This window comes from Suricata suricatta, chromosome 1, assembly GCF_006229205.1.
Source record: "Suricata suricatta isolate VVHF042 chromosome 1, meerkat_22Aug2017_6uvM2_HiC, whole genome shotgun sequence".
Taxonomy (NCBI): domain Eukaryota; kingdom Metazoa; phylum Chordata; class Mammalia; order Carnivora; family Herpestidae; genus Suricata; species Suricata suricatta.
In genome coordinates this window covers 167,961,449-168,033,537 of record NC_043700.1, presented here as the reverse complement: position 1 = coordinate 168,033,537, position 72,089 = coordinate 167,961,449, and positions in this window count along the sequence as shown.

Genomic DNA, 72,089 nt, shown 5'->3' with positions numbered 1-72,089 from the left:
GATGGATGTTAACTAACATAAAGTTTAAAAATAAGAAAATAGGGGCACCTGGGTGGCTCAGTTAACTGTCCAAGTCTTGATTTTGTCTCAGGTCATGATCTCATTTTTAGTGAGATGGAGCCCCTGGTCAGGGTCTGTAGTGACAGCACAAAGCCTGCTTGGGATTCTCTCTCTTTCTCTTTCTGCCCTCCCCTGCTCTTTCTCTCTCTCAAAATTAATAAACAAACTAAAAAAATAAAAACAAGAAAATAATGAATTATATAGGACAGATTTAACTGGCAAGGGAAATGTTATTTATTTGAAATATCATTGATTTATCATTGTTTTAATAGTCTACATTCTGTGTATTAGGAAATCCTTTCTTCTTCTTTTTTAAATGTTGATTTATTTTTGAGAGTGAGAGAGAGAGAGAGAGACAGAGGTAAAGAAGAAAGCAAGGGAGGGACAGAGAGAAAGAGAAATACAGAAGCCAAAGCAGGCTCCAGGCTCTGAGCTGTCAGCACAGAGTGTGGCATGGAGCTCAAATTTATGAACTACGAGATCATGACCTGAGCTAAAGTTAGATGCTTAACCAACTGAGCCACCCAGGTGCCCCTGCCCTTTCTTCTTAATGTAACCATTGCTTATAAAGAAGAGTAGAATATGGGACTGTAGAGGAGTAAAATTTTTCTCTATCATTCTAGGTTCTCTTGGCTGGTCTTTTAATCAATTAACATAGAATCAATAACTGGAAAAAATAATTATATATGTACAAGAGCCCCTTAAAAAATATGAGGCCCAAGGACAAGTTGTCAATTGATGCTTATATGCCATCCTGAGCTAAGGAATGGGGTAAGGGCCTAGGGCTTCAGGGGGGAATGAGTAAGTCATAGGACCATAGGAAGAGCATAGGTTTGGTAATTAGACGTTTAGTTTGCCATTCAGATAGATCTTTCAGATAAAAATTTATCTCTAGTAATAGCTCTTTGGGGGGCTATGCCCATTATCCAAATTCTTTAAGGTAGTTAAGGGAGAGGTACAAGTTTTGTGAGTCGGCTGGGTCTTAATTACCTTTCACTCAAAATAATCAACATGCCAAGGTGGCATATCTGGGGTCATGTATTTATTCCTCCTCACCACCCCAAAATATGTTGCTTTGATATATTGAGCTGTAGGCACTTGAAAAGCAAAAGCATAGAGAGGCTTTCTCTGAACTCTCCTTATCTGCCTAAAGAGAGATCCTTTAAATGGAACTCAGTTGTCATAAATTCCCTGGACTTTAATCAGCCAAGGAAGACTGATGCTTATTCCAAGAGAGGAGATTAGAAGACACCCAGAGAAACTTTGTCACAAACTACTGTTAAAAAATAAACTGAGGGACATTAAAATTCTTAAGTGTTCATATGAGAAAACATCAGTTTGAATCAGGCAGCACCAAACTGAAAGTGGTTAGGAATACTCCACCAACAAGAATTAAGGGAAAGGTTTTTATAGACCAAATGTAGAGCAAAGCAAGGAAAATATCTGACTGGCTAGAGCTTAAGCAGTTGCCTTATTTGAAAAAGTCTAGTTGGCTATTTGCGACTGGTTATTCTTAGACTTTGTTTTGTTTTGATTTTATTGTTGAAACATTCACAGTAATAACTTCTTATGTAGACTGCCAACACATTAGAGCCACCTCTGTCAATAGTCTCCTTTTCTAACCACTTTACTATCCTACCTCTCATCTATTCTTCTAAGGACCCATTCATCTTTTCTGAAAATCACTTACTATTCTCTAAGTAGTCCACATGCTCTCTCCCCTTTCCATATAAGATGGTATTTTGAATTATAAACCACCTCAAGGAGTTACTCTTTTTTCCCTGGATATCACCCATGTATATATGAGAGATACATGTTAAAAGTTTTCTGTTTGTTTTTCTCTTGTCACTCTGTTGTTATTGTTGTTTTTACTTTTTTTTTTTGAAGTTTAAAGAGAATTTATTGCACCAAGTAAACAAAAAGTACAAGGCTTCAGGTGTAGGTTCCTCTCTTACTCTCTCAATTCCACATCCTATGTTTTGGGTTACTTTTTTTTTTTTTGTTAAGGAAACCTTTTCTTTAAATTTTTTAAATATTTATTATTATTTTTTAATTTTAATTTATTTTATTTTATTTTTTAAGTAGTTTATTGTCAAATTAGTTTCCATACAACACCCAGTGCTCTTCCCCACAAGTGCCCTCCTCCATCACCACCACTTCTTTTCCCCCCTCCCCCTTCGTTGTTTTTAAAGGGGTCTCAGCTGAGAGCTCAGAAAGGTAGAGGGAAAATGATTTTCTTCCCCTACACCCAATAGAGTGTGGTTTGAAAAGAGAAATGAAACATTTGAAAATAATATCTGATCCCCTGACAACCTCCATCCTCTCCCAAGAATTCAGAAAATTGTATTGAGTTTTCTTCCTTTATGTGGCAGTTAAGGTATTTTTATAAATCCATTAAGAATCTGTCCTTCTATTTACCAAGGTATAATTGTTTACTATGGAATAACTAGGAACATGGTCATATAACCAGGCCTTTCCTGGAATGTGGTATTTGAAAACACCACACATTCAATCATTTCTGTTCATCCACTTTAAAAAGGACTGTGATTTTATGGAGTCAATATTTAAAAAATATACCCAGGAAAATTGACCTGGTACATGGGTTACAGGGTAAGGGAGGTCATCTTTGGAAGGTCAGGCACATTAGAATCTTTTGGAGAACTTAGAGGAAATCATTCAAAGTTATAGGAACTATAGGTCAAATTTCATGGATTGGCTTTCTGGGCTCAGGATAGCAAATAATTCAGACTTAAAAATCTAATCTGCGATTCCTTTAAAAGCATCCCTCAAAGCAAATTTAAGAAGGCCTAAGTGGTAAGTTAAGACTTACATGGCACTTATGTAAATAATTATGCCAAATCTAATGAGACCAGTTTTATGTTGTGGTCTATAATAATTGTATTTGAAATTGTTTTTTAATTAAGTAGGAAGATCTACAGGAACAATTTGTGTTTTAATAAAGTTATGCATTATCTAGAACACCCCATTCATGTTTCTTTGATTCTAGTCTTTCCTTGACCCTAAGCTGTTTTACAACCCTTATATGGCCGATAAAATATAAAAATGTAAATTATAGTCTATAGACATGCAAATAAGTTCTGTCTGATAGAGGCTCAGGTGATTTCCCTTAGTGCTGTGGGAAAGTCAGTTTGGCTTCTATCTGCATGCTCATTTTAATATTCTTGATCTATAGACTTGGCGATATTTAGATTTTCTTTTGAACTGGATATAACATCTTACCAGTTTCCTTGTTCATGAGTTAAAAAACATATTTAACTTCTGTTCATTTGATATCTGTATGAATGTTATGGTTTTGCTTTTTTTCTAAAATGTAACATTTACCATACCATAAATATTTCTTCTGTTTTCACACCTCTGCAGTTTGAAAATGTATCTTTCATTCTCCTCTCACTTTTACATAATTGTTTTCAGAGTTTTATTAACTCTACCTACTCATTCACTCTCCTTCTGTGGGTATGTGGGATAGGAAGCTTCATGGGGATAGAAAGTGACCAACAGCAGAGTAAAAGCAACTATTCTTCTTAATATTTCTCTTTCCTTTCTTATTCTTTTTATGTTTCTCCCTTTTAAGCCTTCTTCCCAGAATTGCCATGACTGAATTTTACCTTTTAAATAATAAAAGCAAAAAATGAGTCTGCTTTCCCTTTTGAATTCTGTAATTTCATGATTGTCTTTCATGAAAAGGAAAAGGAATGAGGAGGGGATGTGAATACAAGTTAAGCACTTTGTTCTTATTTTAAAAAGAATTCAAACATGACAAGTTCTTTCTATGCACAAAGCACAGGCTCAGTTTAAGCAATAATCCTGCATAGAGGAATATTATTTTCATTTTACATGTAAGGCAAATGATATTTCAAAGGCTGTAACATTTGAGTAACATTCCCAATTTTGCACAACTATTAATTAGATAGCAAATAGAATTGTAAGAGTAGTGGGAGGGCCAGATGAAATTCATTTGTTGATTCAGACTATTAATTTCTTTCTCTTTTCAAGTCTCTCCCCTTATATCATAATATTTTCAGAGGAAGGCTGTGATACTCTCTTTCACAGAATGTCTAAATGACTGATGAGTCCTGAAATTTGTCTTTTAAATGGTATTTTTGTGTACACAACATTATGGTTAAGTTGAGGTAGAAGATATAAAACATTTTATGTGAGTTCTTAACTTACTTTTTCCCAACAGTGTTGGTGTGCACAATCAAATAGAGGCTGGCCTCCCAAATATCATCAACACATCTGTTGATAAACACAACTGAGTTATTATGGTAAGGCAGACTGCAGCCTTGCAAATCTTTGGCAGTACTGTGGCGGGGGGGGGGGGGGGGCTGAGTTAAGGTCAGAATACATTGGGAATTGGAAGTTTGTTTATGGCAGATATTTCAATGCAGAACTTGAGTAGGATAGGATAAAAATCACAATGCAATAGTTTAACATTTGTGGAAACAGCGAGACAAAGATTTTGAGGTGAAGGATTTAAAGAATTTTAGGGCAGAAACTATTGATATTCGCCATTCAAGAATTGATGGATCATTCAGGTAGTTCCTATAATGAGCCATCGAATATTTTTTTCTGAACAGCAGAACCCTAGAAAAATGATGTCATGCTACTAATGATAGATGAATAACAAAGTCATTCATGTTAATGTAGAAAGAAAAATGTGGTTTCAGTTTTCAATGTGCAGACCGAGTATGAGGGGAATGGGGGAAATGGGTTTGGGTTCAGAAGACTAACATTCAAATGCAAAAAACAAATGAAGTTATTTTGAAACTTTATAATTTTTTTAAAGTACTGTTGCCTTTCAATCTCTGTGCAAGATTACCATACGAAGCAAAGTACATATCATCTGTCAGATTACAGTGGCTACAGGGAGGTGAGGAAATAGGCAATGAAAGCAAGGATGGGAAATCACTTCCTTAGTCTAATGAAACACTTGTCAGAATATTAGAGAAACAGTTGAGATAAGAAGCACACAGTACTTGACAACAAAACAAGCCCCCCAGAAATTCTCAGCACCAAGGGCCTCCTGAAAACACTTGTATTTTATGCAAATAGATCTCTTGAAAATGTTCTGTCGTTGACACAACTTGTACCATATTATCAACACAGCTGCCACTGCCACATTTCTACCTCTTGAGTTTTCTCTAGAGCTCTCATAAAAGAAGTATGTTCATAAAAGTTGTCATATTAAAACAACAAAAGAATAAGATTAAAGAATAGGGGAAAATCAGATTATCATCTGTTGTTAAATATGTTAAATGTTAAAGAGGTTAAGTATTAGATCTCTCTGTGTCTCTGTGTCTTTAGGAAGTGTTGAATTTAGCAACATATTCTATTTTCTAGGAAACAGTTTTGTTTATTTTGTTTGTTTCCCAGTATTTCCCTGTTGTCTTCCAAGGAAAAAGCTAACAGGAAAAGAATATCCTGCTCTCATTGTTACTCCTTTCATTACCCTTCTTAACTCCTGTGACCATTGCCAATTATTTCTTTGTTTATCTGCCTGTAAAGAATCCAAGGCCCTTTTCCTTTTCTTTGAGACATTCCTCATTAATGAATGTTCTCTATATTGTGATAAATGATTATTGAAAAATGTAATGCATGGAATTATCTGGTACTATATATGTGTACCTGTAAATATGTGTGTAGTTATAAATAGCTGTATCATATTGGACTTTAAACAATGATAAATTAGGTAAAGTTTCTCTTTAATATCCACAGTGCCTGTTCTGGCCTTTGTGTTACCACTCCATCATTCACAAAAACTCTGTGAATCAACATGAAAGGACATGTTCAGAATAAAATGAAGATTCTATTGTATATAGACTTTGTGCTCATTTTATTCATGTACATGGAACTTCTGTATAGAAGTCTGAGCTTCGGCATTTGAGGCCTTCAATCTAGTACCTCAAATCTTTATTATGACTGAGAAAATCACTAAGTCTTACTCTCCTATAAAAATGGGAATGAAATAGATTTCATAGACATAATTTTTAATTTATAGAAGTTATGTAAAAGTTCCTAGTAGAAAGTGTTAGTATTCTTCTCTTCCCATTGTCAACTGTGTTTTACCTTATCAATTTATGAGGAACTATATCTAATAAGTTCTTTCATATTAAGATGTAAATAAATGATAAAGCCTAAAGTTTTGTCTCTGTGATAGCTATTTGATTTTTGACATTACCAGAACGATAATCCAGGGAAAACATATACAGGGATTATCGGATGAAGATAATATATTTCTCAGTGGGGATTCTCAGAAGTTAATATTTAAAATTCCTAAAGTAGCTCCTGAATAAAAACAGGCAGGCATTTTTTTCTGCCTCAACCTAGAATGTAATTTGAATATGTAGATACAGTTATCTAAATTTATTATATATTTCTGTCTTTATTCTAGTTTAATTAATTTGGTGTTTGGATTCAGTAGGTCAAATGCATGACTTATGTTTGTTTGGAAATGATAATATATAAACATCCCATATGTGGGCACATATATGGGGAAATAGTAACCTGATATTAGGACTTTAGAAGTCCTATATCCAAATACTCATATCTCACCTTCAGATTTTACTATACGCTGTCTCTAGGATTATTGTTAAAGAACACAGGCTTTTGATAATCATTGTCATGAATGTAGTGCTTTTTTTTTAATGTATGCCTAACATGTTTCGTTTTCATAATAAACAAACTATAAGATTAATCTATCCTATGTTAAATAAAGTACTCTGGTGATAGGGAAAAATAAGAAAATACCTGTCCCCGATCAAAGACTCCTTCTTCCGGGCTCTTCTCCCCACATTGCTTGTCTCATGCATTGATGAGAAATGTGGAAGTAACGGGCTATAAATTACTCCCTTTGCTGAGGTTCTGGGCTCGCTCTCTGGAGAATGATCTCCTCCGACCCCACCTGTGTAAAATAAACCTCCTCCCTTCCAAGTTCTCCAAGTGCCCTTTACTTCTTCCGCCAGGTGATCCAGACCAGAGTTCTTGATCCAACACTGGGATTACTGGAAAAATGATGTTTAAATTTCTAGAGAAGTTGAAAATGTTAAAAAACTGAAATATATGCCTTTTTAAAAAAGTAAAGGGAAACATTCTAACATCCAGTACTATGTTAAGGTGAGCATACTAAAAGCATTTCAGAAATTCAAAGAGGGAGAACAAACAATGTAAGCTAATGCATTATTGGCTCTGAGGGCCAGAATATTTGGCACTATATTGAATTCACAATAGGCAGTTAATAAATGTCTGTTTTAATAAATAAACGAATGAATGAATGTATGAATGAGTGGTTTCACGTACACATACACACGCACACTTGGTAAAACACTCGTGATGGGACATTAATTTGATTTTGACCAATATGTAGTTTCAGTTAATGCACAAAAACCAGAAAATAATTATATGTAGGAGGGGACTGATTAGCAATACCACAGAAACCACAATTACAATGGACTGTAGGGTTCAGGGAAAAACATCCATGATAAAGTCACTGAGAGAGAAAATGAATGGGTGCAATAAAGCATCATTTTAAAATTATACATTCACATACATATTTTAAGAAGTCAACATTCCATAAAAATCATTATAAAAACTACTGATATTCTTTCATCTACCTTCTTTACTTAAAAACCCATTTTTCATTTCTCATTGGTAACCACTTTCAAATTGTGACATAACTTATTTTGGTAATCACTTCTGTGTTTATAAATAAAAAGCTAATCATGCTATTTTTAAATAGTTTAGATATTTTCAAATGAATTCTCAAAATAAAGATTAATATTTTGATCACTTAGAGCCATACCTCCTCTTTTTTTCCCCCTCTCTCACATACACTAACCTGCATACTCAGATGCATGCTATTCTCCCAACTACTAATATATTTTAAATTTTAGATGCTTCAGTATTTATTGTTTATGTTTCCAGAATTATATAAATATTATTATTTGGAATTTAACCATGTAAAATATTATAATTATCCTGTTTTAATATAAATATTAATTTCTTTGAAGTTGATAACTGTTTTTGTTGCCATTTGTTTAATTTTTTTAATGTTTATTTATTTTTGAGAGAGACAGCATGAGTGGGGGAAGGGCAGAGAAAGAGGGAGACACAGAATCCAAACAGGCTCCCATCTCTGAGCTGTCAACATAGAGCTCCATGTGGGGCTCGAACTAATGGACCACAAGATATGACCTGAGCTGAAGTCAGATGCTCAACCAACTGAGCCACACAGGCACCCCATCACTTATTTAATTTCTATAAGCCTATCAATGTCCTATATCCGAACTTCATGCTAGGAGTTAAAATCTAGCAAGTATACCATCTATATTCTATTCTTCTTAAAGACAATGGAACTCTTTCTCCTGTTTCTTTCTTCTTTCTGAAAAAGTAGCCTCAGACCTGATGAAGCATCATCTTCCTGGAATCTCACTTCTCTCCATCATGGTGATTCCCTTTGTTTCTCTCCCATGCTTAGATTCTAATATTTAGACTTCTTGGCTTTGTGAACTCATTTTGATGGAAAAACTATTCCGGTAGTTTCTTGAAGAACACCACATGGAAAATAAATTATTTTGCACGTGTGAAAGTGATTCATTTATCCTCATTTTGCTTTAGTATAGAATTCTTGATTGAACTTTGTTTTAGTTTATATCAGTCTTAGTTTTATGACATTTCGAAATAAAGTGATTTCCTGATCTTTTCCCTTCATTGTGGTTGGCACACTGCCCATTGGTTTTTGAAAATTTGTGTATGTGTGTGTCTGAATGTGTCTTTATTACACTCCCTGCCATCTTCACTGTCACCAGTTTTTAGAATTCATCTTATTTACACGTTGCTGTGCCTAGACTGTGACTATAGTTCATTATCATTTCCTTGTGATGGTATCTCTCTGATCTTTAATATTTGCCTTTTGGATAGCCACTTAAACTCTTACTTCCAATTCTTCTGTTGAGTTATTAATTTGTTTAAAGAGCTGTAAGTTGTATATGAATGATATATTTGTATTGCATTTTGCTCTTATTTCATGATTGCAATGTCTTTTCTAGATCTCATGTGAATTAATTACTGCTTTTGTTTGAGGTATTTTGTCACCCTCTAAACTGTTTTTTTAAGTCCTCATTTTCTCTTTGTATTGATCCCCATTTCAAATGAGTGACTTTTTATGGTAACCTTTGTATATTTGTGAATCTTTACCTTAAAATTTTTTACTCCTGTGAGGACTTTCTCCACAAATAAATCTTCTAAACTCATGTTTAGGATCACAAGCCTACCTGCTGTCTTTATGGGTGCTACGTTGTCAACTTTTAGTTAATTTTGTGTTTTCTCTATGGTCTTGACTTCAACCATGCTTGAAAACCCCAGTCCAAAGTTTATTTGAAACTGTAATTAGATATTTCCAAGGAGCAAACCTTTAGTCATAGGTCTGGGTGGATGAGGGATATTTCAGCACTTCAGTTTTCAATCTTAACTCTTTTCTTTAATTTTAATGTTTTTAATGTTTATGTTTGACAGAGACAGAGACAGAGGATAAGTGAGGGAGGGACAGAGAAAGAGAGGGAGACACAGAATCTGAAGCAGTCTGTAGGCTCCAGGCTCTGAGCTGTAAGTACAGAGCCCAATGCAGGACTCGAACTCATGAACTGTGAAATCATGACATAAGCCAAAGTTAGTCCCTTAACCACCTAAGCCACCCAGGGGCCCCCTTAACTCTTGTTTTAAGTATCCATACACGTGTATCCATTATTACTGTCAGTTTTTTAACTTTACTGTGTTTTTCGGTGTTAATTCCAAACAGTTTTCTCTGACTGCCAGCTTGAAATTTGTATTTTCTGTCTTAGTTTTCTGTGGTCTACTAAGCCAGTTTAAATTTATCTGCTTTTTATCTTTTTAAATAGTTTGAAGTGTCCTTTTATGTTCTTTGTATTCATAAAAGACTTATTAGTTTAGTACAATTGTAGTTGGATTTTTGGTGGACATCAAGGTAGATTGATGCTTTTGATTAACCACAATTCATTGATACTGAAGCAGTACTTAGAAAAATTGTATGCTGCCATCAGCCCAGTTATACTGAATCTTTCATTTTGTGTTAGCATTAGAAGATTTCCCATAGTAGGATGAGTAACGGCCACACCAAGATATCAGGTCCTAATCAGTGAATCCACTATACATTACCTGATAAGGAAAAGTGATTTTTGCAGATGTAATTAAGTATCTTGAAATGGGGGAGATTCTCCTGGATATTTGAGTGTTTTTTGAATGCCACATAGTGACATCATAAAAGAGGCAAAGGGAGATTTTATATAGGAAAAAAGGACAAGATATATGCACAGAGAATAAAAATAATGGGAAATCAGAAGCAAGAATTGTCGTGATGTGATCAAGGAATGGCATAGCCATTAGAGGCTAAAAATGGCAAAAAACATAATCTCTTTTAGAGCCTTTGTTAGTGGTGTGGTCCTACCAACACCTTGATTTTAACCTGATGAAACAGATTTTGGACTTCTAATCTCAAGAACTGTGGAGAGAATACATTTCTATTGTTTACCAACAAATTTGTCATTTTTTGTAATAGTAGCTACAGAAAACTAGTAAATACCCCATGTATGTAGACTTTCGATTTTTCCCTCCTCAAAGTTATGATTAAATAGATAGAGGAGAAAAATAGTTATAATTTCCTATTGTGCCCTATTCCTATTGTTTGTGTTGCAGTGTAAAACAGAACCATATTTCGGTGTGACAAGAACGGCAAGCCATAAACGTTCTCTAGGTTCAACTGAAATGAAAATCAAAATTTCATCAAGAACGACAAAGAGCTTTAAGATTCATCTGGGAGTAAAAATGGAAAGACTAGCTCAAAACATCTTGAATATGATTAGACTACAAAATAGCTCTAAGGATAGAGATGATGTTTTACCACAATATCTTCCACATAACATTCTATAAATACATACTTTGGAGTGAATAAAAAATGAGAAATGGGATAGGCAAAATTCTAAAATGACGCTCAAGACTTGTAGCCTCTGATAACACATCCTGAATAATTCTTTCTCCTTGGGTGTAGGTGGGTTATGGATATGATATGATTTTATTCCCAAGATTAGATTATTTATCAGCTGACTTGGAGTTATCCAAAAGGGAGATTACCTTGGATGGACTTGAACTAATTATGTGTTCTCTTAAAAAAGCATCTTCTGAGCAATTCCTCAAGAGAAAGTTCTAAAGCCAGAGATTCTCCTGCTAATTTGAAAAAAATAACCTTTCACATTGTAGAATGGGCCATATGGTTCAGACCTGAGAGTAACCTCTAAGACTTGAGACCACTTGACTTTCAGCAATAAAAAAAAGGGGGGGAGGGACTTGAGTCCCATAAATTCATGGAACTGAGTTCTTGCCAATAATATAAACAAGCTTGGAAATGAATTTGTTTCTAGTCCAGGCCCCAGATGGGAATGCAGCCTAGACAAAGGCTTTGTTTCAGCCTTGTGGAACCCTCAGCAGAGGACCCATTTAATCCATGCCAAAACATGTCCCACAGAACCATGAGATTATAAGTTAAACCACTAAATCTGTGGTAACTTGGGACATAGGAATAGAAAACTAATATAAGAAGGAACTTGCCCAAATTGGTGTTAAATATACCATAAATGTTCAAATGTTTTTTTCTGTTCCACATATGTCAATTGATAGACTGATGGCTGTGATTGGATATCCAAGAAACAGGCCCAATTTTATATTTCCAAACTTAATTTATAAGCAATGTACATATTAGCAAGATCAGAAAGAACATTTATTAAATAAATGGCATTAGAACTTCTAAGCATTTTTTGATATGCAAAAAAGTAGCAAATTTCATTGCAGATCCTAAAATACATTATAGATTGATTAATAATTTAAGTGAAAGAGATGAACTGATAAAATGAGTAGAAAATAAAGTTGAATATTTTTTTTCTGATTTCAGAAAAGAGAAACATTTCTCATGCATAATAGCAACTGTAGAACTCTAAAGCAAATATATGTAATGGTGCTACTATATCTGTTTTGGATCAGAGCAATAAATAAACACATCTGACAAACTGACATGCTTAAATTAGTTTAATTCAAAATTTGTAAACTTAAAGTCAAAGGTGAAACTATGAAAATACATTTAGGATATATACTGAAAGCAGTACAAATTGTGCATGCCTAAGGAAAGCATGTACCAATAGTCCTTTGTGTACATGCATCATCATCGGCCTCAGCTCTAGCCCTATGTAAGCAAGCGCTACAACCATTGTATTATATCATCATTAATATATGCATAATGATGTTCAACTCCAAGGCCATTGAATAATGGGCCAGAGATTGATATCTAACTTAGTGGTTTGACAACTAGCTCATGGTCTGGCTCAGATAGAAAAGTTGCAACAGTTAAATTATTATTTCTTATTATTTAAATTGACCTAAGGGCCACAGAGACTGAGGTCTCTTATACAAACATTGAACTGAAGAATTTAGATCTGCCTTTGCTTGGCCTCTTGACTAATAAGTAAAGTAATAGAGAAGAAAAGAGAAAGAAGAAAAGAAAAGAGAAAGAGGACAGAAAAAGGAAAGGAGGAGAGAATAGTTATAAGAGAAAAAAGAAAGGAGGGAGAGAATAAGAGATGAGGTTGACCATGCAGGGTCTGAATGGTGCAAAGCACTGGAGCCACAAGGAGATGATTAGAAGAAAAGGAAGACATCCCAGGATATGGAGATGAAAATGTCCGAACTGTATTTGGGGAATAAGGAAAGAAACATGTGAAGTACAGCAGAGAACCCACAGATTGTTAGAGAGCAAAAAAAATGAGAATGGCTCTACCTGCAGGCAAGCATCTCATACTGGGAAATTCTGTTCAATAGGTTTCTTTTCTTTTCTTTTTTCTGGGCATTAAATAAGAAAGAATGTAAAATAGGATAAACGGTGCTTACCTCTGTTTGATAAACTGTTTGCATAAGCCTTTCCGCAGACTGCCCAGGAAGGCAATATGAACCTTTTAATTTTAATTTTTATTTTAAATTTTAGTGCCCTCCTGTGCCCAAGAGACGGAGAGACTACAATTGCCAATTTCCTCTCATCAGAGTTTTCCATCAAATCCCTGCAATCTTTTAGGTTATGTAGAACATTTTTATTCATTCATTCATTCATTCATTCATTCATTCAAATTTGTGTTGTCAGGTCTATTTTAACACTAACTCACAGGATTAGATGCACTTTTCCCAGTTTTTATATTTTAAGTCGATGCTCTTGGGGTAAGTCTCCAGTAATAGGTATGTCAGGGATATTGATTATAGTTTAAAAATGCTTTTTTAATGTACACATGATATCCAACCATGTAAATGTCTTGATCCTTACTTGGCATCAGTCGAAGAAGCCCTGCTTACTTTTAGACTGACAGACTTTTAAGGCTCTTAACCTGGTCACTAAGGTTACTCATTGTCATTGAGGGGGAAATAGATGAATATAGAAGTAGATAGAAAACTGTGACTTTTTTCTCTCAAAATTAAGGTTTCTAAACTCCAGAATATTATTAATGTGGAACAGTTCCATACCTGGATTACCTCTTCCTAGCTAAGCATTATGAAAGACTAGAAAGTAAACAGATTACATGAGACTGGCTTCATATTTTTGAGACTGTGAATCAGTATTTCCTGTCTAGGTTCCTGGTTCCTATAATAAAGATCCTTTTATTTGTCTCTTTCTCTGCATTAGGGTACCTATATTGTCCAAATGTACCTGAAAAAAAAAGATTATTTTTTTCCTTTTTTTTTTTTTTTGGCCTGGGAAATGCTCTGCTATTTTTCTTTTTTTTTTTTTTTCTTTTTTTTTTGAGGATAAGCTACCCTCATGGCCATTGGCAATCAGTGTAAAAGTAGTAAAATTCTATCAAGTGTCAGCACTCAATTAACAATGAAGTTTCCGCAAAGTCTATTTGCACCCACATTCTATTTTTTATACAAGCCTCAAGTTGCAATTTGTTCCTTAACACCACCTCTACAATTGAAAACCTGTAAAAGGCAAGGATAGAAGACAGAAATGATCAGTTTGAATGTAAAAATAAATATTTTTACCTATAGGAAGCCATCCTATTTCTTGCTTGAGGGAATTGAATACACTGTAACAAAATGTAATCTTTAAAAGCATAATGGCACAGAGACAACTGTGAATACTGTGCACAAAGTCTGACATTGACAAATTGTCCAAGAGTCGATGGAATATAAATGGAACTGACAAACTTTCCAATTCCATAGACGTTTAGGTACTTTAAAAATCAAACTGCTCAAATCATTTTAATGCTAGTACTTGTATGAGACTTTTAAAGCCCATTTTAAAAAAGAAGTTTGAAAACACAATATTGCCTTGTGTAGTTCTATAAAGTTACCAAGATAGAGTCTAATATAAATCCAACCTTATAAAAATCTCTGTTCTAAGAGAGAACAGAAATGTTGATTTAGTAAGAAAAATAACAACTACATCTCTTGCACAACGAAAAAAGCAGCCATCAGTCAAAAACTTTTTTCATATTTCTGCAACAGCACCTACGAATTTATTTGTAAACATTGCTATCTTTTTATTGCTTCTATTCCTTTCCCTATTTGTTTTCTGGAAGACCATACACTCTCCTTCTGCCTCATCCTGTGTGCCTTCTTGAGCACTCACCTAATTATCCATTATCTGATTAATTATCCCATTTTGCTCGTCCCTGTACAGTGGCTCCTTTTAATAAAAAAATAAATTTTTTTGTTATTCTTTCCAATGTCTCCTCCTCAAAAATATTTTTTTATCACTCCAGGTTTTTTTTTTTAATTTTGCTTATTCTAACTTCCATACTTTTTCCAACACCCCATTTCTAACATCATGGGAAGTATCAAAGTTGTCTTTTTTCTTACAAAATACGATTTTAGAATACAGCATTGTCTAAGGATTTTGCTAAGGGCTGTGAGTATTTATGAGACTATGAAGTGCCTAGAAAATAATATATATATATGTAATATATGTATTCAAATATTAATAGTCATCTATCACATCTTAAGAAAATATAGTATGTAATTTTTCAAGTCCCCCTCAACAGAAAAAAAAGTGTGTATATAGTAACAAAATTAACAGTACCTGCTTCATAAAAATTTTAGTTTTAGTGAGAGGAAATTTTAAGTTTTGTTAAATAAAAAAGATATGTTTCTGGAAGAGAAAACTAAAAGTTCTCCATAATAAAATTTATATTTCTAATACATTCAAAATCAATATTCTAACAGATTTGTTTCTGAACTTATCAAAAACATTCAAAAGTTTACTTTTAAAAAGAAATAAAAACAGAGTATAAAAGGAAGTTCAGGAGTCTAAGTAAAGGAATAGACCCCTACGTCATATTACAAATTTTAAATTAAAAAAATGCAAGCAATATGATAATCAGTAAAAGGTGACTTGATCAATAGACTGGAAGTGTAAAACGAGAAATATATTTTATTTAACTAAAAAATGAGGCTTAAAAAATGAGGCTTGTATTGAGTAAAAATCATATATCCTGAAAAAGTGATGGGTTAATATATCCCTAAAGATCCAATTGCCTTTTTTGGTGTGGGGGTGGGGTGGGGGTGGTCTCATACTTAAACATGTTTACACCCACAGCAAAGGTCTCAATAACTTCTCCTAGACTTTTACTTTGATGCTTATAAGCGACCTTAGAAACATGTCAAAATTCATCATCTTTCCCCACACATACTTTTTTCTCTGATATTCTCTGTCAGAGGTATTATCACCATAATCATTCAAGTCACCTGAACTAGAAAATATTTTCTGAGTGACCAGTAGTTTTTCTGTATAGATATATTTTACTTTTAAAACTATTCTTTGTATATCTACCAATGAAAATCTGCACATATAGCTCAAAGGATCAGATGGCCAACATTTTATTGACAGCAGAAGTAATCTTTACTGATTATATTTACAGGTGCTTATGACACTCGCTGTCGGCTGTATACAACTTAGATTTAAAACGGTTCACAGAAATTCAGAAAGATGCTGTGATGTTTTCCCAGGAAATTCCACCTGATATTAGAGTTGATGGTATAACACTACTTTATTCTGTATTGACGGATTTTCTCTAATCTGCTCACATGCAATATATTTTAAAAAGCATTACTTCAAAACTTTCATCCATACAAAGAGACACACCCTCATTTGTAACAGGTTTTGCATACGCATGCGTTATTTCTTTCAACCAGACTAACCTGTGAGACATTCCAGGAAATACCTACAGCTCACATAGGTCACAGACTCAGATTTTTAGAAACTATTTATTTTGAAAATAAAAAAATATTATTGAGTGCCTAATTGTATGTTTGAATAACATATTTCATGTCATTTAAATTTCTCAACAATGCTACAAAACAAAGGTTATTTTTGTCATTATTTAAAAAATAGTGTATGCAGTGTAATTTGGCAGAATTTGAATGACTTTAAGTTTAAAGGTTTGGTTTTATTATCACTTTGTTTCCATCTTATAAAATTATACAAGTAAATGAAGGAGAGCACCACATTGCTATGCTATTCATAATGCTACTAAAAATATAGCTGAGGTCAAACATCTGTCGTTCTTCATATGCACATGTTAAAATATATGTAAGTTACCATCCAAACTTTAAGAAATAAGAATAACGACTTCATGTAAAGGATATGTCAGATTATAATAACTATGTTGATTTCTCAAAAGTGACAGTTCAGTGTTTGAAATGAAACCGTGCTAAAGTTTCAGCCGTTAATATTCTAGATTAGTTTATATGAATATAATTAAACAGTGCTGTAAATTAATGATGAAAGCAATAAAACAACATTAGGGAGTCATCATTTTGGTGTAGTAGAATTTGGTAAGTTCGAATTTGATCAGAGACATACTTTGAGAAAATGAAAGCGACACTAAGATTTTATAATTGGATTGTAACTGTTTGGCTACAATACCATGACTAAAATTTTGGGAAGATAGATAGTTAATATCACTAATGATTTATGAGGTTTTTTTCCCCCAGAGAAAATGAACTGGAAAGAGAAGAAATGTAGAATTAAATAGCTAAGTTGGGAGTAGAAAGGAAACTTAGTGTTTTGTTTGTCTTAGGCAGTACTTACATTTTTATATCTTTTCATTTCATACAGTGAGCAATGTTAGATTAAGATTTATAGATATAAAATGTAAAGAAAATCCAAGTTATAAACTTCATTGGATATTATATATTTTTCCATGGCTTTTCTTGCTGTAAATACAACTAGGGTCTTAGTTATCCCTGCATTTTTTGCAGATGAAGGACATTCTCTTTTCCACACCTTGTATATCTCTAACGTGTAAATGAGTAAGGATATTCTTGGTTCCCTAGTGCCCTTTCCATCCAATCTCTTCTTTCGCCTCTTTTAAAATCTCCAGCATTTTTGAAATCTGTATGGTCAGGTTTCATACTCTTTTAGCTTTCTCTTAATGTTATCTAAAGATCCAAGTGTGCTCCTTGATTCTTTCATCTTTTTAAAAATTAGATCACTGTCATCTTCACTCTACCTGTTATCGTTCTTGTCAAAGTCAAGGTACAGGAGATGATCTTTCCGACACTCTGTCTTCTTACATTCTTGACCATGCCACCTTTGGAGGTCAAATATAGTCTATATTCTGTCATCACAAATACATACTCTACTCCCCAGCTAATGTATAATGCTTTCACTTTCTGATCTTGATCTTCTGTAAGTTGAGGTCATTTTATGTCATACCTTGCTGCACCCACTCCCACAGTATATGTCTTTCCTTATTTTGGTCTTCTTTAATTTCTCTCAGCAATATTTTTTAGTTTTAAGAACATGATTTTTTCATATTGTATCAGGTTTTTTAAAGTGTTTAATAATTTTGTTGCTAATTTAAGTGGTATTGGTATGTTAATTTCAATTTTAATTTGATTGTTGCTAGTATATAGAAATGTAATTGACTTGGGCATATTGATTTTTACATTCTACTGATCTGTTAAACTCATTTTTAGTTCAAGTAACATTTTACTTATTTTTTTATTTTTCATTTTTTCCAATTTTTTAAATTCTAGTTATTGAAGATTCAGTGTAATATTAGTTTCAGGTGTAGAATTTAGTGATTCAACATTCACATACAACACCTGGTGCTCATCACAAGTGTGCTCCTTAATCCTCATCATCTATCTAACCCATCCCTCCACTCATCTCCCTTCTGGTAACCCTCAGTTTGTTCTCTGTTCTTAAGAGCCTGTATCTTGGTTTCACTCTCTTTTTCTCCCCTGATGATCATTTGCTTTGTTTCTTAAATTCCACATATGAGTGATATTATATAGTATATTTTCTTCTCTGAATGACTTATTTCACATAGCATAATACTCTCTAGCTCCATCCATATTGTTGCAAATGGCAAGATTTCATTCTTTATTATGTCTGAGTAATATTCCATTGTACATATATACACCACTTCTTTATGCATTCATCAGTTGATGGCATTTAGGCTCTTCCTATAACTTGGCTATTGGTGTTAATGCTGCTATAAAAGTCAGGGTGCATATAACCCTTCAAATTAGTATTTTTGTATCCTTTGGGTAAATATCTAGTACCGCAATTGCAGAGTTGTAGGATAGTTCTATTTTTAACTTTTTGAGGAACCTCCATACTTTTTCCAGAGTGACTGCACCAGTTTGCATTCCCACCATCATTACAGAGGGCTCCCCTTTCTCCAAATTCTTGCCAATATCCATCGTTTTTAATTTTAGCCATTCTAATAGATGTGAGGTGATACCTCATTGTAGTTTATATTTATATTTCCCTGATGAATTTTTATTTCCCTGAGTGATGTTGAGCATCTTTTTATGTGTCTCTTGGCCATATGTGTGTCTTTGAAAAAATGTCTATTCATGTCTTCCACCCATTTTTAACTGGGTTATTTTGGAGGGGCATTGAATTTTATAAGTTTTTTATTTATTTTGTATACTAATCCTTTATCAGATATGTTCTTTGCAAATATCTTTTCCCATTCCATATGTTGCCATTTAGTTGACTGTTTCCTTTGCTATGCAGAGCTTTTTACTTTGATGTAGTCCTAATAGCTTATTTTACTTTTGTTTGCCTTGCCTCAGGAGACATAACTAGTAAGAAGATGCTAGACTGAAGTATAAAAGGTAGATGCCTGTGTTGTCCTCTAGGATTTAAGCAGTTTCCTATCTCACATTTAGGTATTTCACCCGTTTTGAATTTATTTCTGTGTGTGGTATAAGAAAATGGTCCAGTTTCAATCTTTTGCATGCCATTGTCCAATTTTCCAAGCACCATTTGTTGAACAGACAATCTTTTTCTCATTGGAAATTCTTATCAACTGTGTTGAAGATTAATTGACCATACCGTTGTGGGTTTATTTCTCGGTTTTCTATTCTATTCCATTGATTTATGTGTCTATTATTGGGTCATTACTATACTGTCTTGATTACACAGCTTTGCATTATAGTTTGAAGTCTGGAATTGTGGTGCCTCCAGCTTTACTTTTCTTTTTCAAGACTGCTTTGACTCTTTGGGGGATTTTGTGGTTCTATACAAATTCAGGATTGTGGGTTCTAGTTCTGTGAAAAACCCTGTTGGTGTTCTGAGAGGGACTGCAATAAACGTGTAGCTTGCTTTGGGTAATATAGACATTTTAATAATATTTCTTCTTCTAACCCATGAACACTTGATGTTTTTCCATTTCTTTGTGTCATCTCCAATTTCTTCAGTGTTTTATAGTTTTCAGAGTACAGTTCTTATAACTTTTTAAATACATTTTATCTACAATAATTTTCTACATAGAAATTTTCTACACAGAAGCTTTTTAAATACATTGTATCTACCATGAATTTCTACATAGAAATTTTCTACATAGAAAATCATGTTGTCTCTAAACAGTCATATTTATTTCTTTCTATCAAATTTTGTGAATTTGATTTCATTTTCTTGCCTTATCTGACTGCTTTAGACATCCAGAATATTGTTAAATAGAGGTAGGAGAATGGACAAATTTGTTTCGTTTCTAACATGAGGAGTTCTACATTAATTCTTCTAAAATTAACTGTGATGATAACCATAGATTTTTCACAGAAACGGTGTATTACATATAGGATGTTTGCTTTGATTCCAAGTTCTATGTGAACTTTTATTTTTTGTATGTAATGGATACTGGGTTTTATGAATTCTTTTTCTCAACTAGGATTATGTCACATTTTTAGTACTTACCTTGTTAATATAATAAATTATACTGTTTTTTTCTCAAATGTTAAGACAGCTTAGAAAGTATTTGGTCATTGTTTCTTCACTGTTTTTTTCTTCACCTCTTTCTCTTATCCTTTGGGGACTCTAATTCTACATGTTAGGCTACTTGAAGTAGTTCCATGGTTCACTAATGCTCTGTATTTTTTACAATTGTTTTTTTGTCTGTGATTTTCTTATGTGATTTTGTTTTGGATGGTTACTTTGCTGGGAGCCATTTGTGAAGTAAGGCAGGTTTGCAAGGCCTCCCACCATCAGATGGCATCCGGTGTCTACACCCACTCAACCCTCACTCAATTTCTACTTGAGCACCAACCCCTAAGGCGCCTGGCTGGTTGGTATCAGACCTTGTGAAGGAACTTATAGGAGTTTTTTCTTTAGAAATTATAGGAGCAAATATTACATTTCCCAAGAAACCTGTTTTTCTTCCCCTTAAGAAAACAGGCTACTGACACCTGCTCACAAAGAAATAACTCTTGCCTTTGCTATGCTAAAAACATTGCCTTGTATTTGAATGCTAAAGATACCTTTTTCCCATATGATAAGCCCCTAGTCACCTACTTCTATCACTATTGATAAAGAATATGCATGAGTCTTCTACCAATCAATGTCCTGGGAAATTTTTACATACCAAGGGATTTGTCATCAGAAATCCTTGTCTAAGGCAATTGCCATTCCTGTTTTGTACCCCATACATTTTTTCAATAAATAAAGCTGACTCTCTGGTCAGTGCAGACAGAGATGCCTGCCTGGTGATCAGAAAGAAGCTGAGGCTCTCTCGTTCCCTTTTGTCAACACTATCCACCCTTCAGGGAGCCCTGGACCTGCTAGAGCCGGACTCTGGCATTTCTTCATGTTCTGCCATGTCTAATCTGTTAATCCTATCTAGTGCATGTTTCTTGTTCTCTTTCGTTAATCTCAGTTATTGTGGTTTTCATCTCTAAGAGACTAATTTAAATAATTCTATTTGTCTTGCTCAATGGAATGCAGCTGTAAGTGGTTTTGCTTTTGTTTTTGTTTGTTTTTATGTCCCTGTGTGCTAATTCTGACATCTATATCAGTTCTCCGTTGTTTTTGGTTGATTCATCTCTTCATTATGTATCTTATTTTCTTGCTTCTTTACTAGTTTGATAATTTATTTTCAGGTACTGGACATGTAAATTTTATTTTGTTGAGTAATGAATTCTTTAAACTCATATAAAAATTTTGAACTTTGTGTTTAGAATATATTTAAGTTATTTGGAACCAGTTTGATCCTTTCAGGTGTTGTTTTATGAATCATTTCCAATCTAACTGTTAGGAACAATCACAATTTTCACTTCTGTGTGAGTACTGAACATCGGTACCTTGATTCCTTTTAATAATTCTTTCCTCTGTCTTGAGTAGTTTGTTCACATGTATACACTGGTCATTATTCACTGGTCACCTGAAAGACACTCATTCAAGACCTCCAGAGGTTACTCTTTCTGCATCTATTCTCTCTGTAGTACTCTTTCCTGCAAAGTCCTGGTCTATCCAGACTCTTGGGTTCCTATCCTCTGGACTCTACCAGGCTTTCCTCTTCCTAAGCCAGGCTCTGGAAGCCTCTCAAAGAAGACAGTTGTAGCAATTGCAAGGCTCAGTTAATTTGTTTTTCATTTGCTTTTCATCTCACAAGGATCACAATCCTTTGTTGTCTGATACTAGCAGCTCACTGTCTTGAAAGTCTTTATTTTGTTGTTTGCCTGGTTTTTTGGTTGTTTCAGGCAGAAGGATCAATCAAATCCTTGCCATTTCGTCTTGACCAGAAGTGAAAGTCTCCAGATTGGCCTATTTTGTGCTTAGACCACCAAATACACCATACTTACTTATTCTACACCTACACACTTAGTTTCTTTACATAGCAATGGAAAATATATATTAATCTCACTCTTTTTAACCTACTTTCTGCAACTATCCTCTTCTATGTTATGAATTTTGTCCTCTATTGAAAGGTGAAAAACTTTTTTTTCTGTAAAGGGCCAGATATTATATATTTTAGTCTTTGCAGTGTTATGGTCTCTGTTATTACTATTTAGTTCCGCTATTTCAACATAAAAGCAGCCATAGGTAACATGCAAATGAATGGACATGAAGATAATACCTTTTATTTACAAAATGCTGGTGGTAGTCCTGATTTGGACCGTGGGACACAGATTTCCAATACCTGCTCTTCCGGATCATTCCCATCTTAATGGTAATTAATTATCTTCATCTTAAGTGGCAGCATCCATACATTCTTTTTGTTTTGTTCTCATCTTCTGATTTTCCTATAATACATTTCATATAATCTTTGATCTTTAAACTTTGTGTGAAGTAGCCTTAATCAAAATCACCAACAACATGTAGTTAACTTTATTTTATGCTATCTGGATACCATAACCTTTTTCTTGAACCATTTTATGTTCCTGAATTCAACCACATTGTCCTCATTTTCTTCCTATCCAGTTGCCTTTTTGTTACCAATTTCTTTTTGGTCCCTTTCTTTCTTACAGATCTCTAAGTACCAAGACATTCCCAGTGTAACATTTTCTTTTATATTATCTCTGCCTTATCAGACTTTATTTGATTCTATGACTTTAAAAACGATGTGATCAGTCCTCCTAAATTTAAATTTCTAATATTTAGCACATCCTAGAGCTCAATACTGTTATATTCACTTTCTTGTTTGATCTTTTGTACTTAAAAGACATTTCATAACTAAGCTTATCATAACCAAAACATATTTCTTGGTATATCCTCCTAAACCCATCAATCCTGCATATTTTCCCATGTCTCCAAATGGTACTGACGTTAGCAGAATTGTCCAAACCTACTTTAACGACCCAAGTCATGAAAGATTACATCTCCCTTCACATCTAGCAACCAATCTACTTGTAATTCTTAGTGACTCTACCATTAACTACATTCTGTATTTAACTAACTTTTAAAACTCCTCCTTTACTTCCAAAACTCTTGTCCAGGTAACTAACTTAGCTCATAAGGGGTACAACAACACCATCTTCTCTCAACTCCCCATGGCCCATTGCCACAACAATCAGATTTTTTTAACATAAATTATGTGTTTCCCACATTCTAAGCACTGCAATTTCAGTCTTTCAGTCACACTTAAATAAACACCTAAGCTTCTTCTGATTCAGTCTCTGACAAGGTCTTCAGCCTCATTTATTACCACTATCCACTTGTTCACTGTTGTGCAAACACCTGGCCTCCTTACTAGTTTTTGAATTCCAGGCACATTCTAACTTTGGAATTTATACTTGCTGGTTCCGATGCTTGTCACTTCCACTAGGTTCAAGTTTTCAGTCAGGCAAATTGGGACGCTTCTTGAGAAAAATTAAATAATGTTTAAATTTTCCATAAACTTACTATGCTCTTATGACACCTAGAAATTTATTTTTTTCTTACCAATTCACCTCAAAACTCAACTAATTTTATGGAATGTGCATCAGTTTTTTTTGGCTCTGTTCTTTGAAGAGGCCATAGTTTCCTCCACAGTCAGTCCTAATGCTATTACAATGCTCTAATTTCTTTATAAACTTTACCAGAAATACCTATGCATTTGATTTTGTGCTTGTTTATCATTTCCACCACTGATGACTGACCCCTAGTATCTTAGCTCCTTAAAGGTAAGACTTGAGTCAATCTTATTCACTTCTGTATCACAAGAGTCTGAAAATTCATTCAATAAATATTTGCTGAACAATTGGCAAATGCCAATCAAATTTTTAATAATATAAGCATTTTATTAGGATATTGAAAATAAAATTGAACATAATACCCAATAGAGAAAATTATAGTCAAATGCAAGAAAATATATATTATTTATTACATATAAAGGAATCTCTAAAAAGACAGCATAATTTTGTAAGAAGATATGAAAAAATAAGACAGTATGTGGTTTCTAACTATGTGTTTGAAAGAAAATCTATGGAAAAGGGGATATGGACAGTGATGGTTTCATTTTAAAAAGATTTTCATGGGCACCTGGGTGGCTCAGTCAGTTAAGCATCTGACTTTGGCTCAGGTCATGATCTCACAGTTCATGAGCTCATGCGCAGTTTCAGATGAACACAAGCCCCTCTTCAGACTCTGGGCTGACAATGCAGAGTCTGTGTGGAATTCTCCAATTCTTCCTCTCTCTCTGCCCCTCACTCACTCTTGCTCTTTTTCAAAGAAAAAAAAATTTTTGTAAATTAGCTAATAAGCACTAACTGGGCTATAAATGAATGAAGAGGCAGAGTTTTAATAGGATTAAAGATGATGAGGCAAAGAAAAACACAAAAGGTACATTATGGCAAGAGAAAAATCGAGCGGTGGAGAAGCAGATGACACCATTGTTGTATAAGAAAGCACACTTAGAAAAACAAACAAAGTCACTACAAAGTAGTTTACACAGACTCTTACAACATTGATGAATATTAGTGTTTGTACTAATATGACAGCATCTATGGGATCCTAAATGGTTATATTTGTTCTTCTCCTAAAACATGGTTCCCATTGTCGAAATTAATATTAATCTAAATTTTCTTCTTCCTCTATGCCAATGAATAAAGAAGAAAATCAACTGTCACCCTATTCTCAAAAAAAATATTCAGAAACAAATGACAGATATGATAACTCTCCAGTAGGGCTCTGTCAATAATTCATTTTCCACACACCTCTGAGTGCTACAGTAGCTTTTGAGAGATTCCCTAGTGCATACTCTGTAGTGTGCTTTTGCACTAAAATACTGACACAGAGGAATAATGCCGAGGGCAAAAATAGGACACCTGAGCCCTTGGTGAATGATTCAAAGAATGATTGAATCATTTTTCTTTCTAGGATGGAAACCAGTTTTGTTTGTACTGTTCCACATTTTTATTATAAGTAAGCCTTGTGTTTTCTGTGGAAGAGTTTGTCTTATCCTGACAAATACCCAGTAAAGTATAGAGGGAAATAGAGGAGATGATGTAGTAATATTGTAGAAAAAAAATGCAATGAAAATGACTTATGTTCCATCAGTAGATATCTGATCCCTGAGAGTGTCATTCAAGCCATTTTGTCCTGCTGAGAACCCATGGTCTTCATAAATCTTTCCTGGTATAAAGTACTATTTAACTTCTTTTACCATGCTTAACAGAGCCGTTAAATTACTTCTCATCACTTCTTAGTCCTTAGAGATAAGAATTATGTGGTGGTAGTAGATTTTATACAGTGCTTTTATTGTTTGCTAAGTCAGGTCAAAATAATTTTCATTTCTGTTTCCTTTTCCAATCTCCTGCTTTTCTGCTTTTTTGGGGGGTATGCATTCTCTTCTTTCACATATTGGCTTTTGACTCTCTAAAACCTCATGTTTGAAATGACTATAAAATACTATAAAGTATCAGTAACTATTAAAGTTTTATAAGCCAATTCTGGGATGGAGAAAATGACAATGTGATGCTGCAAAATGGGAGAAAGTAAATATAGAAAAGAGAGATAGATAAGACATGACAAAATTGCATGATGGAACTTTATATGGGGGCAGTAGGGAATGGAACATTCATGGATGTTGACAAGAAGAAAAAAAGAGATAAATATAATAATGTAAATCTGGGGCGCCTGGGTAACTCAGTCGGTTAAGTGTCTGACTTTGGCTCAGGTCATGATCTCGCAGTTTGTGGGTTCCAGCCCCACATTGGGCTCTATGCTGACAGCTCAGAACCCAAAGCCTGCTTCAGATTCTGTGCCTCCCTCTCTCTCTCTCTCTTTGCCCCAATCCTGCCTGCACTGTCTCTCTCTATCTCAAAAAATAAATAAGCATTTTTAAACAGTTAAAAAAAATAACAAGGAGGGTACAGAATCAGGAAAAATAAGACTTGTGTAAAGTAATAAGAGTTTTGAAATGAAGTGAAAACTTAAAAAATTCCCAAGTAAGTGGTATAAGGTGATGGAAAGAAATTGAAAAATTATTTTCCCTCTCACAATAAGGACACAAAGGCTGTTCTTTGGTTTACTTGAGGGAAGAAAACAATGGCAAGATGAAAACAATGGCAAGAAAATAGTTGTCCATTTTCTAGAGAAAGTGGAATATATTACATTAAGAATTTTCAGAGGAGGTTTCTGTCAAACAATAAAAGGTTATGAGTATTTTCAGTCAAGTGGACAAGAATAATGGTATAGTCACCTTTTTATTTGTTTATTCATTCAGTGAATATATATTATTTATACTAGGCACTGTAAAAGCATGAAGATAAAAAGACGAATATATCCCCAGGCAATTAACTGATCAGGGTACATCAGATCTGGGAGGAAGTAGTGTGGGAGGTGAAAGAAGGATGAGTACAGATATGCTTTGAAGATAGAGCAGATATACTTTCCTGATGGATTGGATATGTGATGTAAATAAAAGAAGTCATGGATGGCATCAAGGATTATGATATATTAGATGCCAAAAGACATATTAGTCTTCAACTGATGTCAGGAATTTAGTTTTTACCATGTTATAATTTGAGATATATTTCAGATATATTGTACACTATTTTGAGTAGGCAGTGGAAAATAAAAGTCTAGACTTGGGAAGAAATTAGTAGTCTGTCCGGGGCTGCCAAGTTTTCTGTCTGCCTCAGGCAAGGATTATCACTCTCCAGAGAGTGAACCAGTAAACAAGATTTGCATCTAGAGGCTGGAGACTGCCATTTCCTGGTCAAAATAACTTTGGCGTCTGTCATGCTGGGCCAGACGTAGAGTGGCCAAGGTGCACAAAAGACCAAAACCCTATTTTGGATTATTCAGTGCTAGCTTCCTCTCCCCAGCATTTGCAGATGCAAATCTGGGCATTTCTTTTGATATTCATTTGACTCTGTTTACCTGGTAACTGACCTTGGTCAGCTGCTTTGTTTTCCTGCCTTGAAACCTTTATAAGAGACAGTTTTCTGAATAAAGCTCTCTTTTTTTTTTTTCTGCCTGATCAGAAACCGTGAGTTCTGTCTTTACTCTCTGCGTCTCCCTCTCCTGCCCCCCTTTTTCTCTCCCTCCCTCAGGAGAAGGACCCGCGACGGAGGCACGCTCAAAGCTGGGGACACGCGCGCCTAGACCTGGTGAGCTAGCGCACCGTGGCACCTGCAAGTGCTGATCCAACCCGGGGTGGAAGCAGACGGACGGGTGGACGAGCGGCCCTGGCCCCCGGGTTAAGACAGTAGTCTGCAGAGAAAAATTTGTGACAGTTTGACCAATACAGAGTATTTAAATCTTTGAAAATTGATGATATCAACAAGGAAGTGAAAATACAGAAAAGAGAACCAAGCACTAATCTCCGTTGCGTTCTAAAATTGAGAAGAGGAGATAAATGTAAAATAGACTGAGGAGAGGAAGAACCAGAATAGCAGAAGGAAAAATGAAATACCATAAGATCATACTGTCTTGGAAACTCAGGACGTTTATAAAACAAGAGAGTGATCAACTGATAATGTCAAATTCTGACTAGTTAAATGAGACAAAGACTAATAATTTACACATTAAAGAGACATACATTGAGAGGTAGAGAGCAGTAAAATAATGGTGACAGAAATAAACTGAAGATCCCAGCAGGTTGTTGGGTTTGGAGGACCTAAAGGACTAAAGTAGACAGGTAGGAGGAGTGATTAGGAAGTGGAATAGATGAGTTAACCATTAAAGATGGCTACAGTAATGTGTTATATAATCTAAGACTTGCTTGTAATAGTCAAATGTTAAATTTTTTGGAGTTGCATAAGATGGATACAAAAACTACCAGAATCTTAAAACCATCCATGGTGGTTGGTTTGCATGGTAAAAAGAAAAACTCTACAAACTCAAAACTTTTTTTTTTTTTACCCCCAGAGTTGGTTTACTGACATATCACATATATTACATATATTTATAATGGCAGTATCTAGGGTATAACTTTTTTAATAAGTGATAAAGTAAGTTGAAAATAAGCTAATAAGAGGAAATAGGTCCAAATAATTGAGAATGCAAAGTATTAAAAGAATAATCTATGTATTCTTCTGCATATGTAAATTGAACTAATAAAAATCTTGAAACAGACAATACCAGAGAAAGTAGCCATGAACCACAAGCTAAAAACAACTAGAAATTGTATGATGTGACTAGTTAGTTTTCAGAGAAACAGATGATATTTGATAAAAAGCCAGGAGTGCTGTGGATAAGAAAAGGTGAATGGTCTAAAAGTGACAACAATACCAGGCATCCACATGTCCTGTGTCCAAGTTCTATGGTAGAACTGTGGGACAAGAAAAAAAACAAAAAAACAAAAAAACACCACCATTGAGAAGGCTATGTGGGAAGCAGAGTTGGTGGAAGGAAGCCAGAATTTTATTAGAACATAAATGTGAAGGGAACATTCAGAAGAAAAGAGTAGGATATTAGAGGTTGTTCTGATATAGTTTTGTAAATTTCAAGAGTCTCATGAAAGATTTTGAAGAATTAGAATGGGGGAATTATAGAGACATGCATTAAAAAATGAGGGATGTGGCAATTGATCTGGAGGATTCTTATGTGGACCAGTATCAAGAGGAATAAAGGACTAAATTAAATTAATTGTAGTAAATTCAAGACAGGTAGGAAGGTGAGGTTGTGTTGAATGGCAAGCAGTGGCAGACTTCTGATTCTTTCTCTTTATTCTTGATGATCAGATTACAAAGTTTAGGAAGCATATTTTTAGGCCAATTGTGCTGCTCCACTCTGACTTTTGGGAGAGATGAGACATCTGGGGAGCAGTGTTCATACTGCACATCCCTCCCTTCATCACTGAGGGAAGGCCTAACAGAGAGGTATGACCTCTAGTCATAGAATTTAGTCAAATTCACATCTTGACTAAATAGTTCCTGTAATATGGACTTGAGAATTGTTTTTTTAACTTGTGAAGATTTTCATTTAATTCTTCATAAGTGTAATAATGTAGCTGTCCAAATAAAGACCACAGATGGCCATTGATCATGGGGGTAGTATTAGTGCATAATTTAGACTACTTATTCTCTTTCTGTGCATGAAATTCAATTCCCTCCCCAGGAGAGTCAGTGCATTGCCTTTCTCTATTCCTTCCTTCCTTATTCCTGTTCTTCCTTCCTTCCTTTCTTCCTTCCTTCCCTCTTTCTTTCCTTCCTTCCTTCCTTTCCATTTTCCTTCCTCTCCTCTCCTCTTCTTTCTTCCCCTCTCCCATCCCCTCCCATCTCCTTCCTTTGTCCTATGCAATCATAAATGAAGGAAGCATATATAGGACCTGGAATTATGATTTCATTACTTGCTTCAACACAAATTTCCAATACCCTTAAGATACAAGGTTAGTAACTGGTGAGAACCATTGTGTAAAGAGACTAAGATTCCTTCAGAAAGAAAAATACCTGATACCCTAAATGTTATCTGAATTACAAGTCAAGGAGATAGGATGGCAGGGTTGGATGTTGCTCTATCCTAAATATCATGAAAGGGAGAGAAAAGAAAATGACTCCAAGAGGAGTAGAGCTGTGTGTTGATGACATGGTTTCAGATGAATAAGGCATGAAGGTTCTTGGTTAGAGCTGATACCATCAGAGTTTACTGCTAATCTGTGGAGTGTTTTTAGGGCCCAGATGTCATTTTATGCTGTGATATGGTGGGGTTTAATAGTCTAATAACTTTGGAGCCTGAGTGTGTCACACTACTTGGAGGTAGCAAACACTGAGCTGAACTTGGTATGTTGCTGAGAGTCCCTGAAACTGTGCAAGAGCAGAACACATTCACGACCATGGAAGAGGATTCCTATCCTCTTGCTGGAACATATTTCTCCTCTAGATGACAGGCTTCCCCTGCTCCCACATGTTTTGGTATAAATGTGAGTCTGAGTTTCCTGGATAACTCAAGAATGATTTTTATTAAAAAAATTTTTTTTTTAAATTGGGAGCACCTGGGTGGCTCAGTCGGTTAAGCCTCCAACTTCGGCTCAGGTCAAATCTCACATTCATGGGTTTGAGCCTCACGTCAGGCTCTGTGCTGACAGCTAGCTCAGAGCCTGGAGCCTGCTTCCGGTTCTGTGTCTCCTTCTCTCTCTGACCTTCCCCTGCTCATGCTCTGTCTCTCTCTGTATCAAAAATAAATAAGAACATTAAAAAAAAATTTTTTAAAAGAATGATTTTTAGAACAAGGCATTTTTTGGACAGCTGTGACCAACTAAAAACAAGTTATTAAAAGAGATGTTCTATGTTAAGTTATATGCAGATTTCATGGGCTAGTTCAAATTTGAGTGAATAAAATTCATCAATTTATTATTTTAAAATATTTGCTTAATTGCTTGTGATTTTTATTATTCTACTTAGAGAGTGTCCATTGCTTCTTCAACATTGGGTCTTTAGTATATAATGCAAAGGCAAACACCCACAAGGCTATTAATTAACATTTGTTGAAAGGGTTCAAAGGTCATAGCTGTCTTGATTCTCATTCTAACACTCAGCCTCTGGTCCAAAATATGGCAGTATTATCTAGAACTGGCTCTAAGGTATTTAAAGAAGCAATTACGCACTGAGTCAGAATTAGTCTCCCCAAGCAATTAATTCATAATTGAATCCACAAATTAATAAATAAGTGGTTTTTAAGTGTATACAAATAGAAATAAACATTTTAATTTTGTTATAATCTGTAACTTGGTACTCTTAACTTGAAAGCAATTAGTAAGTAGTAAGGTTTATGCCCAGCAGGTTAGCTAAGATACATGAAGATGTTGCTTCTGAAGTTCTAGTATTAGTTTAATTGTTAAATAGATGACTTAAGCTTGTGATAAAGTAACAGGATTTATGACTATCCAGAGTGAATGAAGTATCTCTTGAAATGCAACAAAAGAAAACAAACAACCCAGTTAAATAATGAACAAAAAATAAAGTCACCAAGGAAGACATACAGATGGAAAATAAGCACATAAAGAGATGCTCTGCATCATATGTCCTTGGGGAACTGCAGAATAAAAAAGCAAAGAAATCCCATTATGTACCTATTAGAGTAGCTAAAATCCCAGACACTCACCAGCAATACTAAACGTGAGCAAGAAGGTGTAGGAATAGGAACTCACAACTGTTGCTGATGTCAACCCCAAAACCTGCACACAAGTGTTTGTTGCAGCTTTATTTATAATTGTCAAAAATCAGAAGCAAAAGATGTTCTTAAAAAGGTGAATGCTTAAACTGTGGTATGTGCATACAGAGGAGTGTTATTCAGAACAAAAGAAAAAAAGGAACAACCATCAAGCTCTGAGAGGGAACCTTAAATTCCTGTTGCTAATTGTAAGAAACCAATCTGAAAAGATAACATACTCTATGATTTCAACTGTACAGTAATATTAAAAAGGAAAAAATAAGGCCGGTCAAAAGATCTGTGGTTTCCAGGGGTTCAGCGGTTTGTAGAAGGCAAAAGGCTAGCTGGAGCACAGGGGATTTTTCAGGTGGTGAAACGACTCTGTTTGACACTATAATGGTAAACACATGCCATTACACATTTGTAAAAATCTATTCAATGCAAACTGTAGACTTTAGTTAATAATAATGTATCAGTATTGCTTCCTTAATTGTTATAATTGTACCACACTAACGTAAGACGTTAGCAGTAGTGGTAACTGTGTGTGTGTTAAGGACCAAGGTATTATGTCCACATCTAGAAGACCCTCCCTGAATAATACTGATAATGGGACTGAATAGAATTTTAGAAATACAGTCCTATAAATGGAGATAATTGAGAAAAGAGGAAGACAAAGATATCTGTAATATATATAACATAGGATATGTATAATATGTAACATAATATTTAGAATATAGTATTCTAAAGATTATAGATATAATATGAATATGATATAAATTACATAGAATAATATATTATATTGTATATATAATATACAAATGTATATGATATAATATATATCATATGCTTCATATTCATAATCTTTTCCTGCCATCACAGAGATATTTTCTTTTTTAAATTTTTAAATGTTTATTTATTATTGAGACAGAGAAAGACAGAGCATGAGTAGGGAAGGGGCAGAAGAGAGGGAGAAACAGAATTAAAAGCAGGCTCCAGGCTCTGAGCTGTCAGCATACAGACTGACACAGGGCTCGAACCCATGAACCATGAGATCATGACCTGAGCCAAAGTCAGACACTTAACCAACTAAGCCATCCAGGCCCCCCCACAGAGATATTTTCTAGGGAAAAAATCTAGATTTGGAATAATTGTTATTGGCCTCAGCCATCCTGCGACCAAAGCTATGAAGAGTTCATGTGCAAATATCATATATAGTTCACAATTATTAGGCTTTCTCTTTAACACTTTATAATTTGATACTTTATATTGAGGGATTCTGCTTTCCTTTCTTAATAGTTACAGATCTTACTATTTATTTGGTTTCGAAGAATCCATTCCCTGTGGCCAGAGAAGGACATCTTGCAGGGATCCCAGCAATTCTGAATCATTGATTTGAATATTACTAAATTTTCCAGACCTTTTTTGTGTGAACTGTAAACTAGCTCTTCTCCATATTTCATTTTTGCAATTAGCTACCTCAAATGGTTTTTAAGGTATATGAGGTCTATATTATCAATTCATGAAGCCATAAGTAAATTCTATTGCAACATTTTATTGACCTTAATTGCCAGAAGACAAAAAGGTCTAACCATTATTTTTTTCCGGTAAGTGATAAAAATTCCTTTCAACTTCTACTTTTATGATGAAGAGTAAAAGATCCCCTTCTTGATAGAATAAACCTGACATGCTTTGAGTATGACCATCATACATCCTCAGCTTTATACACTGTTATCCCTGGGCCCCATACTATTTTATACATTGTAGCACTGAAGGGAAATTTTGTTAATTTGTTAGGACTTTAGTAAAATTAAAGTGCATACATTTTACTTTAAAAATCAGTTGGCGTTCAAATTTTAACATTAAACAGTGAGGAAAACTGTGGATGCAGTTATATAAACTCATAATTGCAATTATATATGCAGAGAAAACTCTATTTACCTAGTCAGGACCTTGCTATAAAAAATCATTAATGTTTAACAAACATTTTTACTATCTGCACCCTAACTACTAGAGAAACGCTATTAATCATATTAACACTATTTATGGTAAAACATTACTCATCTCATTTGATGAAAGTGTAGAATTTTTGACAGTCTGCAGACTGTCATCTGGTTATGATCACCATCATTCAAATCCGACAGCCATTGACATCCATGTTTCAGAAACATATAGCTTCCACTTACTGACACATTCTTTATAACTTTAACAGAAGCATAAGAGAAAAGACAGTATCCTGGTGTGTATGACAAAAAGGCAATCATTTTAGAGACAGATCAGCAACATTTCCTACAAAACAATGCATTCTTGTCTAAGTTAAGAAAAAAAGGCAATTTGAGCTTTTCCTACTTTATAAATTGTTCCCCTGTGAAAAAGTGATAGAAAAAAATGTTCCCCAAATTCACTGGGGTAGAAATCATGGAGAAATTCAAAGGAGTACATGAATTCTTTCTAAGTATTGTCCAGAGAATTAACAATATCAATTTAAGGGGAAATTTTGAGATCTTAGAAGTTACCTCCTATTCAATTCAACTTATAAGTTTGGTTTTGTTGACAACTCAAAATAAAAATTTTATTTTTTTCTAAAATACCCCAATTATGGAGAAAGATTTTTTCAGTTATATTGAGGTATAACTGACAAAATTACAGGATATTTAAAATGTATATAGTAGAGTGCCTGGATGACTTAGTTGGTTGAGCATCTAACTCTTGATTTCAGCTCAGGTCACAATCCCATCCCAGGGTCATGGGATCAAGGCCCACATCAGGCTCTGCACTGAAAGTGGGGCCTGCTTAAGATGCTCTCTCTCTGTCTCTCTCTGCCTCTCCCCACTTATGGGCATGTTTTCTCCCTCTATCTCTCTCTCTCTGTCTCTTAAAAAATAAAATAATAAAATAAAGTGCACATAGTGATGATTTGGTATATGCATACATTGTGAAAGGGTTTCTTCCAACTAATTAATATATCCATTATCTCACACATTTATCTTTTTTTTGGTAAGAACATTTAAGTTCTATTCTCCTAGAAAATTTTAAATATACAACACAGTGTTATCAACTACAGTCACTATGTTATACATTAGATCCTTAGATTTTATTCATCTTAGAGCTGAAAATTTGTACTCACGTTTAATATACATACTTTCTACAGCATTGAGGCAGAGAGTTACTAGGTCCAGAATAATTTCTGTAAGTCAGTGTTTAAAATTCACCTTTTCTAGATTGCCTTGATTTGCTTTAATTTGGTGCAGACCTTGTAAGGACCAGTGTGTCCTTGACAATGTCTTATGTACCACATGTTTGAACATAAAAAGAGGTAGGCATAAACTCCATTATTACAGGGAAACTGGTTACTTATGCTATAGACCATGAGTCTACTTTTGGCTTATGCTAAGTGATATAATGCTCATTTTAATAACTTAACATTAAATATAAATAAAATACTTCTAATCTACAAGTATTCATTCCAAAAAATCTGACTTTAATATTCATATTAGATATGGATATTTCATTCATAGAAATTTTAATAGAGGATTCTCTGTCATTTCACTGTAATTTGATCTCATCAAACATTTTGCTGTTTTTTGCCTCTAAAATTAAAAAATATATATTTAAATCAAACATGCAAATAAACAGTATAAAAGTAGTACCTCTTCGGGAGTGTAATTTTAGGACAAACAGTTCCCACCTGTCACTAGCTTTAGAGATATTGCATTTCTATTATAACTTCTAAAATGAAAACATGACAATGTAGTGAATAAAAATTGCCCCTTGAACATCACACATCCTGCATAAGAGCTGTGTCTTTAAGTCTCCAAGCAATTCTTTTGAAAGAAAAACTCACCAGTTGTGTGGCACTGATAAAATTAAACAGCCAATTAAGAGAAGTATTATCTTTTCACAGACTGATTACAGCATGATGTGAGCAAATCAAATCATGAGCTCCTCAAGATGCAGGCATTTAAATTTTCATATTCTGAGTAGGCAGGATGAAAGATCTTGTATCTCAAAGGCCAAATTTCTTGGGTGCAGAGTGTGGAAAATATTTTCTTAGAACCTAATGGGAATACTAGCTTTAATGTTATAAAAAATGTTACAAAAATATTATTAAAACGGTTTGGTAGTATCAGACTTGAACAAATTTTTCCAGGCCAGTATATTTATTGAAAGTAAAAGATACCAAGTTATTTGTATTTTGAACAGCATCACTAAAAAGTTAGAATCCCTACTTTCAAAAAACATTTTGGTTAAATCAAGTCTGTGCACAAGATATAAAATTGTCATGCCGGGTTTCCAACCCATCAGCTTAATTCAAGAGTCCACACTCATCTCCACCATTGACAGTACTCACTGTTCCAGAAGTAAGTTATCCCAAGTAGTCATCCATTGTACATTGTCCTTCTAAAATACTCACTGAGTATTTGCTACAAATAGTACTGAATCTGATTAAGTCCTGCTTCATTTGGATTTGGAATTCTATTTACATTGACATATGAATTATTTGAAGAAATAATATGGTAAGAGTGTAGAAGCTGAAGAAATAAATGGTCTTGGCAAAAAGAGCAAATAATAATATGTTGAGAAATTAAGGACATAATCTTGTCAGAACGTTTTCCAATCATTCAATAATTTCACTAGAGGGTAAGAGGCATTCAAAATTCCATTATGACATAGATGCCTTGGTGATATCAGGAAGTTTTCTCCATAATCCTGGGATTCTGAGTCACAGGGAAACTGAAATGTTCTCCATTGCTGCCAAAGTACTTATGAAACTACTACTAGCTGGTGGCCAGGCAGGTCCACTGTTAACAGCCTTAGAGACATAAAAATAAGCCCAGCTTGAGGCAAAGAATAAAGAAATTTTTAGATTTTATTTGCTACTAATATAGCTGTCAATGTACTGTCCTAAACTATTTTTCTTTTTTTAACTTCTTATAGCAATAGATTGTTTTCTAGAGAAAATTATAAATTCCCTAAGAATACTAATTTTACTTTGATCAGGGGATTCACATGTAGTAAGTACTCATTTATTTGTGCATGTGTTAATGATTTATTACCTTAAAAATAGATGCTTCTTAGTGATGTCTATGGGTGTATTTGGCTGATATATCTGAATGAATTTGAATTATAGAGAAAAGACTCAATATAGTTATGATCAACAATCCCAAACCATTCTGAGGTTAGTTTTCAAGTGTCCTAGGCTTGTGGGTAGGACATTAGAGAGGTACCCACATTGTGATAAGTCCTATGTTCTTCCATATTCAGCGCCACATACTCTTTTACAAAATTTATTTTTATTGAAATATAATTGACATATAACATTGTGTAAGTATAAGGTATACAATGTATTGACGATGTATTTGCATACTGCAATGTGATTATCACCATAGCATTAGCTAACACTTCTATCACCTCACATAATTATTGTTTTCCTTTTATGGTAGGAACAATTAAGATGTAGTTTCTCAGCACTTTGATGTTTTTAATACCATATTGTCTGTAATCATTGTGTTGTGCATTAGATCTCTGGGCTTATTTATCTACTAGCTGTAAATTTGTACCCTTAACCAACTTCTCTCTAATTTCTCTACCCTCCAGTCTTTGGTAACCACTATGCCATTCTGTTTTCATGAGTTTACTTTCTTTAGATTCCATGGATAAACAATACCATATCTTTGACTTACATCACTTTATAATGTCTTCAATCTTTACTTTTTCCAGTATATTGGATCCTATATAAAGAGTAATATAATCATTGTAGTATATATGATGTTTCATAATTCTGTTTTATATATTTTTATAAAATACATTATATAATTACATATGTAATATAAGAATTAGTTTGTACTAAAGTACTGGGTTGTTCATTTCGAGTTCCACTTTATGTGCACTTCAGAAAGTTTTTTAACAGCCAAGACTCTTCTGAAAATGCTCTAAATATAGAGTTTTCATTGAGCACTCCGAAAAAAACTCTCTGATGTGTTTAATGGAGTGGGAAGTGGGCATGAACTGGGTCTAATTGTTCTTTACAGCATTTTGTGCATTGTTGATAGTCAAAGCACCTTTAAATGGTGATAAGGGTACCAATGTTCTCTGGTCTCCTGAAAAAAATGTTCCCTTCCTTGCTATTTTCTCTCTGCTGCATGCATTACAAGACCCAGTCTCACAGTCCAAATCGCTAGGATGATGGCTCTTTGTTTTCATGCCTTGGCATTGTCCTTCCACTTTATTACTTGGTACATTGGCATTTCTTCCCCACAGAAGACGTGGGAATTGGCTGGTCTCTATGTTGCCCGTAACCTCTGAAAAATACCTCACAGCAAAGCCATCCAAAAATTCTTAAATTCTGCTATGCTGATCAGGAAATTCATAGTTTGAAGTAAACATATATATATATATATATATAGTTTTCCTGTTCTCAGAAGAGGGGAAAAAAGTCACCAAATGAAACCTGGAAGTCTTATTCGGCTCCAGTGTCTTGAGATGTTATTCAATTTCTGGGTCTAGTGTTATAAATCATAGAGACATTTATCTTTCCATTCCAACAGATCAGCAGAAACCTGAAGGGAAGCTTTTACAATATTGCAAATTCCCAATAGTTTCACCATAATAAACCTTTGTCCACGGAAAATCTCTATTGCTTTCTTCCACAATTTGACGTGGTCGCGTTATCTAATTCGTGCAGTGCCTCTTTAGATGGGGTGTTGACACTGATTATTTTCTTTTATTACTTAAAGATGATATAATAGCTAGATTTCCTAGAAAGTACATTCTTAGTTCAAAATTAAAATATTTTATTTTTCATTTCAGGTATTATAAATATATATCTTTTGAAAAACATAAAATTGTACCATATATATCAAAAGTTACACATGTCCACCCTCTCAAAATGTTCTAGTATTAACCTATAAGTCTTTTAATACATACTGGTGTCCTGCAATTCAGACTCCTAATCACATTAGAATAAGAAATTTGACTCCGTTAACTCAACTTGCACTGTCACAAGGCCTCTCTGCAGATTAAGAAAAATGGGGCCTTGTCTCCTTCTGTGTAGATGGTTGACTAATGTATTTCATACCATGAAAAGCATTGTTGGAACTACTGGTATTTAGTTCATTCCCAAAGGTCACAAACACAAATCTTATTCTCATTCAGTCTCCTGACATCTCGTTAGCGGGAAAAATTAATATGTAAAGAATCCATTTGATGAAATGAAAATGTTATTGCTAGCAGGTACTTAAACTACAAACTCCATTGTAATCCTCTGCATAACTTGAAGAAAGTAGAAGAGTGATTCAATTAATTGCAATGAGAATAACTAATATTTATGGAAGTGTTGTGTTCCAGACACTGTGCTTAGTAGGCATTTTGCATCTTATTTCATCTTTAGAGCCACTGCATGAAGTGTTACTGTCACCATTTTACAGATATGGAAACAGCATAGAGAGACTTGCTGACTTGGACATTTTGCTAATAGATAATAAATGCACAATTCTAACTAAGGTAATCATACTCAATGGCCCAAGAAGAGAATACATAGAAATGTTTTAAGTGATTTCCAATACCTCAAAAGGCTCAGTAGTTTCCTTTGATTTTCTGCAATGATTCCATACCAGTATTGGAGTCCTCTGTATCTTCTCTGATGTCAAATTAAGTTCCAGGTAACCCCCTCAAGGTGAGAGCAAGTTAAAGGGCATTTACTCCATTAAAGAATAATTCATTCTCATTCTGCTGCTATAGGCAAGCCTCATTTTATTATAGTCCACAGACACTGTGATTTTTACAAATTGAAGGGTGTGGCAACCTTGCATCGAACATGTCTATCAGTGCCATTTTGTCAACAGCATTTGCTCACTTCATGCCCCTGTGTCACATTTTGATAATTCTCACAATATTTCAAGGTTTTTTATTAAATTAGATTTAATTTATGGTAACCCGTGATCAGCAATTATGACTTGCCAAAAGCTCCTATGATGTTTAGCATTTTTTAGCAGTGAGGTAGTTTTTATTAAGGTATAATAGGCTACAGTATAGTTTAAACATAAGTTTTATATGCATTGGGAAATTAAAAATTTTATTTGACTTGCTTCTTTGTGATACTCGCTTTATTGTAGTGGTCTGAAGGAAACTCACAATATCTCTGACATATGCTTGTACAGAAACATGATTAGATTGTTACTTTTTCCTATTATTTCAATTAAACACATTAGTATTAACAATGCATAGCAAATTATCTATAGATTTCTTTTAAAATTTAGGTTTGTGTGTTTGTCTGCTTGTTTATTTATTGAGAAAGCAGAGAGAGAGGGAAAGAGAGAATCCTAAGCAGGCTCTACATTGTCAGCACGGAGTCCAGTGCAGGCTCAAACCCACAAACTGTGAGATCATGACCTGGGCTGAAATCAAGTCAGACGCTTAAGCAACTTTGCCCCAGATGTCCCTATATATTCCTCAGAGTATTTGTCTAATGTAGAATTTCAGAAACTGGATGCCAGGTAAAAAAGGTAAAGAAAATATTGCTAAATAGTTTCACATTTCTCTGCATAAAGTTTGTAACCATTTATGCTTTCACTAATAGCTGTTGAGTATGCCTGATTCCCTCATTCATCATTAACATTTCTTTAAGATATTCACATTTGCTAGGCGAAAAATTGTATAATATTTTAAATTGTCATTGCCTTTCGTTATTGGTTAAATTGAACATTTTTCCATTTGTTTGTTATTCATTTTTTGGGTATTAGTAATAATTTAGGAGATCCAGAGTCTACTAACACCCACCTATCACTTCATTTTCATGTATAATTCAGAGAATTTTCACAAACCTTTTAGTTTTACTCGAGCTTCCATCTTTATTGCAATAACTTGCTTTGAATGCTTTTGATTTTTCTTGTCTGCATCACCTAAAGTGACATATCACATAATCATATACCCATTTTTATTGGTATTTAACTTGCTATTCAAATAGATTGTTTTTGCATATTACTTTTTTTCTTTTCATGATGACTGGACATCTAACAAGCACTTTTTAAATTAATTAAATGTATTTGATACATATATTTAAATTGATGCATGCTGTTGAATAGAATATTGAAAGAAACATTTATGCTCTTGAGAATGAACTAACATTTTGTTGTTATTGTGGTTGTGATTTTATGTCAGGTAACCTCATAATATCTTCCTAACATGTAGTTCTGTATTACACACCTATTACATATCTTTACCTAGTTTATTCTTTGGTTTAGAATCCAACTAGTAACGTTCTGAGTCCTGAGTCTCCATAAGTGAGCTTTCTGCCTTCCTAAACTGTATCAATATATATGATAACATTATTTGATTGTTGTGATTTCAGAGATAAGGAAATCTAGTCTTAAGAAGTTGAAGCAACCAACTTACCAAGTGTACGTAAGATATAACAGGAATTCAAAGCCAGATTTACCTAACTCTATGCTATGCTGTACTATCTTGTTTATGTTTTAATGTATTTTGCCAGCCTCAATTGAGGGTGATTCCACTGAAAATTGAGGTTAACCAAAATCAGGGGCGCCTGGGTGGCTCAGTCTCTTGAGGGTCCATCTGGCTTCAGCTCAGGTCATGATCTCATGGTTCATGGGTTCAAGCCCTGCGTTGGGCTCTGTGCTGACAGCTAGCTCTGAGCCTGGAGCTTGCTTCAGATTCTGTGTCTCCCTCTCTCTCTGACCTTCCCTTCCTTATGCTCTCTCTCTCTCTCAAAAATAAATTTAAAAAAAGAATTGAAAAATTCAAAATCAGACGTTAAAGGGCTCAATTGTTACCAATTTTAACTGTAATTTGGAGGGCAAATCATTTAGCTTGTTTTTATCAACACATTCACCTCTATAATAATCATCACCCTCACAACCCAGGAGCAGAAGAGATGCTTGTTCATGATCTGTTCAAAGAACTTCAAGCATGTGAGAAATTGATACTGAATCTAGCTTTTCTCATTATTGTTTTTAACAGCTGCACAACTAATGAATAATGATTCTTCTTTGTAAAACTTGCAAAAAAGCAAATTACACTGAATAAGAAATCATAACCATTGTTGGATTAGTGACATTCTGAGTTACTGGGATAGGAGTTTTCGGGGGACATGGTTCAGCTAATAACAATCCTCTATTTCTGTTAAACCCATTTCTTTCCATAAGATAACCACACCCGACAGTTAGACAAATTCAGACAGTCCTGTTTCAAAGCCAGAGTACATGGCTACTATAAAGCCTGTCATCTAAGTCAAATATACACATACAACATACATATACATGGAGAAAGTTGGCCACATTTGTTAAACTATTCATATTAGTTTAAAAATTATAGAAACATAAGAATTCTATGACTTGGCATATATAGATTTATTTTTGGTGGTTAAAGTTCGTGGTGTATTATTATATATTAATAATATATAATACTATATTATAAACATTAAATATATAATATATTATGTATTAAATACACAAAGCAAGTTTGTTCATATAGTTTCTATCTTTAATTGTATTTTGCAATTGTTCATTTGATCAAGTTTGAAAAAAATGTGTAAATATCTTCTATTACTTTGAATTTTTTAAATTATATTCCTATATACTATATATATATTATATACTAAGATATCAGATTATTTAGAATAAAAATTCTTACCAACTATGAATTATCAGCCATCATTATACAAGCTAATAAAAATATATAATACATACTTAATTGAATGACATTTGTCATATTATATTTTGTCAGATTGGACTATATCTATACTTAATAGCCATTTTACTCACCTCCTATATTTTGTCCAGTCCTCACTTTGAGATGTTCACCTTTCATGGGGGTTTCTTAAAAGCGCTATATAATTTGAACCCCTGGACCTACCCTCCCTCAAAATATCTAGGCATACATATCTTACATTAGAACATTTAGCCCACCTACCCTATGGTGACAACTAAAATATTTATTCTTATGTTTGTCTTTCTGTTTTATTTTTAATATTTGTTGTGATTTTCTTATTTTCCAATTACTATCTGAAAAAGATTAATTTTGGTTTGTCATATATCCTCTTTGTTCCCCGTAGATGATTAAAAGTTACATAATCTATTACTTCTTATAGTTTCTTTTAATTTGCTAATGCAATATATTTTTAAATAAAATACAATGTGTTTTTATATTAGCTTGTATATTGATAAAAAACTGACCTCATCAATTTCTTCAAAAATGATATTTTTAACACATTTCTACTCTTCCTACTCCTCGCAATAGTTTTAAGCTATTGTTTTACATATTGTTAGAAATTTTTCTATCTAATTTCTAAATAATTTAATATAAGTTCACAAAAATTACAAAATTTGTATACAGATTTAGTATTTCTTGGTTATATGTAAGCTTACAAATTTTTATAATATTCCACTTTTTATTTATTAATTTTTCAATTTACTGAATTTTTCTCCAGTGACTATTATTGACTAGATGCAGGGGGTTTTCAAGAAGTTAAGTGAATGCCAAAAATAAATTCAAAATGGATAAAGGAGGGGCGCCTGGGTGGTTCAGTCAGTTGAGCGTCCGGCATCAGCTCAGGTCATGATCTCATGGTTTGTGGGTTCGAGCCCCCCTTCTGGCTCTGTGCTCACAGCTAGCTCAGAGCCTGGAGCCTGCTTCAGATTCTGTATCTCCCTCTCTCTGACCTTCCCCTACTCACGCTGTCTCTCTTTCTCTCAAAAATCAATAAAAAATATTTTTTAAAAAGTTTTAATAAGAACAAACACAGGTGCATGAAGTACATAGTAATCGGAGCAATAGATGTTATCCTGGCCACACTGTAGACCACTTAGGTCAAACTCTGTAGGGATGAGACCCACAACATCAGTGTAATTTAAAAATTACTTCTCCAGTGATCCCAGATTGCAGAAGTTTGAGAACTACTTGAAAAAGAACACATCAGAAGATTTAGCGGAGAAATTCACGAGTTCTTTTTGAAGGAGGCAGGGATTATATTACGAAAGGAAAACGGTTCTGAGTCATGTACAAGGGGATTAATTTAAGGCTGTCATGCTCTGGGAAGCATGTGACTGCTGCTCACCTATTGAAACTCCAGTTGAAGCGAGTTGAATATTGTATGCAGTAATGATGTAGTTACATATACAAAGTATTTTGCTTTTCCAAATCATCATCATCATCCCTTGAAAGGTAAAAACATGCTCTGGTAACAGAGGTTCATTTCCTAAGGATACACTCTATTTTGGCGTGGCTTCAGGAAAAGCCCAGAAGCTTGCTTTTAGATCCTTGTGCAATCCATGATGATATCAGCAAGTCATCTAGGTGGGGTAGTAAAAATGTGAGCCATAAGAGGACTCAAATCAATAATTTGTTTCTAGTAAGATTTAGAGGTGATAAATCTTTTGCATTTAAGTATTCATAGTTTGAACTCACTCTTCTTTTTCTTGTAGTTTTTTGGTTTTTATTTAAATTCCAGTTAGTTCACATACAGCATAATGTTAGTTTCAGGTATAGAACTTAATGATTCATCACTTACATACAACACTAGGTGTTCATCACAACAAGTGTCCTCCTTCATTCCCATCACCCATCTAACCCATCCCCCCACCCACGTCCCCTCCAGTAACCCTCAGTTGGTTAAGCTCTGACTTCGGCTCAGGTCATGATCTCAAGGTTGGTGGGTTTGAGCCCTGCGTTGGGCTCTGTGCTGACAGCTTGCTCAGAGTCTGCTTCAGATTCTGTGTCTCCTTCTCTCTCTGACCTTCCCAGCTCATGCTCTGTCTCATCTCACTCTACCTCTCAAAAAATAAATAAATGTAAAAATGTTTTTTAAAAAAGGTGTCTGTTTCTTGGTTTGCCTTTCTCTCCCTCCCCAAATGTTCATTTGTTTTGTTTCTTAAATTCCACACATGAATGAAATTATATGATGTCTTTCTCTGACTTCTTTCACTTACCATAATACTCTCTAGCTCCTTCCACGTCATTGCAAATGGCAAGATTTCATTCTTTGTTATGACTGTGTAATATATCATTGCATATAATATACACCACTTCTTTACCCATTCATCAGTCAAGGGACATTTGGGCTTTTTCCATAATTTGGTTTTTGTTGATAATGCTGGTTTAAACATCAGGGTGTATGTATCCCTTCAAATTAGTATTTTTTTTTGTATCCTCTGAGTAAATACCTAGTAGTACAATTGCTTAGGGATGGGAAGGTTCTATTTTAACTCTTTGAGGAACCTCTATACTGTTTTCCACAGTGGCTGCACCAGTTTGCATCCCCATCAACAGTGTAAGGGGGGGGGTTTCCTTATCCTTGCCAATACCTCTTGTTTCCTGTATTACTAATTTTAGCCATTCTGATTGGTGTGAGGAGATATCTCATTGTAGTTGTGATCTGTATTTCCCTGATAACAAGTGATGTTAAGAATTTTTCCATGTATCTATTAATCAGTAATAAATCAGAAAAAAGAGAAATCAAGGACTCCATTACATTTACAATTGCACCAAAAACCATGACACCTAGGAATAAACTTAACCAAGGTAAGTGGACTTACTTTTTTTTCTTTTACAGTACTTCAAATATTCTACCAATTGCATGCACTAAAATGAAAGGGTATTTTTCTTATTCTTTTAATTTAAAACTATTTCAAAATTATAGAAAGTTAACTGTACTGTAGGGTTTTATTTTTCCTGGACCATTTAAGTTACCAATGTGAAACCCTACTACCTGCAAATACATTAGTGCATTTTTCTATAAATATGAACATTCTCTGTGCAACATAAACATTCAAATAAGGAACTTAACATTAAGACAACACCACCTTAACAAAATACCAAATATTGAGTGCTTAAACAACAGAAATTGATTTTCTCATAGTTCTAGAGTCTGGAAGACCAAGGTAGGAGGCCAGCATGGTCAGAATGTAGTGAGAGCTCTCTTCCTGGATTGCAGAGGGACACCTTCTCATTATGTCCTCACATAGTGGGAAGAAAAAGAGAGATACATAAAGGGAGAGATGTCTCTGGCGCCTCTTCTTATGAAAACATTAATCCCATAATGAGGTACTCTTCATGACTTCATCTAAACCTAATTATCTCCAAAAGGCCCCATCTCCAAATACTATAATATTGGTGGTTAAAACTTCAACATGGTGAATTTTGGAGGGCACAGTTTGGTCTAAGCAATAACTAATATCAAGCTTTCATAGTCCATTCAAATTTACCAGTATTTTCTAGTCAATCATACCCTTAAAAACAAAATAATTTATTTCAGATTCAAGGACTTCATTTAGTTGGCAAATCTCTTTAGTCTCCTTCAATCAGAAACAGTTTCTCAGTCTTTGACTTTCATGATCTTGGTATTTTTAAACATTACAAGTGAGTTATTTGTAGAATGTCCTTCCATGTGAATCTATCTTAATGTTTTCTCGTGATTCATTTCAGGTTAGACATTTTAGGAAGGAATATCATGGAAGTTGTGCTTTTTCTTTCCACTGAATTTTCTCAGGCATCCTGACAGACATTGAATTCTCTTTTCACTAAATTTTCTCACACATCCTGATATTGAATCCTTTCCTACATATATGCACTTCACCAGTGATGAAGGTGATGCTCACCAGCTTTGCCATTGAAAGTGTACACATTTTCCCTTTTTAATTAACAATAGTTTGTCAGAGATGCATTTGAATTATAGAAGCATGCCCTTCTTCAGAAAACTTTTAGTCTATTTATTCAAATACAAAACCATTGTTTCCTACTTTGTTAAGACTTACTGAATTGTTTATTTTGATGCCAAAATCTTCCAGATTTGGCCAGTAGTTGGGTTTTTAAGATGGACTCTTTTTTTCTTTTGACATATTCTTTTCATTCCTTGGTATGTTCTTAACCTCTGGTATTATAGGATATTCTATATGTGGGATTAGCCATTTCTAAAGAACTCTTGTTTCTTATGATGAAGCAGAATATTTAGAAACCAAGACGTGTATCCTAGTTGTACTCACTGCCATCAAGGCAATGCTGCTTTCAGGACCTCTCAGCACACCAAACTCAGGAATGTGTGTGTGCACACACGTGTATAAATACAAACACCACATTATTACAGTGCTACCCTTCTCCATATACATAACTCCCTTCTTCATCAGCATTAAACCTGTTTTCCATGATTCTTAATACCTTCCTTTAGTTATTTGTGACCACTCTCCATACAGGGAACTAATCTTCCATTACCACAACTGCTCCCTCCCCTGGGCGGTTGCTGTCCTCGCCCTACTTGGACTTTAATATCCTATGTCCAGCCACTGTCACAGCCTTTAGCATGGACGCCTTTCTCATCTTATTCAAACTTAGTGTGCTGCAACATGCTGCCCCTCTCACCACCCCCTACACACACACACACACACACACACGCACGCACACACACACACATACACACACGCACGCACACACGCACACACACACATGCACGCACACACATACATACGCGCGCGCACACACGCACACACACACGCATGCACACACACACACGCGCACGCAGACACACACACACGCACGCACACACACACGCTAGCCTTCTCAACTTGCTCAAGTGCTGAAACTCCACACTGGATTGCTCAGTAGAGTGGCTGCCCTCCCTATTCATCTGATTTGAGTCTTATACTGGGTTTCTCCCCATTTGGCAGCCCTCTTAATCCATCCAGATCCAATACACTGAATAGCTTCATCTTGTGGGTGCCCTCTGAAACTCCCAAATCATTTGTTAGGCTATGTCCTGCATAACCTCAACATGGGTACCTTCCTCGGTCCATCCAGGCTCTGACGCCTTGTTCTTGGCTTCCAGCATCCCTATGTGGATGGCATTCTTTCTTCTCCCAGGCTCTGACAATCCTCAACCGGTGATCCTTCTCTGAGGACATCCTCCATCAGGCTGTCTCATTCGGAGGGTCTTTACTCACCTATGTTAGGCATCAGCACCTCACCCTCAGCTGTCCCTGCATGGATAATGTCCTCACATTGTCCATACTCCCAAGTCACACTCCAGATCTTGCTCTCATGGAGACCCCACTCTTCCCCAGCTTTGGATCCAACACCTCACACCTGTGGCTTTTCCACACAGATTCCCTCCTCACATTGCTTGAGCACCACCTCAGGTATCTGCACACAACACTTCCCCATTTTAAAGGTTATTTTACTTTCTATTATTGATTTAAAAGAGTTATAATTTCTGGGTATGAGTCTTTTGTAAGATATATGTACTGCAAGTATTTCTCTGATGTGTGGCTTGCCTTTTTCTTGTCTAAATGGTATTTTCTTAATGAATACAAATATATAATTTCATGAAATTTAATTTATCCAGATGCTTATTTTCTAAACTGTCTGAGCATTTGCCTAGCCCAGACATATTAGTTTCCTAGAGCTACAGTAACAAATTACCACAAATTGGGTGGCTTAAAGCAACAAAATCATGCTCTCACGGTTCTGAAGTGCAGAGACTAAATTTTTTACATTTCCAAGATTTGGGCAGCTGTTGGCATTAGTCATCACACTTCTATCTCTGTGTCTGGGGTCACATTACTTCTTCCTTGTTTGAATGTGTCAACTCTCCCCATCTCACTCTTATAAGGACATTGGTCATTGGATTTAGGGCCCACCAAAATAATCCAGGATTACCATTTCATCTCAAAATCTTTAATTTAATTACATCTGCAAAAAGTTTTTTTCAGCGAAGGTTACATTCTGAGGTTCCAGATTAGTGTGTAAATGTATCTTTTGGGGGACCACCATTCAACCCATTACACAAGCTATTAAAGATATTATTTCAAATGGGTAAATCATTAAAGTCATTACACACAAGGAATTAGAGGAATAAATATATGAACAAGTTGTTAGTCATAAAGAAATGCAAATTTGAACTAGAGGAGTTGCTTCTACATAATGATTTGAGTAAAGAAAACAAAAGACAATGCTACAAATTTTAATTTGATGAAATATGATCACATTTTCAGAGGTCTCTAACATTGTCTAAAAAATCTCTCCTAAATCAGGTTATGTGAATATTGTCTTATGCTTCTCCTAGAAGATTTACAGTTTCAACTTTGATATTTAGGTTTATAGTCCCTCTCAAATTAATTTTTGTATGTAGTGTGAAGTAGGGTTCAAGGTTATTTTTTCCATACAAATATCCATTTGTTCCATAACCATTTATTGTGCTGGAAGCTTTGTTTAAAATTATGTCATTATATGAGAATAGGTCTGTTTGTGGAATATCTGTTCCAGTCTATTGATATACTTTCTTTTCTTCTACAAATACTTTAATAATGTAGCATTGCAGTTGTAACATTTTAGTATGTGCTAAACCAGATAATGTAAGTTTTTAAATTTTCTTCTCTTATTAAAAGTTGTTCAAGATATTTTATATTTTTTGTGCTCCCTAATACATTTATGATTAGATCATCATTTACAAAAATTCTCTGTTAAAGGAGAAATGATACCTTAATGTAATATGTTTTCTAATTTATTTAGAATTTAACTTTTCCAAGATTTTAAACATTTTCAGGACAGAGATACTGCTTATCTTTCATTTTATTTATTTTTAATATGTGAAGTGTTTGATTTCACTCTAAATTTTACTTTCTAGGCTTTCATTTCCATTTGTTTGTTATCAAAATATAGAAATAATTAAATCTCACAACCTTGTTGAAATCACTTATTTACCATAGTTTACATGTAGACTCCCTTGATATACATACACACACACACACACACACACACACACACACACACATAAAATTGTGCTTTTTTTAAAACAGGGACAATTTTATGTAACTTTTCTTTTATTTTTTTATCTTAAAATATGAGTTGGTTAGAAGCTCCAACACAAAGTTTCAGTAAAATCAAGAGGATGAACATCTTTGTCTTTTTCCTAATTTTTGGTAAAACATTAATTTATTTATCTTTAACAATAATAGTTGCTTTAGGTTTTTGCCCTTTATACATTAAAGAAGTTATTTTTCTAAGTGCCTGAGTTGCTAAACTTCTGACTCCTTCCCTGCTGGAGCACGTGCTTCTTTCTCTCTCAAAAATAAACATTTAAAAACTAAAGTCTTAGGCAAATCATGAGAGACTCTTGAATACTGAGAACAAACTGAGGGCTGATGGGGGAGGGGGAGAGGGGAAGGGGGGTTGATGGGCATGGAGGAGGGCACTTGTGGGGATGAGCACTGGGTGTTACATGGAAACCAACTTGACAATAAACTATAAAAGAAAAAATGAAGTCTTAAAAAATAAGTTATTTTTTACTCCTATTTTCAGAGTTTTTATTGTTCACAAATATTGATTTTATAACATATTTTCTACCTCTGTTGAGATGTTTTGTTTTTCCCCTTTATCCTGGTGAATTGCAGTGGTTGATTTTTACATGTTAAATCAACCTTGAATTAACTGGGATAAAGCCCACTTCATCATGATGCAATATTCTTTTTTATATGTTGTGAAAGGACACAGATCTAAGCCAAACTGATGCTATGACAGGCTTTAAGTTTCTCCTCTGAACTAAAAGGCCTAAATTTCAGTTTCCCTGAAACTATCAGGCAGTTATATGTTGCCTAAGGCAAGAGAGACCAATATCCAATCAGGAAAGTCCAGCTACCACTCTCCAGGTACCTAAGGGTAAGGCCTACAGATAGAAACTTTAAATAAGACCCTGTTGCCTAATGTTAAAGTTAACCCATTAGTTGTCATACAAGACCCTAGGCTCGCCCTGTAATTGGTTGATTTTAAAGGTACTCTAAAGATTGTAATTGGATGCCGCCAAAAGTAACAAACGCTCTAAACAATGTATGTGGTTAAATATGCTGCCAATGATGTTATGTGATAATGATTGGATCACTGCGCCTGTGTCACAATTTCCTGTAACTCCCCCTTCCCAAACCCCATAAACACCCTGCTCAGCCCTTGTTCGGGGCTCTCGGCACGGATCCACTGCGTTGGTGGTCTGTGAGCCCGAGCTTAAGCAGTAATAAAACCGCCCTTTGCTTTTGCATGTGTGACTTGGTCTCCCTGGTGGTCTCTGGTCTTTGGTGATATTGCGATCTGGGCATAACAGTTCCTGAATATAATTTGCTATATAACTTTGCATTTGCTTTTATGAAATATTATAATACTAATATTCATTTCACGTTTTCACCTCATCAACTTTTGGTGTCAAAATTATGTTTACCTCATAAAACAAGTTAAGAAATGTCTCTCTTCTTTTCTCAAAAATAATTTTCATAAGTATGTATGAAAGTTTGTATTATTTCTCTCTTAAATGCTTGGTAAAATTTCCCATTGAAGGCATCTGATTCTGGATCATTTGGTGGGAATATTTTAATTACAATTTTATTCTAAGGGATATAGTATTTTTCATATTTTCTATTCCTGTATTTGTTTTGTAAGTTATATTTTTGTCAATCTCTTCTAAATTACCAAAATGTATTATAAAATTAACCGTAATATATTACCATTATTTTTAATATTTTAATACATGCATTAAAAATTCCTGACACTGATATTTTAGATTTTTCTCTATGTTTACTTAACTATGAGCTTCTCAACTATATTACTCTTTACAAAGACCCAGATTTTTTTCATATTTTTGTTTTCTATTTCATTGATTTCTGCCTATACACGAATCATTTTCTTTCACCTTTCTTTGAATTAATTTGCTCTCCTTTTCCAATCTTCTTAAACTTAAAGCTTGCATCTTAAATTTTCTACCCTTTTTCTGTTTCTGATATATTCCTTGCTCCAAAGGCTGCTTTAACAGCATCGAACAACTTTGTATGGTGCTGTTTTCCTAGTACCTATCACTTACATTTAAAAAAGAATTTTGTTTTGTTTTGTTTTGTTTTCGTTTTCTGACTTGACCCATAGATGTCGTAGTGTTTTGACTTACTTCCAAATCTGTTTTTTTTGGTTATATATTTGTTACTTCTAATTTAATTCAAAATGGTAAAAACACATTTTGTGATTTCAATTCTTTAACATTTATTAAGATAGCATTGTTGATTTTAGTGTTGATTTTTAGCATTGTTGATTTTAATGTTATATATTTGTCCTACTTTGAAAAAGTTGGTAGTCTTGTTCAGTCTTCTATATTCTTACTGCTTTTTGTATAAAGGTCCTGTTAATTATTGAGAGAAATGTATTTTCATCTTTAACTGTGATTGGTATTTGTACACTTTATGTTTTTCTATAAATGTTTATGTATTCTGTAACTGTATTAACTGCATAGAGATTTAGAAGTATATTTCAATAAAATATTTCTATTATTTGAAAAATGTTTTTCTTTATCTCTTCAATATTCTTCAATTATTCACTTTAAAATCAACTCTTATAAATACATTTTATTAATATTGTTTGCATAATGTATCTTTTTTCCTCAAATATTTACTTTGACTCCCTTATATAGAAAATGTCTCTTTTAAATAATATATAGTAAAATTTCTGCCTTACTTATGAAATCTAACCATCTCTATCTTTTAATTTTTGTGTTTATTTAGATGAAGTGATTTTATATATATACATATATATATATACACATATATATGTATATTTTAGCTTGGGCAGTTTATTTAGTTCTTCTCATTAATTCTTTTCAGTTTGCTCCTCCTTTTCTGCAATCTACTGCATTATTAAAATATAACTGTATTTTATTTTGTCATTTCTACTGAGTTTTTAGCCATATTGTCCAATTATTTTTAGTGGATATTTTAGATTAAAATATGCACCCGTAAAGGGCTGTTTGGCTGGCTCAGTTAGTTAAGCATCCGTCTTTTGATTTTGGCTCAGATCATGATCTCAGGATTTGAGAGATCAAGCTCTGCATCTCACTGGGGGCTGAAGCACAGAACCTGCTTGGCATTCTCTACCTCTTTCTCTGCTCCTTCCCCACTCACGTGTGTGCTCATGCACACACTCTCTCAGAGTAAATAAATACATTTTAAAAATGAAAAGCAAATGAGGAAATAGTTAAGGAGAGGGATAGTTATGGGAAGCAAACCATAAGAGACTCAAATACTGAGAACAAACAGAGTTGATGGGGGCTGGGGGAGAGGGGAAAATGGGTGATGGGCATGGAGGAGGGCACTTGTGGGGATGAGCACTGGGTGTTATATGAAAAGCAAGTTGACAATAAACTATAGTAAAAATAAAAGAAAATGAAAAAGAGAAAAATGCTAAAAAAAATGGAAAAATATACACCCTTAACATATCATATTTCACCTTAATATAGAAGCTGCTCATGAACAGTATAAGAATCTTGCAAGAGTGTGATTATATTTATATACCTTCTACTCTTTGTGCTATTTTGGTCATCTATTTTACCTTTACAGTTATTTAAACCCTGTAGTACATTTTGATTTCTTTTAAGTAGGCAGTAGACTTTAAATTTTTTTAATGTTATTTATTTATTATTTATTTATTTATTTTTTGAGAGAGAGAGATAGCATGAGCAGGGGAGGGTCAGAAAGAGAGGAAGACACAGAATCCAAAGACAGTCTCCAGGCTCTGAGCTAGCTGTCAACACAGAGCCTGATGCGAGGCTCGAACCCATGAACCATGAGATCATGACCTAAGCCGAAGTCTGACGCTTAACTGACTGAACCACCCAGGTAGGCACTAGATTTTAAATAAATGTAATCTTATACATTTGTTCACAATTTTCTCAAGTTTTTGTTTGTTTGTTTGTTTTATTTTGTTTTCTTTTCTTTTAACTTTGTCGTAGTAACTTTCCATCCTGCATTCACATACACTATTACTTTAGTTCAGTAAGAACTTTCTTTTATTTTTTGTGGTACAAGTTTCCTGGCAGTGTTTCAGAGTTTTAGCACTTGTTTCTCAGATACTGCTTTCATACTGCCTTCATAATTGAAGGTATTTTCATTGGTTGTAGAATTCAGGTTGACTCTTGTTTGATTGTCTTTTTTTAACCCCCACCCTCCAGGTTTAATTCCATTATTTTCTGGGTTTTGTTTCTGGAGAAAAGTCTATTTTTATTATTATGATTTCCCTAAATGTAATATGTCATTTTTCTAAATCTGATTATAAATGTTTCTATTTATCTTGAGTTTTCTCAATCTGACACTAATATGTCTAAAAGGTGTGTGTGTGTGTGTGTGTGTGTGTGTGTGTGTGTGTGTTTCTCTTTGTATTAAGAATTCTTGGGGCTTATTGTGAATTTTGAGTCTGTGCTTAGAAAACTTAAATCAACTGAGTACAATTTTTTATTCATCATCTTTCATGTGTGTTTTTGTTGCTCTTTACCCCTCCTTTCCTTCATTCATTTAATTATGCAAATGTCAGAGTTTCCTGTGTTCTATAATATCTACAATGCTTTACTTATTTGGTTTTTTTCTTCCCTGCATTGGTTTGTATTATTTCTGCTGGTCTGTAATCACATTTATTAATACTTCTGTAGTTTCAGTTTTCTGTTAAACTCAAAATACTTTTGGGGCGCCTGGGTGGCTCAGTCGGTTGAGCGGCCGGCTTCGGCTCAGGTCAGATCTCATGTTTGTGGGTTCGAGCCCCACGTCAGGCTCTGTGCAGACAGCTAGCTCAGAGCCTGGAGCCTGCTTCGGATTCTGTGTCTCCCTCTCTCTCTGCCCCTCCCCCTCTCATGCTCTGTCTCTCTCTATATCAAAAATAAATAAAACATTTAAAAAAATTTTAAACTCAAAATACTTTTTTTCTTTTTCTCTTAAGAAAAAACTTCTAGAATTTCAGAAACTTAAATTCTAGCACTTTGTTTTTATATTCTTATGCTGAAATTCTCCATCATTTTGCCACATTTTCCTCTATACTCTTTAGCAGTTACAGAATAATTCTATTAAAACCTAGGACTGCTAACATTAACATACGTGTTGTTACTCATGCATTTGCTTCTAGTGACTACTTTTTATTCTTCTGATTGTAGATCATATTTACCTGCCTGTTCCCATGTGTATAAAGTATGATGTTTGATGAACATCCTGGAGGACATTTTGAGTAGCACTACATTATGTTAACTAGATGGTATCAATTTTCTCTATAAAGTGTTGTCCCGTTCTGGAATGAAATCTAAGTGTCTTGTTTTTTATCAACTTTTCACTTTGGCTTCATTGAACAGGATAAATCATAGTTTTCCATTATTCCTACAGTAGACCTCAATTCTGAGCCTAGTTCATACTGCAAGTACAAGGCTTTTCTGAATTTCCAAATTAAGACAAAAACAACAACAACAACAACCCAGCACTTTCACTTCAAGCTCCCTTTCTTTTGCTAAGATTCAATATCTGAGCATTACGTGATCTCTGGAACTTCTGTTCATCTGACAGGCCCTGGGCAGCTGTGCTCTGTGGTGCTTCCTGGATTCTTGCCTGTTTGTTCCAAACTTAGGAATTGGCCAACTTCTGAGAAAAACTTCTGTGTGACATAAAAACTCAAGATTTCCTAGAACATGATTCTTTTTGCCATTGTTCTGGAGGGAGACTGAAAGTTACATACATTTCATAAAATGATGAATTAGATTTGTAAAAGATAGTAAAAGAGGAATACCAAATGTCTGTGATGAAAAAAATAATTTTAATTTCAGGCAATAATATAGAAATGTTTTGAGAACATACTAGACATAAAAAGGTGTATGAAATTGAGGAAAAATAATGGAGTGTGTATTCATTGATACTCAAAATGAAAAATTATTAAAGGTAATTAAATTAAAAGCATCGTTATGTTTTATTTCAAGAACACATTTTAATCCAAAGCAATAGTTTTAATATTGAACAAATACAGTCTTTGATTTTGTTTTCAGAATATTTATGATAACATTACTTCATCTGATCTAAAACTTATATCTCTTGATACTAATTACTAACCCTAAGCTAAGACTAATCTCATGAGAATCCTTACAATTAAAACTAGGTTATCGATTTTTGAAAAGTTCTTGAAGTTGCCTGTGACAAGGTAAGGGGAAGAAATGTTGAAAATGATAAAACATTAGGTAGGAAGCTTAGAAATGTATCTCACTTTCAGAAAGGTGTATATCCTACATTTTCTAGTTTAAAGTGCTTGAGTGGCTCAGTCTGTTAAGCCCTGGACTCTGACTCGTGGTTTCATCTCAGGCATGATTTCACAGTTCCATGGGGTCAAGTCCCATGTCTGGTTCTGCACCAGCAGTGTGGAACCTGCTTAGGATTCTCTCTCCCTCTTTTTCAGTCCCTCCCCCAATCATGCTCTCTCTCTCTTTCACTCTCTCAAAATAAGTAAACTTTAAAAACATTAAGAAATATATAAAGTGAAATTTGCCTGTAGTTATTTGACCCGCATTAAGAGAAGGAATCCTCACTTGAAGAATGAAAAGAGTGGAAAGAGAATAAGGGGTACAAACGTATCCTGAAACTTACAGTATATTGACATTTGTCTTTGTCTTTCTGAATTTTCTTCTATTCTTTATGCAGTAAGGAAGTGCATTCTATTTAAAAAATAATTGTGAATTAAGAACTAAAAAGCTTTATATAAATTTATTGTAAATATATCTTTTGATTCATTGTTGCGCCATTGTCTCAGTCTTTTCTGTTATCTGGCTAGGTTTAATAAGATCTTACTTTACTAATTTAGGAAGAATCTCTGCTTTCTAAAGTAGATTATCTTGAAGGAGTTTGCATACAGGTGTGTATAAAACCTACAGCGTGATGCAAACTCAAAACACTTTAATTTCAATATCATATAATTTAGTATAATTTTTGGTGCCCCAAAGCACTGCATAAACCTTATAAAGAAAAAGTCTTTATGACTCGTTTCAATTGAATGCTTCTAAGCAGGCGAAAATGAGAAATCATTATATGCACTGGTGGAAGCACACTTTTAAGCTGCAGTTTTGTTTAATTCCTGTCACCTTACTCATGACAGCTATAACAAATAAAGAAACTGAGGATGAATTCATAGGGATAATTAAGCAGTGTTGATCTTAGGACAGTTGTCTTTTCAATGAGACATTGATTGCATTGTTCATAACAAAACTATCTCTGCATGACAGAACTAATTAGTGACCATCTGAACTTACTTAGCCAAATGAAAAAAGCAATTAAAAACACCATCATCACTGGATCTACCATTGAACAGCTGGTTATATTGATAAGCAATCCAGGAAGTTAAAGCTACTTTAGAACACAATGAAACATAATCTGCTTTCAGAGCAGTGATTAGAGAGCAGTAAGAGAATATGAGATTACTGTTGAGAAACCGTAATTGTGATGCAAACAACTTTTAAAATACATTTTCTTCCTGAATCGGCATAAGAATAACAGGTGGAAATTTTCTCGTTTTTTAAAACTACCTTATATTCTCATGGGAATTATAGATCATATTGTAGAATTTATCAGCAATTCGTCATCTCTCTTAAGAGAAGATACAGTTGGATGACACTGCTGTTTGATTTACCAAAGCAGGTGAAGATAGCCTTCGAATCATTGTGACAATTATTTAAATAATTGAAAGAGCAATTATATGTCACTGGGTTACAGATACCTAGAGGGCAGGGCTGGTTGTATCTATAGTAATATTTAAAAGGCAAAGTGTCTAAAATATGTGTGTGTGTCTGCGTGAGCGCGTGCGTGCCTTTGGTTTTTATGTTGCTGTTCTTATCATATTTGTTTTAAAATGTCCATAGAAATGAGAAATGTTTTTTCCATTTTTAGGAAAGTGAGAAATAAGATCACATTCTTTTTAATCATATTTGGTACACATTCCACATAAAAATTTCAATTAAATTGAGTTGAAAGAAAAAAATGCAATATTTTGAATCAGCCAACCCATGGGCATTTAACTAGACTTGTTTGAAAGAGTACATACAACTCTTATGTTGCTTGAGTCCTGTTCTGTGTTTAGAACAATGTAACTAAGTCAAAATTTTAACCTAGAAGAGGTCTATAAGGTTTGAGCATACATTTGTTGGAAATAGATAAAACAGACATATATCCCCATCCTGTATGTACCATTAACCGGCTGTGTGGCTTCATTTTTAATGCTTAGGTTACACACATGAAAAGTGGATAACAACTTTGGAAGCTTGTTTAAAAAAACTAAAGACATCTAGATACATATAGTTACATATACATATATTTATACATATATATGTAAAATATGTAATACACATTAGGCTGAATAATGGCCTATACATATATACATATATACAAATATAATCCCTGGAACCTGAAAATGTTATTTTATGAAAATAAGCTTTCTTTTAAGATGCAATAAAGTTAAGGGTCTTGAGGTAAAATTATTCGGGGTTATTCAGGTATGTACTAAATGCATTTACAAGTGTCCTTATTAGACAGAAGCAGAGGGAGATTTACAGACAAAAGAGGAGAGGGCGATGTGACTTTGAAGGCAGAGATCAGAGTGATGTAACTGACGGCTACTGGAAGTTGGAAGGAAAAAGGGATAGATTCTCTAGCTCCTCCAGAATCTCCAGGAGAGGTGTGGCCCTGCCTATACCTTGATTTTATTTTAGCAATACTGAGTTCGGATTTCTGTCATAACCCGCGGGCCGGGCCGCTCGTCCCTGGCGTTTGGCAGTACCTGTTTCGTCGGCCCCGACCGGCAGGGCAGAGAATCCTTGAGGGTCCTTCTCCTGAGGGAGGGAGAGAAAAAGGGGGGCAGGAGAGGGAGACGCAGAGAGTAAAGACAGAACTTACAGTTTTCCGATCAGGCAAAAGAAAGAGCTTTATTCAGAAAACTGTCTTTTATAAAGGTTTCAAGGTGGGAAGACAAAGCAGCTGACTAAGGTCAGTTACCAGGTAAACAGAGTCAAATGAATATCAAAAGAAACACCCAGATTTGCCTCAGCAATGCTGGGAAGGGAGAGTTAGCACTGAATAATCCAAAATAGGGTTTTGATCTTTTGTGCACCTTGGCCACTCACGTCTGGCCCAGCATGACAGATGCCAAAGTTATTTTGACCAGGAAATGGCAGTCTCCAGCCTCTAGATGCAAATCTTGTTTACCGGTTCACTCTCTGGAGAGTGATAATCCTTGCCTGAGGCAGCCAGAAAACTTGGCGGCCCCGACAGGTCCTCCCTTTAAAACTGATTTTTAAAAAGCTCCTTTTTTTTTTAGGCAAGGAAAGGACTGTGCCTGGCTTAGGTTGGAGACTCGCCAATCCTTCTTTCCTGTCATGGGCACACTCAGAAGCTTGTGTCTGAGCAGGCTGTCTTAGGTGAAAGGATGGCAAGGCCTCTCTTACCCGTCATTGGCTAGCCAGCCCGTGCCTCTTGCCACAGGTTTTCCATCGGCCTCGAGCGGCCCCGGCCCGCGGGTTACGACAGATTTCTAGCATCCACAACTATAAAAATAATAATTTCTGTGGCGCCTGGGTGGCTCAGTCGGCTAAGCATCCTACTTCATCCTCAGGTCATGATCTCCTGGACGGTAGGTTCAAGCCCTGCATCAGGCTCTGTGCTCACAGCTCAGAGCCTGGAGCCTGCTTCAGATTTTGTATCTCCCTCTCCCATTCATATTGTCTCTCAAAAATGAATAAACATTAAAAAATACTTTAAATAATAATTTTTGTTGTCTTAAACCACCTAATTTGTGGGAATGTGTTACAGCAGCCACAGGAAAACTTTTATATGAATACATTTTTTATAAATTATATAGATATAAATATAGTTATAATATTAGTATCTGAGTATTCTGACCTACCCAATAAATGTAAATTACAATTATTTCCAAACATTTCCTTTTACCACTTATTTAGGTCCTAATTCCATTTGCTTTTCTGGGCTATTTCATTATTCTTTCTTTTTTTCCTGTTTATCTGTTCTATGTTATTGTTTTATTTACACTATGGAAAATATATTAAAAACAAAGCAAGTCTTAGTTGTTAGCCAGCTGCAAGGGAAACGAGGTAGATGGTAAAGATCTTCATCTTCAGAATAGTACTTTTTTGAATCAGGAATGCAAGAACATAATATTCCTTCCTCTCTACTTCCTTAATGTGTGCGATAAATTTTCCTACTAATACAGATAAATCTAATCTAAGCACTTTAGGTGTATAAACTTATTTAATTCGTTGATGAAATATGGTTACTTTGTCATTTTATGTCACAGATGAAGTAATTTGTTCAAGGTCAAAAGGCTAGTAAGTGGTATAGCCGACGTTCTAAACTTAAAGACAAAGGCAAAAGAACTTGTTTACTTAGTCAACAAATATATATTGAGCTGTTACTGTGCTAAGGCTATTGCATAATATAATTGGACAATTACTATGTCCTAGGGCTATGGTAGACAATAGGAATATAATTAAAGCTACAGACAGAATTTCTGCTCTTACGGAGTTTTTTTCTTCATTAGTTAGACCAAGCACTGGCAAACTTTTTTGTAGAAAATATGTTGTTTCTGTAGAAATATTTTAAATTTTGCAGGCTATGTGGTCACTGTCACAGTTACTCATCTCTGCCATTAGAATGCCAAGGCAGCCAGGGGTCATATATGCAGGAGTGTGTCTCCTATTCCCATAAAATTGTATTTAAAAAAAATGAGGGGAGAGCCGGATTGGGTCTGTCAGCCATAGTTTTTCACCCTTGCATAATAGATAGTAAACCAGATAAATAAGTGCTAATAACCTATAAACGGTGCTAGGGCATGTTATGAAAACAAAGGAATAAAATAGAGAGAGGAGATAGGGAGTTAAGAGTGGGAGACTATATAAGATCTTTCTATGAAAGTGGCACTTGAGTAAAGACCTGAAAAAGGAGAGGTTGCAAGCTACGTGCATATGGAGTAGGGAGAAGGAAGAGCTCTTACAAAGGGCCTGAGGTAGGATCATGGTGGCTCTGGCAGGAATAGTGAGAAGATGAGTATATCAATGAGGTAGCAGGACTGGAGAAGTCAGAGAGATAATAGGAAGCCATATCACATGTAGCCATGTGCTTCATAGAGACCGTCTGGCTCTGAGTTATGTGGAAAGCATGGTGGAGTAGGGCAGTGATAGTAAAATCTGATCTAATAGGATGACTGTAGCTGTTGATCCAGGAGTGATTTAGGACCCTCTGTGTTAGAGGCAGAGAGACCAGTACTTTCTCCTTAACCTTATTTAGTAAATTGTGTTTTTCATGCAATTCTTTTAAGTTTTTCTATGTATCACCCAGTGAAAGGAATTAGACAAAATTGTATAAAGCACTTCTGTGTCCTGGAAACGTTGCTGTTGTAGAATAATAGAACACCATTTTTCTCTGTATCTTCTTGAAGCCACTAAATCATCAATCCTCTACCTTTCTTAGTAAAACCTAGTTCTATTTTTTGGGGTTTGCTTAAAACAAAAATAACAATTGCCATGGCTGGCCACTCAAACACTAGGTTTACTTGTCAACAAAGAGATAGGAAGACAGCAGAAATGCATTTAGAAGGGTATCTCACCCTCTTGTGACTTCACCACATCTCTTTGCCAAGAACTGTACATCTGTTGAGGGTCTGGTATGTGTCAGAGAGGAGGAAAGACACGAAGCCAGAAGTCGGTATTCTGATGGTAAGGTGACAAAGACTTACAGTAACTGACTCTTGGCAACTCTAACAATTTCTTCATTTGGGTGGATATTATGGTTTCAGCTGAATGGCAAGGCCCTCATGTCAAAAAGGATCAGCCTTTGTGTGCTGCGGGAACGTGCAGTAAGAAGTGTTTCAGTTTCTAGCAAGCCAGCAGAGATTAGTGAGTTCAGCTTTTGGCTGAACTTCAGACAGATCTTTTACATCACTGATTGACCTGCTAACCTGAGAGAGAGAGCATGGTTTCATGTGGCCAAGGAACAGAGCATTTAGGGAAGAAACACATGCTTGTGCTTTAATCTGTTTTGCAAGACATTTTCCCAGTATATCTTTGGATTGAAAACCAGGATCATTTCCCTAACAAATTGAGGCTAATAGTGTCAACATGGAAATTAGTTGAAAATGCTTAGGCTCTGTAGGGATTTGAAGTTGGTCCTTCTGGATGGCTTCAGTCTCCATCCATTTAATGTTTCATAATAATATTTCTCTTTTACTGTATATCCTGAGAAATCACATTGGTATTTAGTTTTTTATAGTATTTGGGTTTTATTATAAATGCTACTATTAAGTCATTGTTTTCCTATTAAAGTGCTTTCTTAACTATAAGAGTTTATTGTCTTGATCTTTAGTTTGATTTTAAAATATTAAAATTATTAAATATAGCAAGTTCTAGTTAAAGTTGGTGATATATGAAGATTCTGAACTCCTCTTTTCCTGTGGATGCACCGAATCTACTGCTACATATGGAACAATTTCCTTTAAAATGAAACACTGAAAGAGTGACTGAGGGGGACCCCACATCAGGCAAACAAGAAGAACCCCACGTGGAAGCAGGTAAGAGGGGACAGGACACAGTCTTGCCATAGCCCCGCCCCCCCCCGCCGCGTGACATCCCACAACTAGAAAGGGACTTGAAACCCAGCGCTCCTCCCCGAGGAGCGAAAGGTTTGAATCCCACATTGGGCAGCTCAATTTTTGAGACCTATGCTTGAGAGAGGAGCACCCAAGCTATCTAACTTTGAAAACCGAGGGAGCTAGTGTCCTGAGGCCCATAAGAATATGACATTCTGAGAAACTGCTTTTCAATGGTCTCACACTTGGACTCACCCACCCCAGGGCCTGTTTCAGAGGCAGCCAATTGTGCCCAGGTTGGAAATGCCTGTATTGAAGCACTGGCCTGAAGGACAGACATCTAACTTAACCCACACATCTAGGAAACTACTGGGACATTCTCCAGGGACAGAAGCTGGTGACTGCCGTGCTCTCCCTTTTGCTGTGCTCTACAGCACCAGTATGTCCCATATCCTTGTGCCCCAATTTTTGCAGGTGCCGCCTGGGGAATGCCTCCTGATCACCTGGCTTGAAGGGCAAGGGACTCCTATTTCTGGTCCCAGTAGACTGTCATAATTGGTGTCGCCCAGAAAAGAGTCCGTATTCCTATATGGCCACCTAAGTTTTGCTACCACTGCCAGAGGACACCTTTTCATTGCATGGCTCTGATAGCCAGTGAGACTTAACACTTACTGGTCTCAAAGGTCTGTAATGAAGGAGAACTGGTTCTTAAACAGAATCCACCCAGGATCCAGAAACAGTCAACCGACCAAGGAGCTCAGTCTTTCTGTATAAGAGTTCTGTTAGCTAATCGTCATGGCTGCAGCCTTAGGGACAGGCTTCTAACTAAACACACAGCTTGGGGCAGAGTGTAATCCTTTCCAGAGAGCTTGGAGGACATGTGCTATCTTCATGCTCACCCTCTGACATGTTCTAGAGTTCTAGTGTCTCTTGTTTGGGATATTTACATATGTTTGGTGCCCTGGGTCTTATGTCTGGTGTCCTAGTTTTTGTGATTGCTGCCCAGAGGACAACCTTTGATCACCTGGTTTAAGTAACACTGTGGTAGTTGGGGGGGGGGGGAGGAGGAGAATGGTGGTGACTAGCATTCCTTGATGACAAAAGATGATGGCAATTTAAGAGGCAGCTCATTACCATGAGACCAAGAGTCACACACTCTATTGGCTGAGCCAACCAGGCACCCCAATTCCTAATTTTTAGTTCCAGTTCAAAGATCCCTATTTGTCAAATAAGAGTTAATCATTTTTCTGGTGTTATTGGAAGAAAGATGGAAATATTTCACTTGATAGAGATAAAACTCTAATTGGTTTACAACCCCTTCTCATCTTACCAGGAAAGAAAAAAGCCAAAGGTTTGGAGATAAATATTTGAGCAGCTCTACAAGAGGAGGAAAAATGGATCCTCATTTGCCAGACCAACAGAACTAAAGGAAGAAAAACAATAGGCAAGAAGTACATAAAAATAATTTGAAAAATTAAAAAATCATATGCAGCAACAATAATTAATTTTAATAATTTCTGGCCTTAGAATGTTTCTTTTATGAAAATTGATAGTTTTATGTACTTACAATTTATTTTATTTTTATTCTTGATAGTTTGACAGATTTTAGGGCCTGGAGTGATAAGGATATTGACTCATACTTCTCAGTATATTTAACAGGGTCAACCAGATATGCTTATTTTTAAGTTTTTAAAAATTTTGTAATTTGTTTTAGTTTTGAAGTAGAGTTGTAGTTTATATGTAGTGAGCAATTACTAAAACTGTTGCATGATGTTATTTAATTTTTTCACTCAGATGTATATTTAAAAACTTAATTTCCATAATGTATCTTTTTTTATCTTACCTGGCTTCAACTAGGACACAGCTACTATTTCAAAGGTAATATGTAGTAGAATTAAAAGAATTATAAAATAATTGTTTCTTCTTATCTTTCAGTTATCAGTATACCTACATGACCTTAAGTCACATTCGTCACATAATAAGTCACATTAATCCGTTTCTTGATATCTGGTAAACTGTGTATATCATTTACATTGCTGGTGCTCAATACAACTCTACTGAATTGAATGGTACTTGATATAGAATGTTTAATAGGTACTTCAGCTGTTGAAAAATTTGATTATTATATTCTTTATGAATAAAGTCAGAAATTGGCAGTTTATTCAATTTGACATTATTTATTGATTATTTACTCTGTGTGAGACTGTAGGAGGCACTAATGGAAATGTTTAACTCAGCAGGATAGATTTGCACTTTTTGTCCTGAAGAGATTTGCTACGTTCAAGAAAATTATTTGGGCCAAAGCTTTCTTGTCAGGTTCCTATACTGACAGTCAGCCATTGTACATAAATAAGGATACTCACCGACTTCTTTGAACGATTCCTCCTTTCATTCTAAAACAGTTTTACCTAAGTCTGCTTCACCAGCCACCAGCCCCAAATCCTGTCCATTCTACATATTATATCTTTTATGTCATTCTCTGAAGGAAGTCCTTCTATTCTCTGGTAACTAGTTTAATGTCTCTCCCTACTCATTGTGATTTCCATAATTAGTTCTTTGTGTTTGTTTAATGCTTGTCTTACCTACTAGGGTATATATTATTAGAAGGCAAGAGTCATTTTCTTTTCCCTCCATATATCCCTAGTGTGTAGTGAATGTCTGACCCAATGATAATTGATAATGAGAATTGGTTGAGGCAAATAGCTGAGACTATTTTTTTGAAGCTTTTGAGAGCATTGAAATCTAAAGTACCCTTTTACTAGATTCACCAATTAGTAATATTTGCCACATGTGTTTTCTTTCTCTCTCCCCACCTTTTCTTTTCATATGTACTTTAAGCATATATCTCCAATGAACAAGAATATCATTCTACCAAATCGTAACACTGTCATTTGCACAAGGAATTTGCACTGATAAGATAACACTGTCTTGTCTTTGCTAAATCCGATTCAAATTTCCCCCAGTTCTTGCTCTAACCCTCCTTTCTGTGTAGCCCACGATCCAGGGACACAACCCAGATGCTTTTAAATTGTCAAGCTATACTCATTATACTTATTATTACTTAATAGAATGACTTTATTTGTGAAACAATGCTCAACTGAAAGCTTACTTTTACTTTTAAAAATATAGCTTACTAAAAACTTTTGAACTATTATAGATTCTCTAGTATGGAAATTACCAAATGAATGAGTGGCCTGAGGGCAAAATTTACATATGCTTTATTTATTCTATGAGAGTAGGAATATTTAAATCTAGGCTTTTAAAAAGTCATTACTCGTGGTACAGCACATTGATATTAAAATATGATTTCAACAAACAGGACTCTCCACGCTGAACATTTACATAGTTCTGAAGAACAGATTAGAAAATTTTCCAGTCTTTAGTTTTCTCCTTGAATTACCTTCTTCATGAACCTAAGTTTACCTGCAGTCTCTTAAAGGAAATGAAAAAACCTTCCAGGAAACCATACAGTATAAAAAAGTATCACTTATTTAATTTTTATTTTCAATACCATCGAACTTTCTAAGAGAAATCAATGTAAAGAAGAGATATAGAAGGGACAGCCCAAAGAACTTACACTATTTAAACTCAGTACCAGCTTTTTGAAAGCTACAGGAATAAACATTGTTGTATTGAAGAACTGTCTGTAAAAAGTGAGAATAGATATTTCAACCTGGGCCTATTTCACATTCACTGTGAACAGTTGGGCATTATTGAGCAGGATTTGCCCTTTACTAGTAAATCCTGCGGCTAATCTTATTAAGAACCAGTGGAAACTGAAGTTATATAGAAATCAGAAGTCTGCTACACAGTGGAAGAAGTCAAAGAGGTTTTCTTTTTTGTTAAAATGCTTTTTCTGTGTTTGTTTATGTAGGTTATCTCATTGCATTAATTGTATTTACAACATTTTAAAATGGAATCGGATGGATTACACACTGCAGTTCCTCATATGAACTATATTCAAAGATTTAGTTTTGTCAAACATGGGGTGATTTGCTTTCCACATGGTTTAGATAGTCAAATACCTTTGATGATTCTTTGAAGAACTCAGACCATTTCCTTTAACTGACTTATCTTTCCGTTTAATTAGCTGATAGGAGAGGAATGAGAGCAGATTTATAGATTCTTAGTAAGTCCCAGAGACCTTTAAAATATTACATCTGGGGTGCCTGCATGGCTCAGTCGGTTAAGTTTCTGGCTTCGGCTCAGGTCATGATCTCATGTTTGTGGGTTCGAGCCCTGTGTTGGGCTCTGCTGACAGCTCAGGGCCTGGAGCCTGTTTCAGATTCTGTGTCTCCCTCTCTCTCTGACCCTCCTCTGCTCCTGCTGCCTCTCTCTTTCTTTGAAAATAAATAAAAAACATTAAAAGAAATTACATCTAAGGGACATGACCATGTGGTTTTGTCACCAACAAACTTCACTATCTTCCTGACTGTTGAACAACGTAACAGGTTACAGACCGTATTGTGTTTATCACTCTGACACTGGTCATCCTTGTGACTGGGACCTGTTAATCCTTTACCTTTCCAGGCCTTGATTATGTTAGGAAGACACTAGGGTAATTCAGAAAACCTAAAGGTACAGTAAATCACTGTTTTGCTCATGACTCTTCAAAGTTTCCTATTTCACTCAGAATAAAATTAAGTGTTCTTAAAACAGTTCTTAGGGCCCTTTGGGATCTCTATATGCTTGTCAAAGCTCATCTTTCCCCCCCTCTAGTTACTGTCACCACTGCTTTGCTTCCCATACTTCTCCTGTTTTCCTTAGGTACTGCATTCCCTCTGAAGCCTACTTAGACATCCTTCTTTACACCTACAGTTGTTGCCATCTGTTCCCCTTTTTCCTCACATCATGTATTGTGTCCACAGTATAAAACCGAGAGTAAATGAAGACAAAGGCGATGTTAGTTTATTAACATAATGATCATTTCTATTCTCATACTTCTATTAAGATTTTTAATGTTAATTTATATTTTTTTGAGAGAGAAACAGAGTGCAAGTTGGGGAGAAGCAGAGAGAGACACAGAATCTGAAGCAATCTTCAGCTCCCAGTTGCTAGCACAGAACCCTAAGCGGGGCTTGAACTCACAAATGGTGAGATCATGACTTGAGCCAAAATGCCTAACCGACTGAGTCACCCAGATCCCCCCTCTATTCTCTTATTTTTAATGCATCGTATACAGTGAAGAAAGTTGGGAAATCAGCCATTGATTATCAAAAGGATTTGAGAAAGTATCAACTGATAAGGAAGTGGATTGGCAAATTGAGTAGATATAGAAAAAGTATATAAAGTGCATACAAAAGTATAAAAAAAGTACAATATCAATAAATTCATTGGGAGCTTATAATTAGAAAGGTAGTTGGGTTTATGTAATGGGTTTCAAAATGCATATGCATCTCAGCTAAATTCTACATGCAACAAACATTTCTTTATAAATATTTTTTGGTGTGATGTCTTTTTAAAAAAAATTTTTTTTCAGTGATGCTTTCAGTCATTTAAGCATCTGACTCTTGATCTTGGCTCAGGTCATGCTGATCCCTTTCTTCTCTCTCTCTCTCTCTCTCTTTCATTCTCTCTCTCTTGCTCTGGACAGAGAAGGAGGCAGGAGATCCAAAGAAGGCTCTGTGAAGCAGGCTCTGTGTTCTCTCAGAGCAGAGCCAAATGTGGAAGTTGAACCCACCAACTATACCCACCAACCTTGAGATCAATACCTCAGCCAAGATTAAGAGTTGGATGCTTAACCAATGAGCCACCCAAACACTCCTGGATATGATGTCTTTAAAAACAAAGTCTCACTCAGTATTTGGATGAACTATTCTCCCTAACTTAGTTATTCATATCTGAAGGCTGCAGTACTTTGGCAAACTACTTTAGGGAATAAATGGGCTTATAGATAAATTATTTAAGTGACAGCTATAAAAATGAAGCTGGCATATCAGAAAATGAATTTTATGGGTATTGGAGATTGGCCCTTGGGTTTGGTAAAAAAAAAGAAAGACTTGTATAATTGTAGGCATTATTAGTTAAAATATTAAAATTAAAATTAGAAGCATGGTGTAAGCTAAATTCAGACTATGGATTTTATTTTCTAAAATATGCTATACAGTGTGTTACAAACAGAGACCTCTACACAATTATTAAAGTTTTGGGTGGTGGAAGTCTACTTTCTGATACTGTTCTTTGGTGGAAAAGTGAAGTATGATGAATTTATAAACCATAAAAACTACTGACTCTAATGGAAGAGGTAAAGAATGAAAATGTTAAACTACATTTAGTGGCAAAACTCAGAAATTCTGGAAAATTCAAACAGCCTTTGACTATATTAGGAGTCAAAAAAAATGCAACTTCACTTATTTCTTAATCTTGACAATATTTGTGAATAAAAGGCCTATAAATGTCTATTAAGAGGAGCATTTGGTGGACTATGGTGTTTGTGTGTGTGTAATTTTGAATTGGAGGAAGAAGATCCAACAGTGAGATAGAACTAAGATTGTATAGAGGATCTGTGTTTTGGGACACCTGGGTGGCTCAGTCAGTTAAGTGTCTGACTTTGGCTCAGGTCATGGTTCGTGAGTTCGAGCCCCATCTCAGCCTTCTGCTGACAGCTCAGAGTCTGGAGCATGTTTCAGATTCTGTGTCTCCCTCTCTCCCTGCCCCTTTCCCACTGATGATCTTTCTCTCTGTCTCAAAAATAAATAAACTATATAAAAAATTTAAAGAAAGAAGACCTGAGTTTTGAATCACAAGCATACCTGAAAATGAAGCCTAAAAATATGTAAGTAGCTCAGGAAGCATTATAATTTGCTGGAAGAAAAAGACTTCCCAGAATATTTTAAATGTATTTAATTATTTAAATTCACATCTCTACTGTGAATGCTCCCCACTTTATTTAGTATGAAAATTGTCATGGATGTGCTATGTTTTATGACCATAAAATAAACATATAAGTAAGTTATTTAGTTTTAAATAAACTTGGTGTTTTATTATGCTTACAATAATATATCTATGTCTACTTACACAGTTTCCCTGAAATGTTTCTTTGAGTGCCTTGCATATTTTGGTTGCTTTTTTTGTCACGACCTTCTTGTTAACTTTCAATCAGACTGCCAAAAAGTCCTGACCCCAAGCATTGATTAGCAAAGACCAGCCTCTAGTTCTTAACAAGAAATTATAAAAAGTTCAAAGCCAATGGTAAATACAAGAAATTATCTATATCACTCTATTTAGATGTTCTTGTTTTGTTAGATTCTGTATTTACATTTTCTTGTTTTGCCCCGCAGGGTCCTTCTTAACTTCTTTAAACTGACTTTACTAGTCAGGGTCAACCTATTCTCACAACAAAAGTCCCCCAAGCACATCTTTTTCCTGGATGTTTAACTCTTTTAAAGAGAATAATATTTACCCTACATCAAATCTTTATTTCCATCCTTATTTCCTTCCTCATAATGGATTTCTCTGAAGATCATTCATGAAGACATGAATCTTCTAATGACAAGGTTAGAATATTTTCTCATGGCTTAAAACAGGTCAAGTATCTCACAATATAGAGGTACTCCAAATTATGCCACTTATAGGTCAGCGAGACGCCAGTCCAAGTTGACTAATGTACCTCTAATCTGTTGAGTTGATATTATAAGATTAGGAATCTACAGGTTCATCCTACAGTCTTCTGTTTCAACTCAGTCCTGGGAAGAGCTGTTCCCATGATAAAGCACACGCATCCACAGACGTGCAGAATTGTTTACAGCCATAGGAAAGACTACAGGCACAGGAAGCAAAAACCCCTTTTCTTTCCCATTACTCTGTTCCCTTTCTTTCCAGAGGTGCAGCTACTTCTCAAGTAAAAATTAACAGCGTGATCGAACTGCAATTGAGGTTCTTCATCTAAATATCCATTGATTATTTTCAAACAAAAAAGGGATATTTACTTTGGTGAAAATAATGACTTATTTAGAATTTTCCCCAAAAAGAGATGTTCCCCACAGCAAAGGAAATATTCTTACAAACCAAAGAAAGGGAGGGTTAGATTTGTTGTTTTTTATAAGTTTCAGAAATCTTATGACGTACCTGTGTATACTTACGTTCATGATGTTACTACTAAGATTTCAAAATTATATCTTCTCCAAATACTTCTCATATTTTTATGGACCTTCATATTGTTTATTCGACTTAGAATTTACAGCTATGTTGGCGTAATCACCTCTAGTTCTATATATATGTGTGTGGATATCAATGAAAAAAGTTTGCATTTGTAAAAAACGTGGAAAAACAACTAAAATTTCCATCACTAAAACAGAAGATTAAAATTTTAATTATATAGTAGCACATGGGTGGCTCAGTCGGTTGAGCTCTGACGTGGGCTCAGGTCATAATCTCAGTTTGTGAGTTCAAGCCCAATATCTGGCTCAATGCTGACAGCTCAGAGCCTGGAGCCTGCTTTGGACTCTGTGTCCCTCTCTCTGTCTCTGTGCCTCCCCTCCTTGCACTCTGTCTCTGTCTCTGTCTCTCTCCAAAAAAAAAAAAAAACCCCATAAAAAATTAGTGTATATATCTATACTTTTTTCACAAAATATGTTTGTTTCTATAAGCATGTATATGCAGTGATTATATTAAGTGACTTTGTAACCTGGTGTTTTTTGCATAACAAGTAATGAACAGTTTTAATAATGTATCATAAATAATTTACTAAAAACATAATTTTGGTGTGATTTTGAATATTGTACAAAAATTCATCATTTTGTTCACTATTAGTTGTTATAGTGAATTTATTTCTACTACACATAAAGCTTTATGTAAATAGTCATAATTTTTACTGGTTAAGTTATTAAAAGGGGATTGGCTGACTAGATACTTAATACCCCTTAATACTGTATATCCAAAAACAGCCCTATAAGCAGCCCATGGCACTACTTATTTCTCCATAATTAGTATTTCATGTGGGAATTCCATGGTTTTATATTTGTGATAATATGTTACCATAATTAGAAAAAAGATAAGCTATCATGTTTCAGCTTAAATGCTGAGCCTTAAGTTAGTTTTATGTGACACTGGTCAACTCAAGGAAGACCACTGGTTGAGTGAAGCTGTTGCTACCTTTTTCTCAACCTTCTTTTCTTATTATCAGTCTTGTCCTGCCCCTTCATGCACGCACACTCATATGTGAAAGAAATACTCTGTTTCTACTAAGTATTTCACTTGAAATCCATTGTACGAGATATGTGTAAACTTAGGTCTGACACAGTTGCAAAACTCCCTGATACTTTAACTAGGAAGAGTGAGTGAGTTACTTATTCTGTTGTATTTATTTTCTATTACTGCTTAAAATGTGATTTTAAGCATTTTTACACTTACGAAATACTATAATGTATCTAATTGTTTATTCTTTACCGTAATTGGAATCTAGCTTTTAACGCTAGCTGTGTAGTTTTAAAAGAAACACACAGAGATATAGTGCCCTTGGTAACACACAACACCACAAAATGACCTAACTCAAAATTCTTCAGAGGTTAAAACATATGTGAGTATGCCTACTACCATTAGTTTTATGATGCGTGTTTGTGTGCTTAGATGGTGGTTAAAATCCCCACAGTCCAAAAGCTCTCCTTTAACAAGCTTATGAAGAGGTCACAAAGCAATAGAACAAAACTAACACTGAATATTAAAATTAGAAAAGAAACTTAGCTATCTGCCAGTCTTGCCTTTTTTATTTTAAGATGAAGAAAAAATAGATAATAAGAAGTGAATTACATTGACCTATACAACCCAGAGAGAAATTGGTCTTTAAGTCTAATCTTTCTGATTTGGGTCTAAATATCCTTATTGTAGGCCATATGGAATATGATGTACTAATTAAGCATGTATAATATTAAATAAGCGTCCATAATATTAAATTCCAAACCAATATTAATCTCCAAGGGACCAACAGTTTCATCAAAACTTTTAAAAGTTTTGTTTCAAAGAAGCAAAAATTAAATAATTTCAAAACTATTTTCATGTGGGTCTTTCAAGGACCTTCATTTGGCTTGAAAAATATAGTATCATTCTCATGTTTTTAAAATCATATCACACATTGAAATTTTGCTACAAAATTAAAGATAAAGACAGTATTTTATTGCCTAGAGAATTGTACCAATTACTAACATTTCAATTGATCATATGCTAATACATGATGCATTTTAATGCTCTAAGAAAAACTACTTGATTCTAAATATTTTCAGCTAAGTCTATCTTAACATTACTCTTCAGATGCCTAATG